At 41.2% G+C, this 66123-nt stretch overlaps 5 protein-coding genes across 5 annotated transcripts; 2 read left to right on the forward strand and 3 right to left on the reverse strand.

The window, feature by feature from the left end:
• Positions 1–5349: 5349 nt before the first annotated feature.
• oat (ornithine aminotransferase) lies at positions 5350–11624 on the reverse strand. The gene is made up of 10 exons (XM_004080442.4): positions 11497–11624; positions 9298–9525; positions 8989–9213; positions 8805–8900; positions 8527–8654; positions 8173–8295; positions 7540–7668; positions 7305–7418; positions 6638–6782; positions 5350–6492 (listed from the first exon to the last, which is right to left on the reverse strand). Exons 2-10 carry the CDS (start codon positions 9509–9511, stop codon positions 6332–6334), a joined length of 1335 nt encoding a protein of 444 aa, XP_004080490.1. The 5' UTR covers positions 9512–9525; positions 11497–11624; the 3' UTR covers positions 5350–6331.
• Positions 11625–11959: 335 nt separating this feature from the next.
• lhpp (phospholysine phosphohistidine inorganic pyrophosphate phosphatase) lies at positions 11960–33540 on the forward strand. The gene is made up of 7 exons (XM_020712173.2): positions 11960–12145; positions 12253–12440; positions 12525–12678; positions 12766–12829; positions 12906–12998; positions 13172–13263; positions 31569–33540. The coding sequence occupies exons 1-7, from the start codon at positions 11994–11996 to the stop codon at positions 31663–31665; spliced, it is 840 nt and encodes a 279-aa protein (XP_020567832.1). The 5' UTR covers positions 11960–11993; the 3' UTR covers positions 31666–33540.
• A 2055-nt stretch (positions 33541–35595) lies between these two features.
• On the reverse strand, positions 35596–48187 carry LOC101164849 (protein FAM53B). The gene is made up of 5 exons (XM_004080443.4): positions 48016–48187; positions 41564–41777; positions 40937–40991; positions 39534–40279; positions 35596–36481 (listed from the first exon to the last, which is right to left on the reverse strand). The coding sequence occupies exons 2-5, from the start codon at positions 41651–41653 to the stop codon at positions 36137–36139; spliced, it is 1236 nt and encodes a 411-aa protein (XP_004080491.1). The 5' UTR covers positions 41654–41777; positions 48016–48187; the 3' UTR covers positions 35596–36136.
• A 2989-nt stretch (positions 48188–51176) lies between these two features.
• hpdl (4-hydroxyphenylpyruvate dioxygenase like) lies at positions 51177–54332 on the reverse strand. The gene is made up of 5 exons (XM_004080444.4): positions 53648–54332; positions 53328–53494; positions 53102–53253; positions 52284–52411; positions 51177–51880 (listed from the first exon to the last, which is right to left on the reverse strand). Exons 1-5 carry the CDS (start codon positions 54301–54303, stop codon positions 51664–51666), a joined length of 1320 nt encoding a protein of 439 aa, XP_004080492.1. The 5' UTR covers positions 54304–54332; the 3' UTR covers positions 51177–51663.
• Positions 54333–55081: 749 nt separating this feature from the next.
• Positions 55082–65808, forward strand: zranb1 (zinc finger RANBP2-type containing 1). The gene is made up of 10 exons (XM_023949370.1): positions 55082–55387; positions 55813–56615; positions 58553–58740; positions 59217–59370; positions 60884–60955; positions 61068–61266; positions 61773–61893; positions 63115–63244; positions 63854–64083; positions 64948–65808. Exons 1-10 carry the CDS (start codon positions 55380–55382, stop codon positions 65158–65160), a joined length of 2118 nt encoding a protein of 705 aa, XP_023805138.1. The 5' UTR covers positions 55082–55379; the 3' UTR covers positions 65161–65808.
• The last annotated feature ends 315 nt before the right edge of the window (positions 65809–66123 follow it).

The raw sequence follows: 66123 nt of genomic DNA on the forward strand, positions 1-66123 counted from the left end.
AATTCACTTCGGCAATAATTCTTTCATTTCCATCCATAAATTCACAGCACTGCATTTTCTCACCTCCTGATTTGATCATCTATCTACAGGCGGCTATTTGATACCGCCCAGCTATATTCTTCTCCCACACCACCCACTAAAGTCTGTTGTAATTTTATCTCTCGTATATGAGATACTGGCTGTCTGTACTCCTAGTTTTTGCTTCAAGCTCCTTTCTCTTCTTAAAATATGTGATTTCCTGTTCAATTTTTCCAACATTTCCCAAAATGCAATGACATCAGCCCTTTCACATTCTTCTCCGTGACACAATACCTCATCATCTCTGTTTTCTTTCAGATGAACAAGCACTGAAGGCTTCTCCAATCACCATTGAGAATACTTCCCAGCACTTTAAATAACTTATTCCAAGATATTTTAACTCAATTTTATCTCCTAAGGCAGATGTGTGTTTGAGTAATCTTGCATACGTTGCCACTGCAAAGAAATATGAATTTTCTTTAGAAACTTGCATTGCTTCTACAACTTTTCTCATGCTCTTGTAGAGGAGTTTTTCTCAGCATTTCCCGTCCTCAATGACATGAGTCCACTGTCTTATATGGTCCACTTTTATTTTATTTGTAGTCTCAGATGCCATAAAACTGTTAATGACAGTGTTGAGTCCAACTCATTTTTTACAACTTTTTTTGTGTGTGTTGCTCAAAATATTGAAAAACTCAAGTCTAAACTTTATTGCACACATTTGTATTTTGATGACATTGCTGCTAAGTATCTTATCAGATTTAGTAAAATTAGTAAAAAAAAAAAAAAAAGAGAAAGTGAGGAGAAAATAGTAAGGACAAAGACGAGATGAAGAACAAGGAAATGACAACAGAAGCTACTCAGTCTAGATCAGGGGTCGGGAACCTTTTTGGCCAAGAGAGCCATAAATGCCACATATTTTGAAATTTAATTTCGAAAGAGCCATACAATAATGTAGTGTCCTTTCCCCACACTGAGGCACGGAGACTTAACCTCTTTTAAAGTTCTTTATTCCGATTACTGCAGACCGCAACAAACGCCCTTCAATTAATTCAGCAACTCCTGAATCTCTCCCGCCGACACGAGAGCGCTTCTCCCAACTTTATATTCCCCTGCTCCCGCTGCAGCCCTCCCATTTCCCTTATTCGGCCCATAGCTGAACCCCATTGGTCCAAACTACCTAACAACAGGCTGAACGACAGAACTGAGGGCCAATCAGATCTCTGCTTGACGCGTTCAATGAACTCCAGAACTTTTAACGCGGCCCAACAGCCATCCAAGTCAGTCCGCGACAATTTGTTTAAAACTAAATATACAAATGAATGTGTGCATTTGATTTAATTTTAACATTTTTAAAGTAAAATAAGTCTGTGGATTCTTTTTAATAACATTGTTATTCTGTTGCTAATAAATGATGAGTATTTCTCGTGGTAGTTTTGCTGATGGTCTAGTCTGGTTGATACGTGGTGAGTTTCTGCTTCGTTCAGGCGTTGAGACTTTAAACGTCATCGTAGGTCTGAATGTTCTGTAGATGTGAGACAGACTGCTCACATGCAGACGGGGAGCCAAACACACACTCACACGCTGCAGTGAGTGATGGGAAGAGGGTTTTACGTTTTTACAATCCCTGCGCGATTCACCTGCTGTCCCCACAACCCCTCACCCCCACCCTCTGCTTTCTCCCTCACACATCCCGTCCCCGCAACTGCGCGCTCTTTCTCAGAGACGGGAGCGCGCAGTTTTAGGCACGTCAATTCACAGGTTTCCAGCTGGTACAAACTCTGTGAAATAATAGATAATAGTAACTGATAGCGCTGGCGCAGATTTCTCTCTCTAAGCACTGCTACTACTGCGCGCCTCTGACATCGCATCGCGCCCGAGAAGGACTGGTCTAATGAAAAAAAAAAACTATAATTAAAGATTTGTCTGCGAGCCACATGTGACCATCAAAAGAGCCATATATGGCTCGCGAGCCATAGGTTCCCGACCCCTGGTCTAGATGATCCTCTCTTGACCTCCTTTGATTTGAGGAATAGTGACGCACGATTGCAGTCCAGTTTTGTCTCGAAGCTTTCAAAAGATCAGCCGGATGGTTGGCAGCCTGCGTAGTGAAGAGATAAGTGGCAAGTGGCTTTGCAGGAGCATCATTAGGTTTGTCTGAGGCAGTCGGAGTCTTACTGAAGCCCTAGATTCTCACAGAAACCCAATGCCTGTCACTCCCCTGCCAAAAGTGGAGCTTATTTGTGGAATAAAGTCTATTCCCACCATGGAGGAGCAGCATTCAAGTCTCAGCAGAGTGTAGGATCAAAGTCTGCCCTTTTCTCAGTGATAACTCGTATTTTTTGTGCCAACCTAAATTCCACTCATATTTCACAAGAAAACTCCAGACCTCCTTCAAATAAAACTACTGTTCCTAGAACTGTACTTACTTTGTCTCAAAATATAATAGCTTAATGAGCTTCTGCTTATTCTTTTTTTCAATAAACCAGATTGAAAATGGCCAGAAATGTTAAAAATAGCATTTTAATTGATTATTTTAAGATCATATTTTTTGACACCCCATGGGAAAACAATAATTTACTGGATTAATGCACTCATACATTTCCACACTGATGTGGGGTTCAATGTTTTGCCCATGGACGCTTTGCCACATAGGCAGTCAAGACAGGAAATGAACCTGCGATCCTCTGATCATAAGTTAACGGCTTGAGGGCTGCAAATAGTAACCCTTGTGCTATCCTAGGCACTTTAACATTGGGAGTTGGGTCATCTAGACCCACTAGACCAGAGGTCTCAAACTCGCGGCCCGCGGGCTATTTGCGGCCCCCAAGATGATATTTTGCGGCCCCCGCCTCAATATGAAAGTTTAATGTTAATGCGGCCCGCCAGTCTTTGTGAATGACACCTTTTCAGTGTTTGCGGAGCTGACAACCAACCAATCACAGTGGGGTAAATGACTCTTGGGGGCGGGACATTTACCGGGCTTGAAAGCAGGAAAACATTTAAGGCAAGAAACCTGACAGCCCCCTCCCCGGACCACATTAAGGAGTTCCTTACTTTCCTTTTTAGAACGTATTTATTCGCTCGTAATTTTCTAAATCCATGCAGCGGTTGCCGGGGGAGGGTTATGGTTAGGCATGCGGCGGCGTTCAACCCCGACCTAACGGGTCTATGATATCCGCTCCCGCAGGAGAGTCGGGTCGCTGCGCAGAAAAATGTCCCACACGTACCTGCGTGACACCTGACGGGGCTCTAAAAATAAACACGTGCGAGAAAACAACACGATTTAGTCTTAGACACACTGAAAATACGTGTGAAGATGCAACGGTAGACGTCTTTGAGATGAACCAGCGCCGCACCTGGATCTTTGGGGAGACCAGGCGCGCGGGGGGGGGGGGGGGGGTCTGCAGTGAGACTGAAGGAGGACAGGAAGTTTGTCCTTGACATTCAATTTAGTTTTAATATGCCTCTCCCCCTTAGTATGATCTGTGTTTATATATTTTTCATAGATTTTTATATATATATATTTTTCCAATATATTAAAATCAATAGGTATTTTGAATGATTTTAATTGATCACTCAACTACAGAAACCGTCAGGACACATTTCCCACAATGCATTGTTTTGTAGTCAATGGCAGCTTGCAGTCAGTACAGTATTAAATTTCCATCTGCATTCACTCAGGTTGGGGCCTTGCTCCGCCCCTTTCTCCTAATATTTTTTTGATGATTGAGAGGTGATGTTGGAGCAAAAGCAAAAACATCCCTCATACACCAGGTGATCTGTGCAGCGTTTCGTCCACCTGGGTGATCTCAAACACGCTTATTGTGCATCTTGGCTGCACATATTTAGTGTCACCAACATGAATTTCCAACTGTTTTTTATGAAAAATATAGGAGTGGCTGACCGGCTGCTCTAACTTGTGACTGGGGTTTAAATGTGCAAAAAGTCATAAGATAGAAAATCCAAAAATGGTTACTGAATTTTGTTTCTCCTTTACGGATTTGTGGTTTAAAGAGTAAACTTAAAAAAAAAAAAGGTTCAACACAGACTCAGATTGGGAGCACATCCTCTCTGACTTCTCCATCTTCAATTTCAGTAAGTTCAGTCCAGATTTACTGACAATCATCTTCATCCACACTGAGGGTCTCAGCTGTTTGGGAGGAAGTGCTGCCAAGTGTCCAGCAGTAAGAAGAAGACAAGAGAAGCCGTGTTCAGAAAATCATTGATAGATTAGAACTGTAGAATTTAAGTCTTCTTTAGTGCTTAATGGTTAGAATTCAACAGTGTTAACTGAACTGTGTTAATAGGGACGCTTAAATCAGAAAACAGCAGATATGGAAGAATAAATAAGCAGAAATGTATTACTGATTTATTTACTTATTGATTTTTACATATTTTATTTGAATGAGAGTTTTACAAGTACATTTTGTGCAGAAAACAGTTAATAATAGAGTATAGTAATAGTATAGTACATGTTACATACAAATTTATTGGCTCTCAGACACTCACAAGTTGCGTGTTTGTGTGTGTTGAAGTTGCGACCCTCCCTCAGCTAGACCCTGCCTTTAGTGGCCCCCAGGTAAATTGAGTTTGAGACCCCTGCACTAGACAGTGCGCTGAACCTTTTTTCTTCAATGATTTATGATCTTCACTAGTGTCCATGGATGACATGAAATCTTTCCACCTTTATCATGGTGGGGAGAACACGTCAATGTAAGGGTGGGGTCATCTAAGATAGCACAAAGGTTTAAAGAATGTTGCCTGAAACTACACAGGACAAAACAGGTACCAAGGTGATCATTCCATTAACAAAGCATGGTGCTGGCAGCCTCATTGTGTGGTGCTCTAGGTGTCAAAGAGACAGGAGGCTAATAGGAGAATCCCTTAATTAAAACTCAACCAATTTTTTTAATTTTAACTCTTTTTATTGCCGTGTGCCAATATGAGTTTAATTTTTTATACACCCTTTAAAATTTTGGTCACAAATTGTTTTAGGACAAGATGAAAAAAAAGCCCACAATTTAAAAATGAGTATCGACATTACTTGTTTTGATTCCTGGCAACTGTATTAAAAAGAAATATTTACACTGAGAAATTATTTGAAAATATTTTTTATAGGTTTACCTGCCAAAAATGTCAATCTTTCACATTGAAGGGCAGCTCCACTGAATTAGTCTCACCACAGGGTACGTCGCCATCTAGTGGCGCTCTTTAGTAACGTACCAAAAAAGTACATTTCCAGAGTGATTACATCTTTTCTGTAATTTTGGATCTATGTTACGATATTGATGGGTTTCAGACCCACATGCACACACAAGGACCCACATCTTTAGTTCCGTTTCCAACCACGTGACTGGAATCATTTATTCGACCATGGATGAGTTACATTTCAGCAAAGCGAGACTAGACTTTTCTGGATGACCTTCATATTTTGTACAAACAGCAAATTCTGAAAACAGTCGTTCACAGCACCATGTGCTCACAAAGCATTCGTCAATCCTTACAGTTTGTCATTTCTATTCAACAAAATAAATAGATATACCAAATTACTCAATTTGCCGCACAAAAATTTGTGTTTTTTAAATCAGCTGAAATTCAGCTATAATTGTCTTTTATCTGTGTAACAACACAACTTCACAAAAAATAAAATTATCTGTGCACACAATAAGTTTAGGTAAGTTAATAAATTAAAGCAACTTGTATTTTAGAGATTACAAAAAATGTGCAATTATGCAACTCTTTTTAAACATTTTACAGGACATAAATATTAAAAGTAATATAAATTTCTATCCTGACTTTTTGGTCTTGTAACAACATCTCTCAAACAACAACTTCGCTGAATGCAGTCAACAAGACGAGCAAGTCTTAACCTAAATATTAGTAGTAAAATCTGTTAATGTCAAATAGGAGGAGAAAGAATCTCTTCTGCAAGTTTCCAATCCTTCACTTTTCTCTCAGGTTCACTTTCAAGTCTTTGCTACAGTAAATTAAACCCCATCTTGAACTAAATGATGCATGCTTGAGCGGTAAACATTTTCTCTCGTTATTAAAATTTAACTTTTTTAAAACAAAGAATTAACGGACATGCCAAAGCAAAAATGTAAATTCCACACTCAAAGAAAATAAAATGATTTTCTTTCCAATAGCAGCCCGTGAAAAGGCCGTTTCTGTACACCAGCTGTCTGTATTTAAGAGTCGGTTTGTCAACAAACTTCCTACTTTTCAGATAAAAACTGAAACTAAATACTCTAATCTAGCTTTAGCTAAAGCAAACGTGGATTGTTTTTACTTTTTGATAACGAATCCTTATTTAAAAGGACATTATGGTTCGCTGAATGATATCGATGCATTCTTGCATCTCGTCTTTATTGATGATGAGAGGAGGGGCCAAGCGGATGATGTCACCGTGGGTGGGCTTGGCCAGTAGTCCGTTATCACGAAGGCGTAAGCAGACTTTCATGGCGTTGTAGTCTGGTAAGGAATTTCATTAAGGGGGAAAAAAAAAACATTTCATTTTTAAATCAACAGACAAGAGTAATCTAAAGTGAAAAATATTTAGCTCTAAAGTTTGCCCTAGAGGTCATCGACAAATGTCGTTTTTTGCAGCTGCTTTTACCTTTGGTCTCTCTGATGACGACAGCGTTGAGGAGGCCTTTCCCCCTGACTGTGGTCACAATGTCTTTGGGCAGTTTGCTCAGCTCTGACCGCAGCACCTCTCCCAACTTCTGAGCATTTTCCGCCAGCTTCTCTTCCTCCATCACCTGCAGAGGAAACCGTGATCCAACAAGAACAAGCTCAAACAGTTTCTATTTTTACTGAACCACATACACACACAAAAAAGAAAAACACAAGAGCCAGCAAGTGCTGAGGAAAATATGGAGAGAAAAATACTTATTTTTGTACATACATTCTTATATTTTATAGGTTCAAACATAAATATGTAAAGAGAAGAAAATATTGGGCAAAATATACTTTTCTTTTGAAAACCCTAGACACTAAGGTGTAAAAAAAATTCCCAAGACTTCAGCAACAAATTGAGAAATGTTTCATTCTTGTCAAACAGTCAACATATTGTAGCTTTAAGATTTTCAGAAGAACTTCATTCTTTTACCTTTTGAGAACAAAAAAACTCAGTTTTTAAAATGATCTGTGCAGAGGAAAGTCAAATAAAGGAAAAGCTTTAACAGCTTTCACTACTATGAATGGAATGCTGGTGGTTTCACAGTAGCAAGAATTTAATGAAATTAACAGAAAAAAAGCTATTGCAGCACTTTAACACCAACCTCCAGTGCTGCAATAGCAACGCGACAGGCTATGGGATTTCCTCCATATGTGGAGCCGTGCTCCCCGGGCTTGATGGTCAGCATCACCTCATCATCACACAGTACAGCAGACACCTAAAAGAGAAATCTGTTTGAATGCCGACACTTCAGCGCACTGTGTAACAATCTGCAGTGAGTAGCCATCTTTTTCCCCAAAACGTGCGAGTCGTGAGTGGGTTAAAGATTAAATGCTTACAGGGTAAACTCCTCCAGAGAGCGCTTTTCCTAGAATGACTATATCTGGACGAACTCCCTCGTGATCCACAGCCAAGCGCCGACCGGTCCGTGCCAGGCCCGTCTGGACCTCATCAGCTATCCACAAAACCTGGAGAGAAGCAGGAATAAAACAGTAGTAACTCAGAGATTTGACTACAAGACTTCTAAGGTCATTTCTAGCAGCTTAAATACACTCAATTGAGCAACAGTTTACATAAAATTTATTGGAAAAAGATCTAATTAAATTTACCAGGGCAACATCAATCATTTATTGACATTTTATTATATTTATCTATGTGAATATTGCAATTACTGGAGTCTTCTAAACCTGTATCAACAAAGAAGTCATTTTCATAAAAAAAAGTAAACATTACATAACAGCTAAAACTTGCACAGGTTGACATATTTGTTGGAACAGGAGTTTCTTACATAAGTCTAAAGGTTTGAATGTTCAGCACCTGTTGACACACCGGCTTTTAGCCATTGAACCTCCTGAAACTGCTGCTTTGACAGCCTTCAATTCACAGGAGTGGCTGTAAAATGATCAGATGAGGAACGCCTAAAAAAAAAAATGTACACAAATAAACTTCTATTTCTATTTCTGAGAACTTACGTTGTATTTTGTGCACAGTTCTCTGACTTTAGTCAGGTAGCCGGGGTCAGGAACCACCACACCTGCTTCCCCCTGGATGGGCTCCACCATAAAGGCTGCAACATTTTTGTCTTGAAGAGCTTTCTGAAAACAACAAATGTGGCATTTTACTTGCCATCAATTCAGAAAACAGACTAAATGATGCAATAATCCAGTTAAACTAAACACATTTTAGGCTTACAGGGTCCATAATGTCTGCAATATTTACCAGACCTGTTAATGTTCCTCTAAAATGCAAGGGATAAAACATTAACCCTTAGGAAACGAGTTACTTCACGCAGGTTGTCTTTTAATGTTTTGTACATAAAAGTGTACCTCCAAAGCAGGAATGTCGTTGTATGGAACAAGTTCAAAGCCGGGCATAAAGGGACCAAAACCCTCATAACTGCTGGGGTCAGTGGAGCTGGAGATGGCAGCCATGGTGCGGCCCCAGAAGTTTCCCTCTTCACAAAGGAAAAAAAAAAAAAAACGTTTACAAAAAAATGACCAAGTAGCAGCGTCCTTATCCACTTTACATGATACAATTTGCAACATCAGTTTTTGTTCATTCAGCAATTGCTAGAAGACCTTGTGTAGACTGAATGGTCACTTACTTGCAAAGATGATTTTGGCCTTATTTCTAGGAACTCCCTTCACACTGTAAGCCCATTTTCGTGCAATCTTGCAAGCAGTTTCTCCCCCTTCCACCCCTGAGTTTGAAATCAAAAGCAAAAAACACTCAAAAAAGGTTATAAATGTACCCAACTAGTAACAGCAATGGTATAATCATTTCCTTGCCTGTATTCATGGGTAAGACTTTGTCGTAGCCAAACATGCTGGTGATGAACTCAGCGTAGGCCCCCAGCACGTCGTTGTAGAACGCTCTGGAAGTCAGGGTGAGTCTGGACGCCTGTTCAGTGAGCGCAGCAATGATCTTTGGGTGGCAGTGCCCCTGGTTTACGGCACTGTAGGCACTGAGGAAATCGTAATAGCGGTTCCCCGTCACATCCCAAACGTAGAGGCCTGAAAAATTAAAACTTTAAAGCAAAGTTTGACAATATTGATCAAACATTTCTACATTAACCTGATTGGAAAGCAAGAACTCACCCTTTCCCCTTTCGAGGGCAACGGGCAGAGGACTGTAGTTATGTGCTCCATACTTCTCCTCCCGTGCATATATGTCCTCCGAGGTCACTGGACGCTCGGCCTTCCGCGCGGAGGTCGCCGTGGAAGCCGGGCGCGTTCCAGAGTGGATGCTGCGGCGGAGAAGAGGGGCGGCGCGGCCCAAAGTGCGGCTGACTTGAACCATCAATCCCTTCATGTTGCTCGTTTTGTCTGCGTGGATCAGCACAGAAAAATGAGATTTTCTCTGGAGTTTGACTAAACCAGGGGTCTGTAACGCCAGGTTCCAGAGCCACATGTAGTATTTTTCTCTCTGCATCGTGGCTGTCTGGCTGAAGAAAAATACAATAATAGTATTTTTTTAAGTAAGTACTACATTAGCTTTTATTTAATTAAGATTAGTTACATTTATAGCTAATAAAATTAATAGCTTATAGCTAATATAAAGGTTTTTACATCACTGCTGACATAAAGAGGTCTTGTTCGCATCATACTTCCTCCACAGTGCAGAGATTTTTAATAATAGGTAAAACTTCTGTAAAATTTCTGATCTTTTCTGATTGTTTAGTTTATTTCATGGCTTTAAAACACATTATCTTAAGCTGCCCAACAATTGTTAGTAACTTTCCAGCTAAAGTTGCTAAAATATATACATTTGTACTTTCTTTATATACTTTTTCTACTAGATCATAAACTAATGAATTTGCATTTATTTTCAGATTAACAGCAGTAATAAGTAGGAAAAAAGATGATGGCTCAACAAAATGGTATAAAAAGAGAAAATGTCTTGCATTGTTAAAAACATCTCGTATAATTACATTAGATGCATCTGGAAAATCCTGTTTAGCATCAGCACAGGGCGTCTTTTATTTTGAAAGAAAGTCTTACTAGCTTCTGTCAAAAGTTCAAAACAATTTCACATTTTGAGAAACTGATAGTTTATATTTATATTTCTGTTTTTATTTGTGCCAAAAAAATAAATATAATTCCCATTTATTACTATTTAAAAACAAGAACACAGCTAATTTTCCTAAAAAAAAAAAAAGGTAAAATAAGGCTTTTAAAAGGTTTTGATCAGTAAAAAATAAGCCCAGGTGGCACTTTTACTGTGAAAGGTTGTAGATCCCTGGACTAAACTGTCACCATCCTCAACCTTTCTAAACTACAACTAAATAGCTCCAACTTTAATTTTGGTTTTATTTGTTTTTTCTTTTCTTTTTTTACATTTCTTGATCCAGTGCATTCACATTCTCCACAGAGGACACAGCTCTTTTACATTCAACACAATAGAGGAGCACACATGTTAACAAAAGCTAATCCCACCACCCTGACAACTCAGCGATGACATTCCAGACTTTTCTATTTGGATGAAGCTCCGACAGCTCCTTTCTTTCCCTCCAACATCATCCTTTACTCCTGCTTTAAGGCCTAAACCGTCATTCAATCCTTTCATCCTTAAATTATAGAGGAGAAAACAGGCTTCTAGAACAACAAGTGGAATTCTACAATTCTACATTTTATTGCAGGGCTCTGCTGTTTACAGCTCTTCTTTTGCTAACTATCAGATCATTAGAAAGAGGTTTATGCGACAACATGCATGTTAATCGATAACCTGTCCTTAGAAAATCATGAGCAAACAGAGGATGGACAGGTGCCAGACTCGTCCCTCGGTCCTAAAAGAATGATTGGTTGTTCGGGAGCTGCCCTAGTACAGCACACCCACCAAGACGATAAGACGGACGGAGAGCTAAATACAGAGGCTATATCTCCGCTTCCACTCCTTTAAAATACCGAAAGGATGATTTTCTTTTTTTCTTCTATTTCCCCCCCCCACGACCTGCGGTTATGCAACACTGTTCCCAGTACTGACAGCTCTGTCTCAGTCGACAGTTACGTGGAATACTAAACCATTATAGCAGGAAAATAGGATAAAAACACCTTTAAACAAAAATAAAAACCATTCGGAAAAAAACTGCAGGCTGCTCAAGTCAAGAGGAAGAGCATCGTTTCTGGTTTAACCGGAAAGCTAATAAGCTAGCTCAAAATATTTATATAAGTCAATTCTTTGGTTTACTCGTGAAATTGAGATAAACATTTAACGAAAACACCATATGAAACATGTACAAAATAAAAAACTATCTAAAGGCAAATGGTTGATTTAATTTCCATTCGGATGATACTTACCAGTCTTTTTGTCACGTGTATAGTCGCGGATTACATGGAACTGTCTGTGGCTCCGAATTTAGAAGCTCCCCAGCTGTACACGTCACAGGACCTCAGGACACGCCCTCAAAGAGGAACAAGTAAAAGACGTGTAGTATTTGTTTAATGTTTTATTTTACGAACGAACACGTTGATTTTGGTGTATTTTGTAGTATATTTCTGGCCCTGGGAGGTAACAAAAAACTTGTGTGCGTTTTAAGCGCTTGTTAACAAAGACAAATTATCATCAATCATCTCATCTAATTTAACGTTTAGATGTTTGTCGAAATTTTCTAACACTCTACAATTAAGAGATTAATTTTTTTAGTTCTTCAGCTTAACGTTGCCTCCAATTTTCTTTTCATTTCTGTTGTAGGTATGTTTTATTTCTGACGGTATTTTGAGCACCTGCATGTGCGCTTCCGACACTTTCCATTTTTTTCCGACAGTCTGTGAACTCCTGTGACCTCGGTTTACGCATGCGCATTGCGTTTTCCAATATGGCTGACGCAAGCTGGCCCGAGTGTGCAAAGTGTTTGAAAGGTGTCATTTTGGACCTGTGTGGAGTGTTGTATGACAGCGGTGAGGGGGATGGAGTTGCCATTCCTGGCTCTGCTGCTGCTGTGAAAAAGTGAGTGAGTCGTGGAGACATTTGAAATGTCATGTGTTACTTTTATTAAATTGAAGTGAAAGCACTGTGCGTTATGCTGACGCTGTGTCCCTGCTAATATTTATCAGGCTTAAAGAATCTGACCTGCAGTTGCGTTTTTGTACCAATGAGACACAAGCAACAAGAGAGAAGTTTGTTGCTAAACTTCAGAGACTGGGTTTCGACATATCGGTGTCTGAGGTCTTTCCTCCTGCTCCTGCAGCCATAGCAGTCCTCAAAGAACGGGGTTTACGACCCCACCTGCTGGTACATGACGGTACTGCAGCTATCCCATTTAAAATCTCATCATTTGGGAATTCAGTGACACATTGACAGTGCCTGATGTGTTTCTTTTCCACAGGACTCCTCAATGAGTTTGTTGGAGTTGACCAGACAAACCCCAACTGTGTGATCATCGGAGATGCAGCTGAAAACTTTTCCTACAAGAACATAAATGAGGCCTTCACAGTCCTTATAGGCTTGGAAAAGCCAGTGCTGTTCTCTCTTGGTCAAGGGTTCGTGAATATTATTCCATAGTCTTGGTTTACCTAGATTACAAAAGGTTTAGTAAATCCAACCAAATGTTTTTTTTCTCTTTATAGGAGGTATTATAAAGAGACAGATGGCTTGAAATTAGATGTTGGTGTTTACATGAAGGCTCTTGAGGTACTGCAGGTTCACTCTTTGTAGAAGAATTGTGCAAACTTAAATACTCATGAACTTTTTTCTTGTTACTTTTCAGTATGCATGTGATTTAAAGGCGGAGGTCATTGGTAAACCATCCCCAACGTTCTTCCAGAGTGTTCTAAATGACATGGGACTTCAACCAAATGAAGTATGTAGTAACGATTAACGGCAATATGCAATATTTTTTGCACAATTCCTGCATATAAGTCAGTAAAAAAGAGTTTTATCATCCCATGTTAAAAATGTTTTTCATTATAATTGATAATTTGCAGAATAAAGTTAGCTTGATGCATATAAACATTTTTTTTTATTGTCAATCAGGTGCTGATGATTGGAGATGATCTTGTAAATGATGTAGGTGGAGCCCAACATTGCGTAATGAAAGGCGTGCAAGTTAGGACGGGAAAATACAGGTCAGTCTTCTAATAAGTTTAAAAGGAAACCTAAAACTTTATTGCATATTGTTGCTTCTCAGTCTACTCTGTCAGAAATCCACCTGTGCTGCAACATAACTTTATTGATTTTTTTTTTTACAAATCAGTAATTTGTAATAAATGTAATGGTATCAAATTGTTTTTTACATTTTGTTAAACATTTTAATGCAATACATTTTAAAAGCCAAATGAAGTCATTTGAGGACAAATACACAATTTGATGTGTAATTTTTTGTTTAACCACAAGAGGGCACACTTACACATCACTTCAAGAATTCGGAAAAGGTCTTGTTGTTTTTTCCCCCAAAAAGCTTCCTGTGAGCCATTCACCACATTTTCAACTCTACCAGATTTATTTAGTAGATAGGGAATCATCCAAAAATAGCTTCATCCTCTCCACTCACTGACACGAGGTTATAGTTGCCAAAGGATTTATGATCTCTGAATATTACTGGTTGCTAGAGTGTAATTGCAAAAACACACGCTGACTTATTTTTAACATTTCGCTTTGAGGAAAACAGCATCTTGACTGGGCTGGAAAGATATGCTGTTTTGAAACTATGATGTGTTTAAAACCATATACTGCCGTCTCTTTAATGTGTATTTCTGCATGGGATTCTGCTTGCTTTCTTTAGCACGATTTAGACTTGTGGAGGGGAAGTCCTAGGCCTTGTCTTGTTTTGCATTTGCCCTGCAGCTTGGGGAAAACCTTATATCAGCAAAAACCAATTTCTTTAGACTATTGTATGTTTTATCAGTCCAATTTGCTTAAGCAATTGCTAAATAGGTTTAAGTTAAGGGGAAAATGTTAACATTTGTGCAAGTAAATTGACCTTTTCGTATCAGTTAATTACAATTCATTTTGTTGATTTGCCTTATATTTTAGAAACTGTTAAAAGTAAAAATATAATTTTTCAGAATTTCTTGATATCGAAGTAGCTGTTGAACACATGATTTCCATTAAAACTCAAGAGAACGGTACTTATTTTACACAAATCTAAAATTTTCTTTGAGAAAAACGTACAATATTAAGTTTTTATTTTTATTTCATTGACTCCAAAATTTCCCCTGTGAGATGGCTCCATTCTGAGGTCTTCCTGATTGTTTGTCTTCATTGTGCCCCACCAGTTAGGCCTACGAAAAACTTCTCTGATTCAGTCCTCAGGCTGTGCTGACCCAGATTGTTTTTCAGTCCCAATCTAATCCAAACTAAAAAGCCAATATTAAATCTAAGCCAATTCGAGCCAGGGAACCATCTGACCGAGCCAACCGTCCTCAATCGGTTCAATCAAATTAAGCCATTTTTTTTTCTTTTTCCAGACACATTGTGTCATGTGACTTCAGCAGTTGCTGAGTAATCTGCTGGAGCATCAGTCTTTTTTAATGCCGTCACATAAAGTACATTCAGACTGTGGGGGTGTGCGTTTTTGCGAAGCGGCTTGACATGCATGTGCTTGTGGAGGTAACCCTCCAGACATGCTGCTTTCAAACCCTCACCTGCACGACGTTCCAGGTTCAAACGTGTGGAGCTCTGAACTTGATGTGTTAGTGAGTGAAAACGCTCTGATTTATCCAGGAAAACAAAAAGTTCCGTTTCTGCAGTCCAACTCCTGTCATCTTGTTATCTATTTTCAAAGCGTTTCCAGTGATATTTTAATTATCAGGATGCCGGTTTAAACCAAAATACAAAAAAAAACCTGTTGTTTTCTATGACATAGTTTATGCACAGTGGCAGTTTATTGAGAAATTCGCCTCTGGGACCATTCAGTGTCTGTGGAGAAACTCCACCTCTTTTTCCCCTCCCCATTGATGGGATATCTCTGTTTACGCGCCGTCCTGCTAGCTTACAGCCCATCACAATCCTAACCGAACACTGCTGGTGTAACAAAATCGTGATCAATATCCAGCTGTACAGATGAGGAAAACGAAGACCTACATGGATCTATTTGTCTCCAAGTGGATGCATCCCAATAAGGGCTGGGTTGATAAAATAGATTAATCGACCTAAATCGATCCAAGCTTAATAAATCAATAATCGATCCATAGAAGTAGAGATCGATCTTTTATGCCTTTCCTTTTCTGGTGACCAAACGCATAACAGCAGTGAGGCGAAAGTCCATTTGCTTGATGCTAACGTAGAATGGAATTTCCCATCGGACGGCTAATGCTAAGACTGGTCGACCTAAACATACATTGCTGACTACTTGTAAATAAACAGCTTTATATACTTACAGGCATGAATTGTCCAAACTGTTTTAAGGAAACATGGTTTTTTAAGTAACCATTTGTGGTCTAAAGCACCGTTTTTTGCTCAAATCTTCTGGAATAAAGTGTTGTGCTACAGCGCGAGCTCCACCTAGTGGCCAAACTGAAACACCATCCAGGAGAGGCAGAACAGAATGATCTGCACATTTTTGTTGGAGCTTGTCCTGTTGGTGAAATCCTGCAACACTGTTCAGTGTTTTCAATCTCATTGGTTTATTATTTCACTAACACATTTTACAGCATATGAACTGTTTCAGGTTAATATGAATAGCTAAAAACATATATAGATTATTATTGTATTTTTATACAAATGTCTAAATGTGTAAACCATGTTAATTCAAAATCTAATAGAATTGAAAAATTTTTTTTATCTTACTCATCCAGACGCTGGTCAATCAAATTAAATCAATACCCAGCCCTAATCAGAATGGAGCGGAACAGGGAGCTTGTGCCCCGCCCACCATATTGTCTGTGTCACAAATAGGCTCTTTTTAAACGTCTGCTCCTGATTCACAACAATTTTAATAAAGAAATACTCAGAAATGTGCTTTTAAACGTGTTTGTCTTAATTTACGTGAGAAAAATGCCTCAAGACAGTCATGTTCGAAACAACACAACACAACTTTCATCAGCGCTGGTCTTGAAGGTGCTGAAGCTGAAATGAGAAACGGCGGAGAAAGAATTCATTCATGGTTGTTTTTTTTGTTATGAGTTCATTGCAGCCTGACCTCTTTTGCGTTGCTAATTCACCCTCTTTGTGTGGGAGTCACAACAGAAGACTGTTGTTGGCAAACTGGAACAGAAAAAAACCGTGTCAATAGAGTGGGTTTGTGTCCTGAAGCAGCTCATAAAGTTTAAGATCTCTCATGAGATGCAGACACAGCAGTGTGCTGGAGACCAGACAGTGTGTTGGGAATCTGGTCTCAGTGGGACGGGGGTCAAGGCGGGGGGGACATTAGATTTCAAACTGTTTAGCCGTACAGGTCCAGGGAACCCCGGACCCGCTCTGCGCTGCTGTAAACCTTCAGTCAAATCTGCAAAAACACAGCTGTTTCCAAGTCAACCAGATGCTGTGCAGACCTGAAGTTCCCATCAGGCCACAGGGGAAAAAGACGCCTTTAAATACGGCAGACCTCACGACCAGACAGGAAAGGGGAAGGATACAAATCAAATCCTCTCTGCTTTTAGTAAAACGCTTTTCACTTGACAAGCTGCTGAGCAGTAAATGGCAGAAAAGCTGAGCTGAGATCTTTGGTTTTGTCTTGATCTTCCCGTGTTCTGTTAGGTCTGTGGTAGCAGGGATTTGTACAAAAAGACAAAAGAAAATTCCTCCTCCCTTAAATGCATCATAAAACTCTGAAAGAGGTGCATGAAGATGACTTAAAGACAGAGAAGAAGACATTCACACTTCAGGAAGTAATCTGCACTTACACCTGGCTCTTTGATGACTCTGCAAGAGTTAAACTAGCTGTTCAAAACATGTTCCACTTAAAATAAACTCATTAGTCATAGAAGCTCCTCCCCTTTTAATGGAAACGACCAAACTGGCGTTTTATGTGCAAAATGTGGTCACATGTAGCTCATTTTGCAGAGCATTATTCAAATCACCAGTTGCTGCTTCTGTTTTGTTTCACTTCTTTGATTTTTGATTTTTCTGTTCATTAGTGTCCCTTTTTTTTTGGTAACTTCTCTAATTAGATCCTGACCTCATTTCCTTTTTCGTATTTAAAGTCTCAGAGCTTTAAAAGCAAACATATATATATATATATATATATATATATATATATATATATATATATATATATATATGCAGTTGAAAGAAACTGTTGGTTTGAATAGTTGCTTATGTGTTATGAATTCTAAATAAAATAACAATTTTTCAAGGAAAAAAACTTTACTTTTTTTGCAAACTTGTAACAAGCCTGCCTGCAAAAGTGAGGACTTGTGTAGTTTGTTTTTTTTATAAAGCTCTTGTCATCTGTTCCTTAACAAATCTAAATTTCTAGCTTCCAGCTGGGAAAAGAATTTAAAGAATGCTAGTAAGAAGTAAGGATGCTAATGGGGATTAAAAAAACAAAATACCACAAGGATCTTGAAGTTTATTATCATCTCATAAATTCTCCCTAGCAAAGAAAATGTTGTTTTTTCTGTGTGTTTTATCAGCTTTGAGGGAACGAGGATTGAATTTTCAGAGATGAAGCAACAAAAATTACGGTCCTGGATAAAAGCTGCAGTGATTTTTACCTTTAGTCTTGATGAGACAGCTTCAAACTTGTGAAGTAAAAGCAGATAAATGCATAACTTGGGTTATTAGACAGATAAAAAGTAACATATCGCAAAATCAACAGTAGCAAGCTCAAAAATGTCAAATCTTAAAATCGTACGTCTGTCCTGATGTCATTGATCGTCTTGGATTTGCTTTATCGCTCATAAAATGCTTAATGGTTTTTACTTCAGCAATAACTGAGCCTCAGAGTTGAAGTTCTCCACCCTGCTGGTAAAACTTTGGCCAGAGTTTGACCCTCCCACAGCACGCAGGGTTTTTGTGGGACGTCCTTGTTCTAGTTTGAACAGAAACCTCCTGCTAATTGTAACCACAGGTGCTCCATTTTTTTCTGATCTCTTATCTTTATTGAACTCCAACTGCACTTAAAGTTTGGTAAAAGACACCTCACATTTCCCTCCGTTATGCAATCATTTGTTTTATTGTTGTAAACGTGGACATTTTGAGCTCCTCTCCTCTTGCAGAAAGCGTTATGCCACCTCGTTTTATCGCTCTGTATTGCTGAAAGGCTTCGCCTCCATTGCTGTTTGAATCTGCCAGGGAGCTCTGAAAACACTTTCACAGTCACAGTGTAAACCTCTGCCTGTGGCCAAAGCTGCACTGCTAACGGGAATATCGGGAAACAAGCAGGCCGAGCATGATGAAGGCTCTCTGTGGAGAACTGGTCCACGATGGAACGAGATGAAACGAGCTCCACAGGCCGAGTCAGGGGTCATGTGATCATTGGACGGATTAGTTTCCTGCATTAATTCTACAGTGCCATAACTTATGCTCATAGCCCATATATTTTACTCTAAGAGGAGCTAGAACTAAACTTTTATTTATACATATATATAGTCATTAAATGTTGCTGCTCCTCAGTTAACAAACCAAATAAGAAATAAATGTATTTATTTTATTTTTAGGAGCTTATCTGTTGCCTATGGCTCTTTGCACATTGTACTGTGGATTGACCTGCCCCAACAGATCAGAGCTGCACAAAATATCCATCATTTTAAATCCCAGCTCAGAACTCCTGTCTCTTCACTGACTTAAGCTTAAGTTCTATGGTCTAATACACCAAAACTGCATTTAATTACATATGTTTAGGCTAAATAAGGTATGCCCAGAGTCTATTTAAGGGATTAAGCATTTAGTTTAGCTACTTTTCATTTTTTTCTAGACATATTTCATAAATAAAAGTACTCGAATCATTATCATCAAAACAAACATCAATAATACATAAAAACAATGATCTGCTATCCATTCATGCTAAGTAAATGCCTGCATAAGTTAGCGTGCACATGTTGGACTTTTCCCTAAAAAAGTATTTGTTTGCTTGCAAGGAAACGGAACAAACCCGCCGATGAGGCAGATAAGTCTGTGTAATATGCAATAAACTAACAATGCACTACCTTTTTTCCATTGCACTAATGCTGTAAGGTGTGAAGAGGTTAACGAGCCTTATCAGTTGAGCTGTTATACCAATGCAAAAACACACAAATGCACTTGGGAAATGAATGGCATCTGTTAGAACGTGTACTTCCTTCCATGGTGGGGGGTCACTATGCAAATATTCACTGTAACTGTTGACTCTATAATCAAAGCCAGAGGCAGCAAGACGGAGAAGGATGTGCAACCAGAGAGCAGAGGATGTGGCTCCATGCCATTCAGTTCAGTTGTTATAGTTGTCAGTTGTTTTAAGGTAAAGTTAAACTTGTTGAAAAGATGCTTTAGAATAGATGTTCAGCACACAACAAAGACAAACATTTTTCTCCCACTGATGTCCAAATAATCCAAAAGTAAGAAGAATCTGCTCAACAGTAGCAAGAAAAGTTGTTCCTTACCTACAAAGAAATGACCATAGCAGAGACACAACAGCCGATGGAGACAGGATATTTATTATTTTAAAGCAGACACCTATGATGACAATGTTTCTTCTAAAGCAGGGGTCTGGAACCTGAGGATCAAAAGGATAAAAAAAAAGAAAAATGCTAACAATTTGAAATATCAAGTCAGTCACATTAAGCACATATTCTAAATGATGATGCCCAACACTTGTTCAGAGGAAAAGTGCTTAAAGTATAGATGGAAAAAATGTATTCTACCAAATATTTTCACATTTAGTTTGATAGTAAAAGAAGTAAAAAGTATACAGGTGCACCATAGTCAATGGTAGTAAACATTGGGTAATCCTTTATGGTGCCGGTATTAATGTTTGTCAATATATAATTAAGCTTTACTTAACTATTAAATAAAGCTTTAACAGCCACTTTTATGCATTGCTTTACACGACTAATTGTATTAGTTTGCGCGTTAGTTAGCAGTGACTAATCTTTAATATTTAATCGTACATAATGCATTATAAAGCATTAATAAACGTTTCCCTATGCGATTGCTCAGCATTATGTTTGCATCAACAGTGTGTTAGCTAAAATACATGTTAGACTTGGTTTTTCTGCATTTTTTATTCAAGTTAATCTGCTGCAGCAGAAGGATTTCCTATTTGACACAGCGTGTACCGGTACTTTCTTTTGAAAGAAACTTATGTGCTGCTGTCAAAAGTAGAAAGAAAAAAAAGTTGAAGATGTTTATTTCTAGAAAAGTACAAGACTTTTTAAACTTAACTATTGTAAATATTTACGAGCTAAATTTGACTTAGGATAGCCACAAAAACAAATCATGTTTTTCTAATAGATTAAGTAGGACTTTGTGGCTCTCGCTGGGTTTTGGTCAGTAAGAAACGGGCTCTTTTAGTGTTGAAGGTTCGAGATCCCTGTCCCAAAGCAACAATTTGGGATTCATTGACTTGAGGTGTGTGCAGAAAGGAGATTTGTTTTTCCATCTGCTGGAATCCAATCTCCCCTGCAGTGAATAGATCAGACATTAGACAGAACCCAAGACGGCGTGATTACGGATGGCCTTTGTTCTTGGCAGACCTGTGACACTGAACCTGGACGGGGTGGCTGTGTCTTCTGCGTGGCACCGCGGTTTGCTGCTTCATCTCTCTCGCATGTTAAGATTTGCCCCTGGGGCGCGGACTGTATTTCAGCGTCTCTTATCTTTTAGCGCTGTGGGTGTCCTCTGGTGTCACCAGCTAAGACAGAGGTTGGAAGTGGAAGTCTATTAGTAAGGGCGTATTTTTTTTTTTTGTTTTTTTTTTTTTTTTTTTTGCAGTTCAGTGTTAACCTACTACCGTCCTTGAAAGTTACAATTCTAACATTTCTCACCGCCAGATGCCATTTGCACCTCGTTTGCACGTCACGGTCATGGTTTTGCTTTGTCAGCGTCAGTGTAGTTCTCACCTTTTACCACATTGGAGTCTCAAACGAACTTAAAGTGCAAGAGTGCAAGCCTGTTCCTCTGTGAAGCAAATCAGCACCATCCCACACCCTGTCCTAACCAGTGTTACCACATTAGTTTTTGTCTGTGGGAAGGAAATGAAGTTATCTCAGAGTTCTCGTCTCAGCAGAGGCTGTGAATCTGTCAAAACCTGTCATCTCAAACCTTCCCTTTTTGTTGCTGTTGTGGTTTTTGCCTGGACACTGTAAGATCTACCAAAGCTCCCGTTGTGTGTTTAGAGGCCATTTTGGTTTGTGCCAAACAACAGTTCAGTGCTTTTTGTTGACTCAAAGCCAAAGATGTAACATGACAGCATATGTGATCGTCTTCAGAAAATCTATTGGAGCCAACAGAATGCCTGCAGATCTCTGCATCTTTTTTGTCTGCCAGCAGTTTGGTCTTGGCAGGTTATTTGCAAGGTAAATAGGAAAATAGGTGTTGCATGAAGGTTTTTTTCCTCTGCTGGATTTCTCTCTAGTGTCTTTTGTCGAATAGATGTTACACAAACACTTGTGTTTGTCATTTGAACGTCTCTCCTGGTTGTAAGTTCCAGCCTTCCGCTTTTGTTTTTTTGCACTTGTTCATGTCAGCATTGAGTTCCCTACATTGCCTCAGGCTGACACGAGTCAAAATAATTGCACAAGGAGGGTCATTGAGGTGCATTAGAACCTTTAAATAACGCCTGCTTCCTAAATTATTTTCACCAGAAACACAATGGCCTGGAAGGAGGGATTTGTGCACATGTGGGTTGTGCTTTGTTCAGCAACCTTGTATTACTTATTTTCATCTGCTTCCTACCATGTAACGCCTTTAAAAAAAATCCACAAACAATCTCGAAAGATTGAAGAAGGAATCAATTACTTGAATCTCACCAATATTTTTCTTATTTTTTTAGCATTAGGTCTGATTAAAATGTACAAATTTGAGTCGATTTCTATTCATTGTTAGTCTTGTTAGTTGGTTTATCTTTGTTTAATTGCTATAAACGTTTTGAGTTTGTTGGTTTTTCAATGTGGTATTTTTGGGTGGAGCTTAACATCTGCGTTGTTCGGCTTGATAGGCCTGGGGCTGTACGTGTTGGTGTGGTGGAACACCTCTGAATCCAATCCCAGTAGGATCTTTTTCTTTTTTTTTGTAATTCCCTCAAACTTGGGTTGTTGTTTTTTTAAGTTATACTTCGGCTTCCTCTCACTGTTTAGTTCCCAGTGGTCTTTGAAGTGCGATTCTGCAGTTTTTAACCAAAATCGATAACTCTGTTGTTTTGTAGGAGTGTCAGTTGCCGGAGAGCAACTCCGCCTCCTTTCCCCATCCCGTTGCTATGAGCTCCCCTGCTTGGTTATGGTCCCCCACAACCCCAACCTAACATTACCAGTGCAGCTAAAATGCCGAGCAAAATTGGAGCTATCCAGCCATACAGTTTACAGCCAGATTCCAGCTCAGACGGGGAAAACAAAGACGTACATGGATCTATTTGTCTGCAGGTGGATGCATCCGAATGGAGCAGAGCAGGGAGCTTGATGCCCATCCTACAATTTTCAAACTTTTCAAGAGTTGGGGTCCACACTTCCATCTTTGAGTAATGATTCCCGATTAAGGGCGTATCTTTGGCTGCATGTATGGGTGCCCATGTCTGGCCTTCCATCTGTCATCCCCCTGGGGTGACAGTTCATTAGAAGCCAGTATTAATCATAAACCTGAGCTTTTTTTTTAACATTTGAAGACTAGAATCCCACAGCACCACAAATGAGTGAGCTGGGCCTCTACGGCTACTTTTCTACATACAATGAAGATGAAGAAATGAAAGAAGGAAGCGTGGTAGAGAAGTAAAGTGAACCTCCAAAAACAGCAGGCGGGACTACAGTGCTGTTCTTTACATGCACAATTGTTAACAGTTTCAAACTGATCAGCTGGGAGAACCTTTGGTTTTGCGTCCGCAGAGTCATTTGTGTGCATGGTTGCACAACCCCCAACCTATGTGATGATTCAGCCGTAAGTCGTCACAAGACTCACACCGGTTGAAATGCTCAGATGCACACAGGCCGTGTCTTAATAATACCATGCTGAGCTGTTCGGATGTGGTTAGATGGGGGTCACATGAAGGTCCTCGTTTTGTGAGGAACTGGGTTAAAAAAAAAACGCAGATGAAGTGCAACTCTTTGAAAAGGTCTTTTTATAAGTGTAGCTATGTGGGTAAAATCTCTGAGCATGAAAGTAGGCCATACAGTGGTGGACAAAATTGTTGGTACCCCTCAGTTAAAGAAAGAAAGTCCACAATGCTCACTGAAATGACTTGAAACGTTCAAAAGTAACAATAAATTAAAATTTATAAAAAATTAAATAATCAAAATCAGCCAATACCTTTGAGTTTTTCATTACTTGAATTATTTTAAAAAACAAACTAATGAAATAGGGCTGGACAAAAATGATGGTACTTCCTGACTGAGAACTTCTTGCCCAGGGGGTCATGATGAACTCAGGTATGTCCTTTCATTGACATCACAGCTGTTTTCAAACCCATAATCAGTCAGTCTGCCTATTTAAAGGGAGACAAATAGTCACTTTGCTGTTTGGTGAAAAGGTGTGAACCACACTGAACATGGACAACAGAGAACGAAGGAGAGAATTCTCGTAGGACATTAGAAACAACATTATAGACAAACATCGTAAAGGTAAAGGCTATAAAACCATCTCTAAGCAGCTTGGAGTTCCTGTGACAACAGTGGCACATATTATTCAGAAGTTTAAGACCCACAGGACAGCAGCCAACCTCCCTGGATGTGCTCGGAAGAGGAAAATTGATGACAAACTAAGGAGACGGATCGTTGGAACTGTATCCAAAGAGCCCAGAACAACCTCCAAAGACATTAAAGGTGAACTCCTAGATCAAGCCAGAGTGGATTTTATGGGAGAAAACCAAGGAGGACACCACTGTTGAAAGGTGTGTGAAAAGGTCCTTTGGACAGATGAGACTAAACTGGAGCTTTTTGGTAAGGCACATCAGCTCTACGTTTGTAGACTCAAAAATGAAGCATACAACCAAAAGAACACTGTGAAACATGGAAGAGGCTCAGTTCTGTTTTGGGGCTGCTTTGCTGCATCTGGCACAGGGTGTCTTGAAGTTGTACAAGGTCAAATGAAATCTCAAGATTATCAAGGCATTCTGGATAGAAATGTGCTGCCTAGTGTCAGAAAGCCTGGTCTCAGTCGCAGGTCATGGGTCTTCCAACAGGACAACGATCCAAAACACACAACCAAAAACCCCCAAGAATGGCTTAGAGAAAAGCGTTGGACTATTCTGGCGTGGCCTTCTATGAGCCCAGATCTGAATCCCATTGAACATCTGTGGAAGGAGCTGAAACATGCCATTTGGAGAAGACACCCATCAAACCGGAGACAACTGGAGCGGTTTGCTCATGAGGAGTGGGCCAAAATACCTGTGGACAGGTGCAGAAGGCTCATTGACAAATACAGAAACTGTTTCATTGCAGTGATTGCCTCAAAAGGTTGTGCAACAAAATATAAAGTTATGGGTACCATCATTTTTGTCCAGAACTATTTCATTAGTTGTTTGTTTTTTAATTCTGTTAATCAACAACTCTAAAGTAATGGCTGATTTTGATTAGTTGATTTTCAATCAATTTTAATTTATAGTTACTTTTGAACGTTTCAAGTCATTTCAGTGAGCATTGTGGACTTTCTTTCTTAAACTGAGGGGTACCAACAATTTTGTCCACCACTGTATTTATGTGTTTTTCTTCTCTTGGAGAGTAGATATTAGGATAAACAGAAACTTTTCAGTGGGTGGGTATGACACCTTTCTCAGTTTTTTTTAATTTGATTTATTTATTGAACAAATACACATAACTTGCTAACAAAGGAGGTTTTCTTTATAAGCAAGATGAATCTAGAAGAATCCAGGGGCTCTTCACAATCCAACTAGGGAATCCCCTTTGGGTCCAGCTCCTCCGAAAACGAACGGTTAATCTGGGTGAAATCCGCACCGCAGCTGTTTGCTGATTATGAGTCAACATGACACAGCCTTTTGCACGGCAGTGTGACAGTAGACGCAGATAGTGAAAGGCTCCGAGTTAGTATCAGTGTTATGAGTGTTGCCATAACACTCACGAAACATGGTGTTTTCCCATTATTCAGTTGAGCCGTCTCTCATACAAAACTGCTGCTGCCTAATCTTAGAGGTCTTATTCAATTTTTAGCACAAACAAATATCAAAATATAGAAAGTAAAACCGATTAGATGAGATTATGTGTTTATTCTTCTGGATTTTCTTTGTAATTTTAAATCGTAGAGCCCCAAAAGTCACACCAAGGCCAATTAAACTCACATTCTGTGTCAGGATGAATGAAAACACAAACAGCTTGGGATTTATGGGAGAAAGTTTTGTCTCCTGTGTCACAAAGGCAATAGATATCATCAAGTCATGTTCCCCACCAGGTCTGCTTTATTACAAGATGAAGTCTGGCATTTAAAAGAAGGGATGGAGTGACTGGGTTCTCTTCAGTGAATCGTGACTTTCATAAATGGGATTCTTGTGTGGCCAGATGGCATCTGGCTTTTAAAAACACTCATGGCGGTTCAGCTTTTGCCGATGTGAAACGGGGGAAAGGAGGCTCATCAGCTCAAGCTTTCATGTTTGCTGACTTTACTCAGTGTGAGCCTCAACCTTGGAATTCCTGCTCCTCTATACAAGTGATCAAACACTCTCGCTTTGACCTAAGAACCTGTAAATCAGGGCTAAATCAGCAGCTTTCTTAACAATTTTATTCAAAGTGGAGGAATTTCTAAAGCTACTAACTCACTGGGGCATGTGTGATGCGTTTAAGAACCCATGTTCAGCAGGTTCTTGAACGCGTCACATACTAAGCATATGGTGTTCAAACAGGTCTGTCGCTACTCCTTACTAGCGCATGTACTCAGTTGAACGAGTCTTGGTGTAAAATGTCAAGGCGGCACAAATCCCGTGAATCTTGTTTCAGACTTTTTCTTTCACTGCTCTATTCAAATTTATGAAAGGCTTGGTTTCGTAAAATACTGGCCGGACAAAAACCGCAGTTATTAATTTCTCCTCTATGATCAATTTTCAAACGGTTGATACATCCGCGTACTGAAAAAGACACTCCCCATACGTCACTAGAAAAGCTGTGTCCCTGATTGGCCAGAGTTTAATGCGTGTCAGCTGCAGCGAGTCTTGTATGAAGAGCCTTCAAACGGACTTATAACTTGTGTAGCGACGCGTGAACATGAGAGTTTTAATTGTGGAAGCCTGAAATGCGCATACATGTGCATTTACACAGACTTTTTTTTAATTCTCCTGGTGGTTATATGACGGTGCAGTGTGAAGGTGTGTGCGTGGGTGAATGGCACTGTGACTGTAAAGTGCTTTGGGGAGAAAAGCGCTATCTGAAGTATTTGCCATTTTACCCTAGACTTCAAAACACGTTTTTCTATTGATCCACCAAACAAGTCTACCTACGATTTTAACCTTTAACGAAGGTGTGAAAGCCTGGGCTTCGTCTTACTTTTACACTCACTTCTTAGAAGTGCTTGAGTTTAAAAAAAATCACACATGGAATCTGAGGTGGCCTCATAATCTTAGCACCTCGTAAAAACAGAGCCGTCCAACATGTTAAACATTACTGAAGAAGATCTTTAAAATACTAAACACAGAAATGATCATAGTAAACTTAACCACATAATAATAAAATATACTATTACCAGGGATTTGGATTCGTCCAAAACCTTTCACTTTCTTTTCCAGCTCACAAAAGTCACCTAGAATACCGTTTATGATTGTAAACAAAAATAGACAAATGCAGCCTTGAACTGTCCACACATTTAGAGTTGCATTACAGCAAACTCATTAACTACAAGAGTAGTATTTGGACCAAAGGAAAGATAAGGTAAGTACACAGCTTGCTAACTGTAGTGAACCTGAACTGTTGGTTTGGGTCAGTGCAACAACACAGCTAGCTGCATATGGTTTCTGAATCAGCAAGCAGTTGGCTTTTTGTGGGAAGGGAGCAGCAATCTGTCGCCAATTAGATGGGCCTAAAACTGGCCTTTAAAGTTCAATTCAAGCCCTTGGTTTTTCTTTAATGTGTGGGTGTGTGTGTGTGGGGGGGGGGATTAGCTCCCTTTGAACAGAAGAACTTACTCAAGTTTGATCAATCTTGAGCAGGATGTTTCCACCACTCCAAGTCATGCACTGTTGACTCGATTTCTAACCATCATCTCTGCCCTCATGTATGCTTTTTCTGCTCCGTTTGCACTGTGTCAACCAAAAGCTTCAACCAGAAAAAAAAAAATTATAAAATGAAACAGTAAAAATATGTGACACTTCCCCCTACACATACGTGTCTTTCTTCACGCTGTTTCATCTTAAGCCTCCTTTCATGCTTTGGTTGGGCTACTTTGACAGTATTTATACATAAAAAAGATCAAGTTGTTTAAATGTCATTGTTAAATGGCTCGATTTCCTTTTAGTTTTGAGTCAAAGCTCATCAGTATGTCTCTGCAGCACAGCTGACTTTCACACACGTGTGCTCGTTTTATGAGTCACCCCTATCCAGTTTCTTTTCATGGAGACAGTCTGCTCACAAAACAGTGTCTCCATGTTTTATAGAGGCAAGTGGAGGGTTGTATATCTATCCATATGACACTCTAAGCTAGTATATTCTTATATTACCTGAATGGTATTTATTTGATACCCACTTTGTGTGAAACTTGCACAGCTCTTTTACTATCCGCTGTGTCTTCGCTGCAGTGAGATTTAGGAGACTTGTTGTAAAGCAACATGAAGCAGTCGTTTGAATTATTGTTGGCACAAATATTTGGGGATTTTGTAGAAGAGTGTCTGTGGGAATCAAAAGGTAATATAAAGCAATTTGTAACTTTTAAAGTTATTTAAAAAAATGTTCTGTACAAAAGTAAAGAGGGGAATTGTCCTTTTCTTTAAAGAAAAAAAAGGTTGCAAAAGTACAACTTTATACAAATCCAAGTTAATATTTAATGCATCAAAAATTGCTTTATGCAGGAAAAAAAACTTTTTCTTGGAACAAAACTATATTCTAGATGGGACTTGCTGATCAGATTGAGAGGGTTTTCAAAATAAAATGCTTCAATCAATTTGGATGCCAGGTAAACGGCAAACCTTTGACTTTTACATTCAAGCTTGTTTAAAAATGAAAGTAATTGGTCACATGAATGTGTCCCCACCTTAAAAAAAAAAGTGCTGTCCATGCTGGGGGAAGATCAGGGAGAAATTGCAGGAAATCTTTGCATATCTAAATAGAAGCGAAATGTAAAGTCCAAAAGTTCCTTTGTGGAGCTGGTGGGGTTTGTCCTCCTCAATACTCAGTCAAAACATAAAAAGCTTTGATGGGAAATACCCAATAACACCTCATTTTTTTGTTTCACATCAGAGCTGAAAAAATCTTTCCACTTGCAGCCATGTTTTTTAATTACCTGCCTAGATACTAATCACCAATCAGCATGATCACAGATGAGTCATTCATCCATTCCCCATTCCTCTGGCAATACTGAGTTAAAACAGGGAACTTCAGCTTGAAGAGGCCAAGAGGATTAGAAATCCACACACCTACCTCAACTCAAACCCTGTGATCATTAACCAACTTTCTAGTGAAGCATTTTCCTCTTTCAGTGCAGCAGCAGCTGTGTGGAACAGAATTCTTGGCTGCTGCCCACCTCTTGCCTCATGGTTGACCTCATCCCCATATGAAGGCTGCGCGGTGTCAATCAGATTCCAGGGCCGAACATATCTCTTCACGTGTATTGATATTGCATTGACCCGAAGGACACACAGCAAGCTCCAGATTACTTTACCAGTAACACTAGATGCATTGTGCTGAATTTTGCATGGTCACATTGACCTGGTTACTGCTCCATTATTTATGGCGGTGGTAGGAAAGGAGCAAAATGGATACATCACACACAGAAGCATACATGCAGGCGTATCTGAAGGCAAAAGGGGTGTTGAGCGTCAGGTAAGAGAGACTGTGTTGGCTCCTCTGCTGGAAACACAAAAGCCATGTGGCCAAGTTACTTGTGTGTTCATGCCTCTTGACGAACGTGTGTGAACGCAATCCGTCCTCGGGCATAGAAGAGAACAGGAGACACAACACACCAACCTTTAGCGGTCCAGCTCACATAACCCAAGTGCTGGCAGCTGACAGACATGCGTAAACACATGGCACCGCTTCCCTGCAGTCAACGTGGCTTCAGCATTCAACCCCCGCAAGGCCTCTTCTTGTCTTTCGCTACACTTGGGCGGCTCACAAATATTTGCCATGGTCCTATGAAGCCTCTCAGAAGGCAGGATTAATGGCAGTGTGCGCCGCATACCCAAGGCAAGACAAAGACTCCCATCTGGAGCTCTGTCCTGTGACTGGGGAACAGAGGAAGCACACAGAGTCTGGTCAAGGCGATCCGGGGTGGGGTGTCTATAAGCTCCACTTCAAAAATGAGCAGGACTCCTGGGGACTCCTATGGTTGAATGAAGGGGGGTGTGTTGATGTCTTTTGATTTGATAGAGAGGGAAATGGCCCTGTAAGTCTGCTTGGGCTCAACGCCACTAGAAACGGATTACACTTCCCCCGAGCAGCTGATTCAACAGCTATATCTGCATCTATCTATGGGCTGGTAGCAGAAGACAAAGGCAGCAGTCAGTGAGGAGATAGCCCGTGTTAGTCCATGCCTTGTGTAGCCCTCCATCAATTTGTTTCTGTCTGCCTGGCTTTCTCAAAGTATGAACTCAAACAACTTAATGACAAAAGCGTAGAAAGGATGGCGCCAAAAGCAGAGAACAAGAAAGTCATAGAAGGCATCTGATGGCTGAGGATGTAGAATGTAATTAAAAGATTTGAGGTCATAGGTTCAATCTTGGGCTGCTTGTAATATAAACAAATGAGCTCAAGAGTCTAGAAACGAAAGCTTTATAGACGAGCCATCATGTCTTTGAGCTGGTTTACGATATTTGGTTAGACCAAAGGTGCAACATTCTCTACGATATCTGGTGTACAGACTATTTACTGTTTTCTGCTTCTGTCTGCGAGTCATAACTCCACAACACCAATCTATCACTGTAAAAATAATAAATGAAGTGTTGATTGTATCTGTGCAACAGGTGTTTTTAGTAATGTGGTGTTTCATGCAGATTTGCTCTGAAATTGAGTGCAAAGACGAACAGAAACGCGAGCAGTTATTTCTAAATTAAATTCTTCTAAGCAAAACTCAGATGTGAAGATGGAGCCTCAGGCTAATGTGTTTCAGGTCTTTCCATAACAAAAATGGAACAATTCCTCAATTGTAATTCCTCCACCCGTTCCAACCTGTTGGCATATGCCTCTACCTCTTTTCCACACACACAGAAAAGTCCTCCACCTTCTTGACCTCTGCTTCCTGTAACTCCACCGTTCCACTGGAGTTCCTCTAATTTACACACAGACACTCTGTCTGTCTGCAGCTGTCCTTCATTCCTTTCCTTTTCACAACAAACCTCCACCTCTCTAGATGTTCCTCCACCTGCTCTTACTATAGATCACAATGTCATCTGCAAACATCATGGTCCACGGAGATTCCTGTCTAATCTTATCTGTCAGTCTGTTTATCACCACAGCAAACCAAATTAGAATATTGCTGATTCTTGGTGCAGTCCCACCTCCACCAATAACACCTACAAAACATCTCACCAATATCTTCCAGCTTGTCCTGACCAGCTCCAACATACTACAACCGACCTCCTCATACAAACCACTGCTCCTTTCTTTCTTCTCTATCATAGACTTCCTCTAAATCTACAAACCTCTTCTGTTCGTCTCCAGAAGCATCCTAAAAGCGAACTTTGCATTCTCCTTGAGATAAAATCCTACTGTTGCTTACGAATTATCCTAGCTTTTGAACCCAAATGTCTTGATAGGAAGTAAAAGATCTAACACTGAGATGTTTAAACATTTTGAACTAAATGTTCTAAAGTAAATGCATTCAAAATCCTTTGATGACAACTGTCTAGCTGGCATAGTAATGAAAATCTACACACAGAAGTGCTTTTAACTCACCATATCTTTATCATGCTTTTATTAACCAAATTTATTGCAAAGAAGTTACTAAAAGAATATGTTAGCAGTGTACGTTATGTTTTGGAGTTCTGTTTGAATCAAGTTGGCTTGAGTTGTAATGAATTGGCAATAGATGCAGTTCTATTTTTAGAACACGCAAGCACGCGTCTTGCGTGCATTTACATTTACATGTGTGTTCCAGAGGGTGGTTTTATATCTGTAGTTTTTCTCAACAATTCCTTATTTTACTCTGCTTTATTCATCCTGTGTCATATATTTAGTTTTAAGGTTGCCTCTTTACAGTTTTGGTTCTTGTCCTGCAGGCCCAGTGATGAGAAACACCCAACAGTAAAAGCCGACGGTACTGTGGACAACCTGGCCCAGGCTGTGGACATAATTCTGAGTCAGAGAAGACGTTAAATCCAAGGCAACTGACGATGAGGACTCTCCGGTCACTCCTGTAGCTCGTATAAGTGTTGTTTCAGATGGGAAGTGGGCTCCGTGTTTGGGTAATTTCACACAAAACTGTCCAAACAGTGCGAGAATTGAACAGTACTTTCCATATACAGTGGATCCTGTATATAAACTATTACAACTCACTGCTGTGTCAAACGCAGCCATCTGCTGCTCCACATATACCGCCTCACTAACTCGACTAAAATTTGATTCGGGTCTGCAAGAGATAGCTGTGAATGCTTTACAGTTGCACTGCGCGTTTGTCAGTGCGTGACTCACATAGATAAGATACCTCAAGCTGACACACATGTGCCGACAACCAGCTGCTGATTGACAGTTATATGAGGAAAGTACTGACGCTCAGAAAACCTGCTAACCACCGTACGTGAGGGCGGCTTGAAGTCGCCGTGCATGGGCGCAGCTGTGTAAGTTTAGTTAATAAATGTAAGAATAATATTAGGCTCTAAAATAAAGTTATTTTACTAATGTGTGTGTGTGTGCGTTATCCTCCTGGATTTGTCTGGGGGAAATTTGGCCTTGAAAGTGACACATCTCTGGAAATGGGAAGTGGGCTGGTCTGATGGGGATGATAAATGCAGAACACAGGCAAGGTGATAAATAACGTGGATGTGTCCAGCTCTGGAAAAAAAAAGGGTAGAGGGGAAGGCTCTCCTGCTGTTTTACTCAACTGTAAGCCTCTTCTGCCATGTCATAGTTGCATTGTCGATGTCCGCTCATCAGCTTCAGTCTGTGCCCAAAGTTTGGGATAAAAGGATGGAGGAAAATTGGTTTCTGCGCTTTGCGGTGCCAGCTGGATGTGCGCGGCCTTCTGGAAGTGGGGCGGAAAGCAACGCATTCTCAAGCGCTGCCTCCGAGGTTTTTCTGCAGCCAATACATTCAACAAGAATAAAAGCCCACTGCCAAGTAAATCATTGAGGTCTTTCTGATTCATTTCACCCTTTACTCAAACACAAGCTTAAATGTTATAAGGCAATTAGAGGCAATGAAATGTTACAGAGAATTACAAAAGTATGTCTTGAGTCGGTCATGCTGCTCTTTTTTTAGAAATAAATATTAATGTTTACTGCAAAGTGCTAGCAGCTGCTACTTCGTTTTCCAACACAATGTTTGACTGTGTTTTTTGCGTGCCTTTTGGCTCCATATCCAGCCATTAAACTCGCATTTGACTGCTCTCGGATGAATTTGCTTGGCTTTAACCGGCCTCTTTGCAGCGTCTGTGCACCGCGTTTAGCACCTCTGCTTGGCAGGTTCGTCTGCCGGTATCGAACGGAAAGCAGAAACGCTAACCCACACCTCTATGGCCTGCCCGAAGGTCATCAACCTGATTCACACAAGTTACAAATTGGTAGCGACGCTGCCTGCTGTGATGGGTAAACAGTAAAGAGGTTCCTCCCGTTGTGCCGGACATGAACTGTTCCTTTATCGGGATGATTTCCTCTCAGATGAAAGACATCTGAGAGGACATCTGATGTTTGTTTGTTTTTTGTTTTTTTTTCTCTGAAGACTTGTCTGGACATGTAATATCTCACAGGACTTATTGACAGACTGTCAGATCGCTGAGAGATTGAAGTTATTACACATTTGTGTATCAGTTTGTGACCTTTGTGCTTCTCTTGCATCTGAGTTGTGCTTTATGGCTTTGTTTGTTTTTGGAAAAGCGTTATATAGAAACTCAGGCTTAGGTACAAATTTTGCATGAGCAAAAAAAAAGTGGACAGTAAGGTCATGAAGAGATTTTTAAGTGGATTTGCTGTACTAGGACTAGGAAGAGAACATGGTTCTGTGATTGAAAGATATTCATTAAAGATCTTTGAGGCATTTTTGAGTTTTATTTCTAATGGTTATCAAAAATTCCATCTCTGAAGGTGTGTTTTTCAGAAACGAAGACTGACAAAATGAGCGTTTGCCTTTATCCACATTTGTGTGTCATCTGTTTGGATTGGGCTCCATTCTTCCACACACCGCTGCTCTTGAAACACCTGCATTCACCCGCCTTAACAACTGCCAGCTGTGCGCTACCTTGAACTTTCATCTCCGCTCAGTTGCTTCTTCCTGTTTGACAGGAAACGGTGGGTCAGCTGACCAGTTGACGTTCCTCACCTGCAACACCTAAATACACAGTTAGCTGTGGAAACATGCGCCTCCTTTGGACCCAAAATCCTAGTTTTCCACTTTTCCCTTTTCACTTTGCGGGCTCTGCACGCCATCAGAGAACTCTGGGTTCAAACACACAGCCGTCTGTGCGTGGATGGAGTGGCCACTGTCGTCACAGGATTCTCCAGGGACACGATCTCTTCTCAGCTGCCCACTCCTTTAAAGTTTGGCCCTCCACACACAAAGCCTTTTCCAGGAATGCCATACTCCAGCATGTGCGTATGTGTAACCCAGTTGAAAGGATGATTGTATGTCCTGGAGTCCAACTCAATGTCTTCATCTCTGAGGAAAGATTCTGCTCTTCAGATTTCCTTTAACCAATCCTATTTTTGGGTGCGTTTGACTTGACGTCTGACATCCAGTGCAATAGGATTTGGCACTGCAGCAGCAAAGTTATGTCAGTGCCAGTGGGGGTTGTGAGCCATTGTGGGCCAGAATTATTGGCGTGACGCACCCCTCCTGTTTGTACGCGCCATCTCCGAAACACAGCCTCCTTTCACTCGTGTCACTCCACCGATTCAAGGCCGTGGCATGGGAGGGGGGCTTCAGCGTGTCGGTCCGCTGCGCAGCACGTTCAACATGCACCCACTTCCTTCACGGGCCTCTGCAGACGCAGAGGTTGCAGCCGGCGAGGAGGCATGCATGCACAGCAGAGAGCGGGACCTGTGCGGGCCTTTAGATGTGACAACAGGAGCACGCGCTCCAGAGGCTCGGCATAACTCTTCAAATGACTCAGCTGGCATTTTAACGAAGCGCTGAAAGAAGCGTGGTTAAGACTGAAAGTGCAGAGAGGGTGCAGTCACAGGAGAACAGACAAAACTCATGAGGCTTTGTGTGTGTGTGTGTGTGTGTGCGCACCACAGCCAGGGAGGGGAAGCAAGCAGAGCAGCAACAGCCCTGACACATGGCCCACATTCACAGCCGCCTCCCACGTCACCGTGCTCCACAGAGTAAAGGCGCCTTTTGTTTCCCAAAGCGGGGTAGGAGGGAGGTCTCCTGGGTGAACTGTCGCTTGGCTTCACCTCTCCACCGGCCATCATAAAAAAAATAAAAAATTAAGAACGAGAAGGGGGACCGGACGTCCCAAGCCTGCTTGCTGTTCCTCCCTCTACTCCCTTCAGCACACAAACACAGGCCAATCAGCAGAAGCGATAGTCCTGCTGTGATCGGGTTTTGCTACAACGTATCTGGGTCAGTTTGCATTGTTGGAACAATACCTTGCCGTTTCTGCAGGTTTGTGGATTTTAGACCAGCAGAAGACAATGTTCTTTCATTAGCAACAGCTAAATGGATTCAAAGTTGTTTTGACAATTTCCACCTAAAAATCTTTCAATAAAACAAGTAATGGACATTTAAAATGGACAATTGAATTAGTATGTTATGAATATTCTATTAACTTAAGAGAAATTTGAAACCAGGATGCTGCTTCTAAAAAGGTTTTCCGCTTTCCTTTTGGCTTGGTAAACATTTTTTCCCCTAAACGTTTCTTTTTTTCCCTGTCTGGCTACCTTCTACAGTCCAAAAACATGCTTTAAAGGTTAATTGTCATCTCTAGATTCCCCCAAGGTGTGTGTGTACCCCACCTTTGCCCAACAGGAGTTGGATAGGCTCCAGCAACCCTGTGACCCCAAAAGGGATTTCGCAGGTTCTGAAGATGGATAGACTATCCTATCCCAAAAATGCACAAACCATGACACTCTGAATAGAATTTACAAGTGACACATTTGAAACTGTGTTTATTTGTATAGAAATTATACTTTTGCATAACTTTGTATTGACAAATCGTAGAAAGAACACGAACGCTATTAGGATCTCAATGTCAAGACATGTCAGGGTTGAGCTCGTCGTTCCAGAGTTGTGTGTTCAAGTCAGGATGGGGGGGGGGGATAGCACCCATCTCTTTGTAAGCTTGTGGTTTTATGCAGAAATGAAAGAAGAAAAAACTTATTTTAGTGCAGAAAATTGATAGAAGCTGGCTGTGAATTCTCTCCAAAAGAAAGCACTGTTAGACAAAAGGAGGTTAAACTCTGAACTCTGGGGTCCCAAAAACTGATTTTTTTTTTTCCATGTTCCTTGTTTGTTTTTTCATATGAGCTCCTCAAGACATTGGTTCTTATCCTAAGACACAAGAACGATCAAGTCCTCAAAGATATCGCACGAAGCTCCTAATCCGAGTTAGCATTAGCTTTCCACTTGTTTTGTCCTTAAGACTATGAGTTCTGTTCATCGTACCACCCTGGGATGAACATTTTTAATCAGCTCAGTTTCTTTCTATTTGCTCTATGTCGAGCTCGCCTCCAAGCTGGTACACGTCCCTCTTCATGCTACATAGCCCCACCCACAAAGGCTCCGTGTCCTTCCCGTTGGAGGTTTCTGGCGTCCCGTCGTCGCAGTTCCAGTCCACTTCCTCTGTGATGGGATCTGACGACTTGTTCCCGTTGAAGTCGCCCTCTTGGGGCTGGAAATCCTTTAAGTTGTGCTCGTGTGCAGGCGAGTCGACGGCATCACGCTGTTGGACGCTCCTGGGAGGGGGCGTGGCCTCCGACTCGCAGGTCTCCTCGCCTGTGATTCCAGGGCAGCTGAGGCTGTGGAAGCTGTGAAGTTTCTGTAGAGAAACAGAACATTGGTTTTGAGAGATCCAAACTTCAGCTGCTTCAGGAAGAAAAGAAATTCCTTTTTTATTTTTCTTACTGTGTCTCCATGAGGTCACAGCATCTATGATTTTTAACAGAATTAGTCATTTTATGAATCTGCATCGGAATAATCATGAAAGATCCTGGGAGACAGTCAGAAGGTTATTCAAGTCATTTGGTAAAACTTGATCCTAAAAAATAAAAGCATCTCCAACCAAGGCAAAAGGTGTTTCTTTTCCAAAAAAGGAGTTTAATACATATATTTATGAGAATATACACGCTGACAAAATGTTAGTGTTTAACTTTTGAATTTTAGAATTCCTGGATTTCAAACAGAAAAGAGGAATGGAGCTGTGACATTGAGCAGAAACCCAGTCCAAAACAAAAGGCTTCCAGACCCCCAGAAGGTGCACATCACTCATGCTGGTCTCTTGACTCTGCTGGCCTTTCGTTGGCCCTGCACAATACATGCTTACAAACATCTGGGAAGCCCAGAAACTTCTCTAGGAAAATTGACATGTGCCAACGCCGCTGCAGGCGAGCCCCGCGACAGCTGTGCGAGCTGGAATGAGGAGCTTTTACGACCGAGGCTTATCCAATCTGTACAGCTAATGTGAAGAAGGCAGGACAGCTGCCCCATGCCTCACCGCCACGGTGGGCCGCAGGGACAAAAGAGAATGGGGGCCTCTGTGAGACGCTGTGTCATTTGTGGGTTTATGTAACACCAAACAGGCATGGGACTGTTCAAAAGGCCGCTCACGGCCAACTATAAGAAATGGTAACAAAGACTATCCATAGACAAGAGAGGAATCCACATTTATTACAGACTTCTAGCTTGATCAGTTTGTGATCGTTCACTTTTGAGAAAAATATAAATGCAGAAATGATGCAACCAGGAGAGAAAAGTGGTAGAGGAGAGCATCAATGAGGCCAAATCTTAACAGTTTTGTATGAAACATGTCCAAACCTGTTTTCCCACACAGGAAACGACATTGCATGTTCCTCGTTCTTAAGCTCGATTGCAGCACTTTTAAAGACACATGACGGATGCTAAAGGCACATAAAAAACAATCAGCTTTAAGCTCTCAAGGATTTTCTTTGTTCCTACCTTCTTAGGGTTTTATTCTAAACATGACTAATCATTTTTAGGAGATTTTCTTACAAGTCTATCAGGCATTAAAAGGCTGTTTCTAAGCATGAGAAAATAGAAAACTCCTGTTTGTTTTTGTACGTTTTTTCTCTGCAAGATTTCCTGGTGAGCAACAATTTGGAGGTTTGCTCAGACAAAATTTATCAAAAGGAAAAAAAGAAAATAGAAGACCCAGAAGCCAAACGGGGTCAGATCTGAACCAATCATGGTAAACGGGGAAGCTCAGCTGTTTTTCTTGGCCCACATTTTCAACACCAGTCATGCGTCCCGTTGCTGCGACAGACCACTCCACTTTCAGACATTTGGAGATGCAATGAGCTGCTACATCGATGTCAAGGAAGCAGCAACCTCCAAGGCAGATTTTCAACATAAAACGCACTGTAAGACATTTTAAAAACAACCAGGATCATGATACGTGACTGAGAAGAATGACTCGGCGCCGTGACCTTGGCTCTCCATCCGTATAATCTAATCAATAGCTCATACTGCTATGTTAGGGCCGGCAATCTCTTAGCTGATTCTACAGTAATCAATACCGCCCCTTCTTTGCAACAATCCATAACCTGACGTGCACACACCTCCGCTGACATGCTGGTGTTCTCATGTAGCATGGTGGGCATTTTAGAGAGGCTCAGGAGTAGAATTTGAAGACCCACTCCGATCACCTTTTGATCTATTGTAAAAGCGTTTCCAGTGGTCTTATTAGGATTATGCAGTTTTTTACCAAAAACTTCAAAAAAGCAGAGTAGTTTTCTACAGAACAACCCCAGCCCCTTTTCCCGTCACCCATAGCTAAGAGTTCCATTTACTCGCTTTCTCGCTAGCCATCTTGTGGCCCACTCACTGGATCATCTACGCACCAAAATAAGCTCTTTTACCAAACCGTTTTTTTGCGCCTACATACAATTTTAAGCTCAGTTTTCTTTATAGGTGTCCTCCATCTGGAGAAAAATGCCACAAGAACACATTAAAAACATGGTTTTCATCAGAGTGGATCCTTAAGTTTTGAAATAGCTCAACTAAAGGAAAGTGCTTCCAAAATGACCTGAAAGAATGTTCCTTTCACGCGTCTGCCAGCACCGACAGTTTCCTCACAGACGTGCAACAATGCTCAAACAGCAGGAAAGAGCCGCCGCTAACAATCGGAGCGCCTCGACACGGCTCTGTGAAAATATTGTGGGTTTTGCCTCGCCGGAGGTCATCTTCGCCGCTCTGAGCGCTCCGCTTTAAGTCTGTGCTTGTTGTGTCACTGTTGTTAAGACACTGCTGAGCTCTTTCAAGAGGGGGGGGGGGGGGTGTTTATAATCGCCGACAGTCAAAGCTAACGGAGCGAGTCGGAAGACAAATCAGCTGAGTGCGGTCCAACTTCACAGGCGATCCACCCCTCAAGCAAACAACTAACACCAGCCATCAGGTAGCACCTTTAATAAGCATCTGCAAGTGAACACACATACTGGGGGGAGACCTTGAGCTGGGCCTGCACGAATGAATGATTGCTGTTTATGAGCGACGCCTGCAGAAACACTCAGAGGTGTGCTGAGGGAGAATGGACACAATGGCCTGACCTTCACTGCAAGGGTTTGTTTATCCAACATGAAAGGCACAAATTGCCCCAACAACAGAATGTAACAAGCAAATGTTACAGCCACTGATGGAGCTAGCAGCGCCTCGGGCTGTAAAGGTCGTTTGAGGAGGACAAAGGGTGTCTGCTTTGAGTTCAGCAGGTTGGAAAATACCAAATGTGCTCTTTAACAAATGACTGCTGAATTCTCACGGACAAAACATCCTTCTGACGGTTTGAATGTTTTTTTTTGTTTGCTTGTTGTGTTTTTCAATGGAACCCGATTTGTCAAACGACACGTTCAAACACCAACCTGGGTCATCTTTGCCAGATCCAGTGAAGGCCTCTGTTTGTGCGTGTCATCTGGTCTTCTGCGCTTTACGCCAATCTTCTTTTCATTGAGCTCGCACGGCTGAGAGCGACTCCGGGCCAGACCGCCCTGCCCGCTCCGGCGCTCCAGCTCGGGAGTGGAGTCTGGAGAACTCGAAGGTGAAGGTCCATGCGGCTCGGGGAAGCATATCTGTTCATTAGAGAGGGAGAGGGGCTGCGCTGGAGGGTCAGACGCCAGTGGCATGGAGGACGAGTGGGTCAGGCTGGTGAAGGCGTAGGGTAAGCGCTGGGTGAAAGAGGGCGGCTCCACGGCGTTGGAGCGGGCGGGCAGGCTGAAGCTGAAGCTCCGCTGCATGGCCGGAAAGCCCAGCTGCAGGTTTCCGCCGCTGCTGCGTTGGACGCTGCCGCCGCTGTGGCACCTCCTCTTCTCCACCGTTGTCCACACCCGAGAGCCCTGTGGGCGCCAGGTGGAGCGGCACCCCCCCAGCTCGTCGGAGCAAGACAAGGAGCGGCACTGTTTCTTGCTCGGGGGCGCGGTGGAGTGCGAAGACGACTCGGTCAGACTCAGGTCCTGCAGCAGACTAGTTAGTGTGCTAGAAGCAGAGCCGACATCCCAGTCCCACTGGGCGGAGCCTGAGTGCACCTCTGGCAGGACGTCCCACAGGCTTTCCAGGCTGGTCCCAACCGGCCTCTGCCGTATGGAGCAGCTGTCGTGCCATCGGCTCGTCTCTGCCAAAGACAATTATGATCTTTGTTTGTTTTTTTAAGAAAGTTGTTAATCCTTAAACAGGTTTAAGTCAAGTTTCCTAAGGACCTACTCCAATAAAAGTTGTGTTTCTGTCATTTTTAAACATATTGTAGCATTTTTCTCAAGATGGACATAAGGAAAATTACGCTCAAAATTGCATTTTGTGGAGAGGCAAGGTTGCTCTGCACCAACAGCCCCGCCCACAACTCTGATGGGAATTTCTAATGAACTACTGACGCTCTGCAGAAAATAGAAAATGACAAGAAGACTTTAAAAATGGATAAAAAGATGATCAAAAGGGGTCTTTAAAAGTACACTGATTATTTGAAGAATAAACGTAACAAATGGTCTATGATTCAAGGTCAACGTCGTTGACACCTTACAACTTTGTTTGATTGGCACTTTGCCACAGAAATTCCTCGGTTTACGTTAACCAAGCTAAAACCGGCCAGTCAACTCTGAGTCAGTTCCTGAACAACGACCTCACTCCTGCTATGCAGAAGTGTCCTTCTTTTGGAGATGGAAATCACCAAAACGGCATTCATTGGTTCAACAAAGCCCTGAAATCAAGCTACTGTAAATGGATCATAGCTGTGGAGACCCGGTGAAGATTTAACAAAAGATGAGAAAATGCTTACCCATGAGTCCACAGGAGAAAAGTGCAGCGCCCTGGCTCATGGTCTGTGCCTGGAACTGGAGGAATACAGCAGATTCTGAGTCAATCCACCCAAAAGTCAGATAATCATAACAAATGACAGGATGGGGCAATAAAAAGTAATAAATCATCTAGTTTGAACATCAGCTTGAAAGTAGGTCTTTGTAAATGTTATCAATAGAGTTTGGTCATAAAGGCTCCTCAGACCTTTAGTGAGAGGCCTGCAGAAGTGGTGGGGAATTTTTCTGAAGGTTTCTAGGACATGGAGGAGATTTTTCTTATTTAGTGTGATGCAGGATTGAAGCCGGCAGTGAACTCGGTTGGCAGTTATTATGATGCAATTATGAGTAACCTGATTATCCTCCATTCAGAGTCATAAACGTCGGCATTGTTCCACAGACGTCACATCCTGCGAGTCAGTCATGAAGCGCTCACAGTTTCTGCTGGGGGTTCGATTTCACCCTTGAGAATGTTGGAAAAGCGGGAGGATGTGGACCGACCAACTGCCTCGCGTTTCACGCCGCCACATCTCCACACACAAGCATGTGAAGCCTGTGGGAGACGACACATTACCCGCCCCAAACTGCTTACAGAAGTAAAAAGTACTTACCGGACCCAAGTTTGCTCGTGAGGCTATTACATCGTCGGCGCCCTTCTTTTCCAGTGTTTTCTTCAAAATAATCACCATGGCAACACACATCCTCCTTCCAAGTTGCTCCAACTGGGACAATCTACATTACAGGCCATCTTGATTAGGCTTCGGATAATCGTAAGAGCGCTACCTTCGAGTCCGGCTGGAATGTGCTTTGCTCCTCGTCCAGATCCTGAGTGGATAATAAAGATGAGCACAGGGGTTAGAATTCAGTACATTTCTGGCATTCTCACAACCATATAAGCAGACGAGAGAGCCCAGTGGATCCGGGTGGGGCTCTGAAATAAATCCACTATAATGCAAAGCTCCCAAACTCTTCAGAAAGTTTCAAGCGTCTTACATGGGCCTTTAAATGCTGAGGAAAAATTTCAAAAAGTACATACTGCAGTGTGAAAGCAGTGAAAACGGGATGTAATCTTTACCTAAATTATCAAATATTTTTTCCGCAGCTTCTTCAATTCTGGGGCAAATTGGCTTTTCCCTTAAACTGCAGCTAAATCAAAGCAAATCAAGTAAAACAAATTGAATTAGACATTTTTCTGTCGTATTATATGTCTGATCGAGAAAAAGATGAAGCCGTTTCATGGGTACATTCAAGTTATGTTGACAGCAATCTATGTTTTAAAGATAAAGCTGCTTCATTTTCGCAAAGAGGGTTAAAATTGCAAAACATTAAATGGCAAAGCAGACTAAAAAGTAAATAAACTCAGTCCACTTTAAATGTCTGTCATCTATTCGTCTGATAACTGAAACAGTTGTTTCTGAACAATGTTCCAAACATCAAGTGGTATAGCCTCTTTCTACTTTCACTTTGCAACCAAACCCACGACAACAGTCTCATTTTGAAAGTTTCTGTCAGCGAAAATGCATCAAATATTGCACAGATTTTTTAAGAGGACGAGAAAAGGAGGAACTAAAGAAAATCCCAGATGAACCAAACAGAAAGAAGTAAGTTTGGATAAACAAAATCTCTCATATTGCTATGATACGATGATGACTAAGCAAACTGAAACTCAGTAAAGGGCGAGTAGACAAAAGACATGTCTGCTCTTTGCTCAGACTTACTACACAGAACACAGAAAGCTCCGCCTTCTTCTGGAAAAAAGGGAGCTGCTTCAGTGCACACATGTGAATATTTGACACTTAAAAAACCCACGTTTTTGGTGTTTCTAACATGTTCTTGTGGCATTTTTCTGACAATGGAAGAAAAATGAAAAAAAGTAAACTTTAAACTACATTTCTGAGTATTTCTTTATCCAAAGCATCGTGAATCAGGAGCAGAGGACTATGCTGTCGGAAAGAGAGTTTATTTGTGATGTAGAAACTACAGTCGACAGGCCACAAGCTCGCCGCTTCCTTCTGATTCATGAACTTGCAGACAAATAGATCCATGAACGTCTTCATTTTCTTTGTCTGAGCTGGAATCTGGCTGAAAACTGTACGGCTGGACAGCTCCAATGTCGCTCCCCGTTTTTGTTGCACAGCTAATGTTAAGTTGGGGGTGTGTGTGGGGTTGCAAGCTAGCAGGAGAGCATGTAAACAGGAATCACAGCAACAAGAGAGCAATCCCGCCCCCCCTTTCCCCTTCACAACTCTGAGGCAAAATTCTAATAAACGACTGCCGCTCTACAGAAACTATGTCCTGATTGTGGCTAAAAACAGCATATTCATCATTAAAAGACAACTGGAAACGTTTTTAAAATAGATCAAAAGATGATCTTGGGGGGGGGGGGGGACTTTCTCCCCTCTGACACACAAAGAGAAACAGATCTGAAGCTCCTTCAAGTGACTTTCAAACAGAAGAGGTTAGTTATTTGACCCATTCAAGTCAAGTCTCACTCCAACTCCCCACTTCCTGTCACCCATCTGTATCCAGCCGTACAGTTTAGAGCCAGATTCCAGCTTGGACGAGGAAATGGAAGACGTACATGGATCTATTCATCTTAAAGAGGATTTATCAGAGTGGAGCTTGTGGCCCGTATGTACTACTTCACAAATATGATATTTTTAAAGGGCACTTTTTTCATCTGTTCCTGATTCACAACAATTTGAAAAATAAACTCAGAAAAGCTTAGTTTTATTTACCGTATATACGTCCTTCATCAGAAAAATTCCACAATAACATGTTAAAAAGTGGGTCTTTAAACAAAAGGGGAATTTTCTAACATACATTTGGACATATTGCCTGTGCCATAAGTAATGCGACTTCCTCTAGAGGGTGACTAATGGCAGAACTGTCCATTTTGTTTAAGTCTTGATTGTTTGTGGAAAGGAGAGCAAGTTCTCCCAAAAGTGTTCCGCTCCAGAGCACACAGTTGTGTAATGGACTCCTCAGAGGCAGGCTGGGAATAGCTGACCTTGCGGTTATCAAAACAACTCTCTCAACGATTAAAGTAAAACTGCTGATGAGCCCCAGGCATAAATCCATATCATTCTAACCCAGGGGAGGGGGGCTACTACCACTGGATCATTCACACGTGATGCCACATCAGGTAGAGGAAACCAAAGGAGACACAAGATGACTGCATGATGCCTGCAAGGTCAGATGGTGTCTGTTGACATGACACGACAACTGCAGGCGATGGGGGGGGGGGGGGGGGGGGGGGGGGGGGGGGGGGGGGGGCAGAAAACAAGAGTCGCTCTGTGCAGGAGATAAGACACCGTGGGAAACAAAAGAGGCTACTTCTGAGGGGGTGGTTGGTGGAGCGACTGTTCTGTCGTCAGGAGCCGACGCGCTGGATGTGGCGTTTGGATCCGACAGATGATTTCATTTATAAACACTTCACATCGAGAAAACAATATGGACCCAGGGGTTGGTGTTTTGGCAGGGTTTTTTTTTTTCTTCCAGAGACATCAACACCATTTCAGGACGACTTCTGCTTTCATTGTGCCTGATTGAGCTGCAGAAAAGGCCTCCTGCTTAAGGCGCTTGGTTCTTTGAAGAACCAGAGACCGATGTCTGACATTCTTTTGAGAAACTTAAACAGTTTAATTATCTTTTCCCTGTCTTATTTTTTTTAAATCACATAAATCTGCTGAGGGCTTGAAATGGGTGAGGTTGATAACATTATTATAAACATTCCTCAGCTGCATGACAAGCTGAGCACACAGCTATAGTAGTCAAACTTAGACCCACGACCTTGAAGGGCCATTAAAAAGTTTGCAAATGCAGCACAGCTGCAGCTGACGCCGCCGATGACACAGCTATGGTGTTTTTATCTAGAATTTCTGCCACTCCCCTTTGAATGGTAAAACCAGCATCCATTTCATAATGATGCTGCTATTATCTGGAATCAGAAGAGCCTCTACACTTGCACAGTTTGATAGCACTTTATCTCTTAAAGGCCAGAAGACAAACATGACAGCTGAGAAGTCTAAAAGGGAAGAAGGTTTTAGGGCGCTTCCTTCGGCTTCCCATCACACGCTTACAGGCGACTTGTGGCAAACTCTGCAGGGCTGGACGCTCTTCTTGAAAGACAAGAGCGATGCTTTTGGGCGAGAAGATAAGACCCAGGGCTTCCTTTGTGGTTGCCTCACTTCGTGCTGCCAGAAGCATATATTGCACACCAACCCGGATCCACTGGGCTCTCTCGTCTGCACCGTTTTAATGTCATTTTGCTGTTCTGCAAACCCACACAGCAACATGGAATGAGTAACAAGTGTGAAAAAACAAACCACAGAAGGAGAGCCATTACAGCGTTTCTCAGTTTGAGCTGCTTTTCCTCGTATCGCTCAATCAGAAATCCCACCAGTTAGACCACCATTACATAAGGATTTGGCAGCTTTGTGTCTAACTGACAATTACAGCTAATACTAATCCATTTATAGCACTGGTGCCGCTGCTGAAAACCACCATTTGATATGAAGGATTTTCCTTGTATAGACTGGTGGACACACTGACTCCACTCCTTTCCATTTATCTTCTGTTTTCTGTGCAACTAAGACAGAATGCAACACAATCCTGATTTTCAGACATCCATATTTAGGATCACTGACCAAAATGCACTCTGGGAAATCCCGGGATTGTGCTCCTAAGTGCCTGATATGAGTCAATCTAAAGACCCACTCCAATCATCTTTTGAGCTATTGTTAAAGTGTTGCCAGTGGTCTTTTAATTGTGATTATGCCGTTTTTAGCCAGAATCCAAAAACCTGTGTCATTCTTTTAATATCTAATTTCTGCAGAGCGGCAGTAATTCATTAGAAATTCACCTCAGTTGTGACATTGGCATGGAGCAACCCCAGAAATGCCATTTTGAGCTTAATTTTCTTTATACATGTCCATCATCAGAAAAACGCCACAAGAGCATGTTAAAAACACCAACAACCCTTTTTTATTTTGTTTCTTTTTTAATCAGAGTGTGGTTTAAAAGGAAGATAAGAATTTGAAATAACAAAAAAAAAAGTGGTTCTTAGTAGAAAACTTGAATGTTGCAGAAACATTGGTGCCAGGCTGCAAGGGGCTTTGAGGGTCATAAAGCTGGGCAAGCTGATCTAGCTGCCTGCCCTAGATATTTCTGAACTGTTCTAAGCTGGTTTTCTCACTACTTAAGTTCTTCAAAAGGCAGGTGCTACTCGGGATGGCCAAAGCTGAGTAACTGGGAGAAGGAAAAAAAATGCCTAAAACCTATTATGTACTGGTTAGCACACAGCTGTCGGCAAGCTTACAGAAATTAGACTAAGTCAGCCAGGAGGCTCACTCTAGATTTTTTTTAAAGGAGCCACTGAATAGTCAAAAATGAGCATGGCCACGAGGCTTCAATAGTAGTTATCAGGCTCAGTTGAGGGTCTGGGGTACAGCCAAAGTCTCACAGGCATGCAGCTGCCCACTTACCATAAACACAAAGGCTCAGCATGGCAGCCAGGGAGGCCTACATTTTGAAGCATGCCTGCTGTTTAATTATCTCTTCCATAATCACTTGCACTGTAGACGTTTTATGCAAAACAAGGGGGTTTGTCTGGCTTTGTAATGAGGGTTCTGGGGGAACCCGTCCAAATCGGAAAGCAACGCAGTCCGCTAAAAGGCTAACCCGAACAACGTCTTCAGATTACGCAGGATTGAAGTAGGATACTGAGAACATTGCTTTATCACAATCATAATAAAGAAATCATGAAAGGTGGCATAGGAGTCAACTAAAGTACAAGTGTGAACCATCTTCAAGATGGGAAAAAGCTGTCATGACAGCGCACCATCATTTCTGTCACATTTTCTGTGGTCTGGACAGGAAATGGGGACGTAGATTATTTTGCATTTGAGCAAAAAAGGATAAAAGTTTGGTTAGTTGGGTTTTTTACCCCCTAAAGTCCTGTCAAACTTTCCAGGTGGACGCTTCAATGGTGAAAGAAAAGGTCCTACAAATTGAGCGTGCCCAAGTGACCAGCCTCTTAAAAAAAAAACCAAAAAACAAAACTTATTTTGAAATCCTCCATTAAAGGGAAATGAGTTTGGCTAGAAAACTGGTGCTCCAAAAAAAAAATCCCCACAAAGTAAACAATTTTTAACTTCACACAGGGATATATGGGCTCCAAAATAAAAATGTATACATACATTTAAATAGTCAACGAGGAAAAAAATCTAATTATTCCTCTTTGGAATTGTAAAAAGCCACCTGTGTAACTTTAGCTGCTCAAAAAAATAATAGAAATAAAACCCAGATAGGATTTCAGGTTTAACAGGTTTCTGTTTTGATCATCCCAATGCACAACTCCGCTTCTAAATGTGTAAAAGCGAGCGTCAGCCAGCAGTTATTATATACCTGAAGGGAAGGCTGGTTAAATCAGGAACTGCACAGCAGTTTACACATCACAATATAATGGGATTAGAACATACATTTGCCACCAGACATGTAACTATGCAGGCTTTGCACAAAGGGGGAAACCCAATGAAGATTAAGATCAATGTGTCCTTCAGACAAACCAAAATAAAAGCCTTAAATAAATAAAAAATAATAATCTGATTTAATGATACCTTTTTCATGCCAAACTAAACAAACACCAAACTAACACTCTCGCAGCAAAACTTACCGTGACAAATATTCTCTGAAACTTAAAAAACGTGTTTCATTTACGTCGAGAAACCATGTAATTAGAAATGTTTAAAAAAAATACGTCGAGAGGCATTTGTGTTTCACTCAAGACATAACAAAAGAAACAAAAAAACAGCAAAAAGCTCACATGGAGAGGCTGCTAACTAAGCTAACTCCCTTGACTTTTAGTTCGAGTTGTGTTTTCATCTACTTTGCCTCTTACTGGCATCCCAAAAAAGTCCTCCTCTGTGAATAAAGTTACACTTCACTTAAGCACAACCTGAGCATCAAAACTCCTATTTCTAAAAGTTAGCACAGATGTTGGCGTGTTAGCTAAACATTTGAAACTTGTCATTAGTTCAAATCAAATGTAACTACAACTCACAGGTTTTACAGCAGATTCCCAACATCCAGCGGGCTAACTTCGAAGAACCATGGTGAGTTTTGTTTCTGAAGAAACAACACAGAAGGCGGTTCGTCGAGCGAGGTGTTGACTTCTTCGCCTGCCACAACAAACTACATTATTGCCCCAGTGCACTACTGTCCGACAAGACTGCACGCTAATGAGCCCGTGACAACATACATGAGCCGTACCATGTTTGACACTGGAAAGGGGTGTGTTCTAACTAAATGTGTAAACGTTTTCCCGTGTTTTGATATTAAATTGTGTCGTTGTTCGGCTAAATTATCCCTGCAGTTTAATTTATTTGAGCATTGTATTGGAATAAAGCTAAAATAGGGGGTATTTAATATTGCTATTTAAATTTGACCTTCCCCCGCACTTGGGACTAGTGGTTCAATCTGTCCCGAAGCAATAAAAAGTAATCAGAGTTTTAGAGGCTGCATGAATATTGACTAGGTACTTTCATGATAAACAATCCTGTTACCAAAATAAATAAATAGCATTGTGTAACTGTCAGAGGAACTATGGGATTAAGAGACACAAAGTCACTTCCTTCATGGTTGGAACAGAACGTAGATGCTTCACAAACACGTTGACTCACTTCCCCCTTTACAAAAATAAGACTGATTTATAAGTTATTGTTTTCTGGAAAATTACAAATTGGCATAAACAAAACAAACATAAAGATAAACAGTTTATAGTTTTAATGAGAGGTTCGTATGACTTCCTATCAAAATAAAAGACATCCCATGACACATAAGATCATCTCATTGCAGCAAATAGTAATAGGCAGTGTAATGTCAACAATTTTGTCAACAAGATTTTAAAAACTGTTTATTTTCAACTGTTTGTAGTTCATCTTAGCAAGAAATTCATAAATCTAATAAACTAAGATTAAATCGGAGCTAGTTGAGTGACCCTTACCATATTTTCAAACCACACAGGAGGCACTTCACAATCTTTGAATTTGTTCAAAAATAGAAAATCCACTTTATAATCTTAACTTGGCGCTAAGTATAGATTCTGACTGTGCTTACTGGCTTCAAATTGATTTCCTGTGGTAAACTGAGCTCAAACATCTGTCAAAATTGTTGGAGAACTACGGCTACCGTTGTCAGGAGCCTCACTGACTGATGCGTACAGTCGTACAACTGTTTGTGAACGAGTTGGATAAAGCTTGAGTTAGTTTACTGTTTTTCTTTTTTACTTTATTACTTACTCACTACACATAGTTTTTAAAACAAAAACGTTTTTATTTTTCTACAACCAAAGAGCCACAATAAAGGGGTTAAAGAGCTACATGTGGCTCCAGAACCCCAGGTTGCAGACCCCTAATCTACGGCCTTCATGTAATCTCACATAAAGCCTTTTTAATATACAAACTGAGGTCATCCGTACAAACAATGAGTACTGGCAATATTTTTCTCTTAACTTTATGTATTTTCTAGCGTAACATGTAATGCCATCAATAAAACAACAAACACATTTTGGATTTCTAACATTCATAAATTGCTTTTCAGACTTTCAATGCTGTACAGTTGCCTGAGATAGTTTGAATGGACAGACGGTACCAAGCTGGGCCTCACGGGGGTGGGGAGTGTCTCTTACCCCTGGCAAACACTATTGTTAATCAAACTATAACATCTGTTCTGTGCTTCTAATCTGCCCCATACTGTTAGAACTACCCTCCTCGGTCTTAGGCTGTCTGCCTTTTTGTGCTTAGGGCCACTCGAGGTCTGTCTATATAAATAAGCTTTATGAGTTAAAAACAATTTAATTAAACAAAAGTAATTTTTAGTTTTTTAACAATCGTATAATATATTATTAGATTGACTTTTATTATTCACAGATAACTTGCTTCACGTTCTTTTTTTTTGTTTGTTTTGTTTGTTGTTTTTGAGTAAAGAGGATTTCACAGCTCAACTTTCTGAGTTCATATCTGGAAATGTGTTGTAACAACCACCGCCACAGGGGACAGTGTGCAACAACCATTTCCCCCATAAAAGGTAAAACTATTCTTAGAGGATGCAGTCTACGTGAGGAGAATTAGAGGTCTTAACTAGTGTCAGAGTTTCTTCATGTGGTTGCAGCTTGCATATGGTGGACAGTAAACAGGAGATGTTCCAGAAACCCTCTGCAGAGAGCTGAGGACCATCTGTGGCTCACTGCGGCTGGAGACAGATGGCTGAAAAGACTCCCGTCACCACAGATAGCTTCTACTTTAACAAGCAGTTCATCCCTTTAGTTAGAATCAAAATGTACAACTATATAGGGAGATATATAAAATAATTTAATTTGACTTGGAAAAACTTAAAGTTGTAAAAGTTTTTTGTTTTTTTTACTAATTGAGCATTTAAGATTTTATTTGTGTAATATATGAGTTTCTGTCATTATTCTTGTCCACTACATGTAAAACCTAATGTCTGAACACCTAGTTCTGGCCAAAACGGTGACAGTTGATTAAAGGAAAAACACTGACACCATTTGTCAAAATGCTGAAGTACAGGAGTCAAAAACTCTGCTTGTGGTGAAGTAGCTTTCTTGAGTATTTTGTGGTATTCTGCAGCTCCAGTTGGGGTATAAAAAAGCAGAACACCCATTTAAACTGAATTGCTTCTCGTGTGTCCCATTAATGTTCTCCTACAATGTTTATGGGTGACTTAATTGAACTGCCAGGTCTTAGTGGGTTTAAAAATCCCCCCTGAGACTCAAAAGGCAGAGATGATAAAAAATCCCCAGCATCTGGATGAGAAGCTGTAGCCTGAAGTGGTCTGGTGAAGGCTGTGTGGGTAAGTCATCCAGAAAAGAGGTGGGCTCTGATCTCCAAGTGTCCAAATTTGGAATAATGTGACATAATTAAAATAATCCAAGCAGAAATCCTTTAAAATTGTTAGCCTTTTACTTCACACAAATTTAAAAAGTTAAATGATTCTTATTCAGGACCATGAAATGTTATCAATATTTTGCAGCCATTCAGGAAATGACTAATTTTGTTCAGTCGTGATGAAAAAATGTTGCAGATTCTGGGCTTCTACTTAAAACAAAGTTTTGAAAATACATTTGTTGTTTTTACTCTTTGGCAGGTTATAACATTTTGTTCCTTGCTGATTATACTTTGTTAAAGTGAACACCACAACCAAAAAAACAATTTATTTTTTTTATTTTCCAGGACATAAACTCTAAAATCCATATACATTTATCAGGGCTTTTAGTGCATATACTTTTTGAAATAATTCATTAAACCTTTTACATAAGGTGCCGTGTACTGCGGTATTAAACATCTCCACTTGAAGTATTTTTAATAGTTTTTTTGCCGATGCACACATATGCGGAGTAAAAGAAAACAAGTGTTGGAATATATTTTAGGGACTGTTTCTTTTCTTGTTGTTTTATGTGTTTAAATACAGAAGAATTTTGGTTATTAGCAGCTTTAGGGGCAGTTCTTTTGTTACATTTCAAGGTTTGATTGCAACATTAGTTGTGCAGATAGTTTGAGTGAGGACAAAAACGTTCAAAAAAAAAAACATTCCGTCCAGAAAATCAATGTTTTTGGGCATAAATGGAGAGTTGATGTAATAAATAAAACTCTAGTAAAGAAAAATAAAGAAGAATCCAGTCCACATCCATTTACTAAGCTTCTGATGATCCCACACTTTTTGAATCCCGCCTTTGGTCAATCGTCTCACAAGTTTCTTTGCCTAGCTCATTCTCCATGTATGCCTGGACGGATCGCCACAGCGCCTTGATGTTTCCCTCGCCAAAACCCGTCGCTCCTCTTCGTTCTATCAGCTCCAGGAAGAAGGTGTCTTCTGCAAATATAGGCTTGGTGAACACCTGAAGAAGGTATCTGTGAAAACAAAATACACAAGAGTCCAGATAAATAAGATTCCTACATACTTTCATTATTTCACAGAATTTGTCATAAAACCCAGATAAAGTTTACTATTTACAATTTGAATCTTTAATTTTTTTTTTAATCCTAAAAATGTAGTCCTTTAATTATATTTTTCACAGTGTTTTTTAGATCAAAATATAAAGTTATTTCTTTATCCGTCTCAGAGTTCTTACAGAAAAAATGTTTTATATTTTCAGAGACACTAAGGCTGGTAATAAAATCCACACAGAAGGTTCAAATCTACAATATTGTGTTCTATTGAAGAATTCCCAATATGATACATAAACAATCCTATTTAAAAAAGTAAACAGGAAAGAATACATTTGAGATATTCCAGTTCTAAAGTGTGTTTTACCTTCTGTTTTCCCTGGACGCTTCCTGAGCTGAGGGATCCGTGTGCAGGTCAGTATCCAGGAGAATTCCATGTTGGGCCAAAACCTGAGGGTCGTGTCCCACTTCCTCTATTTCCAGCTGTTTTCCCACCTGCAGGACAGAAGAAATTCCCAGATGTTTTCGAACACAATCCTGAGCAGAACTATTGTAATATAAAGACAGACACTAAACAATTTTTTTTAACCATTTAACAGAATCCGTACATGCTTGGATGTACACAAACAAATAAAGTACAAAGAAAATAATGACTATTACTACTGCTAAAACTAGCTTAAAAAACATGTATTCAATAATGTTTCATTCTGGGTTAGTGTAACTAATTTGAAAACAGAATTATATGAGAAAGCACAGAGGAAGTCTCATCATTATGTGGTAACTATGACACAATAAAAGCCATCTTTTACTGAATTAATTGTACTTAGTTTTGAAAGGTTTTTCTTCTCTTTAGTCACGTCTGTTCATAATTTTGCAAATATTCATGTCTGCCTGTGTTTTTTCAACCAAATAAATACACTTTTTTGTTGTTTTCTACTGAAAGAATTTTATGAAAATGTTGTGATTCTGAAGAATTGACAATTAGTTTTTAACATGGAATAGAATTTTACAGTTTTACCTTCCATAGATTGTAATTGTGTACTAAAATATAACAATTCATAGAAATTGACTATTCTATTGCTCATAAACTTAAATTTTCCTATATTTTGCATGTTAAAAATCCAAATAGATTAAATAAACTTGAATTACTTTATTTTTTTTGGTAACGATCAGTGTAATTCAAACCTCTGTGTAGTATGCAGGAGGAGGGGAGAAAAACTGCACACCAGCAGCAGCCATCAGGTTTGCAGTAGAGACGATGTTGTTGGTGTACAGTGCAATGTGCTGGATCCCAGGTGCTCTATGGTGCTCCAGGAAGGTGTCGACCTGGTTACGACCTGGAAAATGTGAACTCACGTGAAGATGCGAAAGAGATATGAAATGCATGAAGCGATGTGATGAGCTGCTTTACCTTGATGAGGTAGTGACTCTGCAATGACAAACTTGCAGTCAGGCTCTTTTCGGTCGGCAAAGGGAACACTGATGCCAGCTTTACTGCACTTCCAGTACTGCATGGCAGTGAGTCGTAGTCCAACGCCTTTCTGGTTGACTACGAAACCTTCATCCACATCTTCATTCCTACACAAAACAACAAACATAATCATAACAACCATGAAAAGTCTATTGTATCGTGTTTTATCATATCATGCCTTATCTTATATCATGTTTGATCATATATCTTATCCAATGGTATCGTGTCTTAAATTATCTATAAATAAGTTTGCTTCTTACCTATCAATGAAAAACCTCTTAAAGCCAAACATCTTCTCATACCAACTCATGACCTGCTGGGTTGATTTCCTGGGACAGGCATAGGTGATGTGATCAAAATGAGTCACAGAATCAGAATCTTCCGAGCTCCAGTCCTGTTCAGTCACATCAAATCCGGGCAGGAAGGCGCCCCCATATTTTGTCTTATCCACTAATGTATGGCACACGTTTCCCACAACTGATTTAACCACAGAGTAGGTGACTAGCCCGTTCTGGTCCTCAACCGTTGTAGGCGGTACTAGGAAGCTGCAGCCCAGATGGTGGAGATCCCTCGCTGACCTTTCCACATCCTCCACCTCGAAGCACACGTTGCTGACAGAATCCACTGGGTGGAGAGGACAGACATCGTACAGAGCAGCCGTGGTGTTGTATTTCCCAGCATGGACTCGTGGGTCGTCTACACAGGTCCCCGGTAAACCAAGCGGTCCACTACGGTTTGGTTTTTCATTCACAACAAATATCGCCGCTCCGTTTCTGAAAGCCACCTGCCTCGAGCAAGCAGTTAGCCTGGTAGCAAATAAATTAAACTTGTATTTAGAGACAAGGTCATAAGCTATCTTCTGCCCATTAGAAACGTGGAGGGAAACATGGTGTAACCGGCGCAGGGCAACAGCCATGATTTCCCGTGTGACGTATGACAGGAGGCGTGTCCGAAACGATTTTGTAAAATAGAATTGGAGTGACGTAATTGTGAAAAATCAATCCAAAAAACTTTATTAGTCGAACAAAATAATTTACAGTCAATTATGTCGAACGAGATTTTTTAAACTAATTACAAACAAAATATGTTTTTACTAGAAATAAAAATTCAAACGTAGACTTTATTACAAAAAAGAAAAAAACATGAATAAAAATCAAGCTATGTCAAAATTGTTTGTAGAAAAAATTACATCCCGAAATATGACTTTATTTTAATGCTTTTTTCCACAAAATCTGAATTTTTATCGGTATATTAAAAAGAGAGAAAAAGTTAAAACAAAACAAGTATTTTTTGTTGACAATTCATAAAAAATATGAAAAATAAAATTAGTCTCAGAAAAGTCAACCCGACATAAAAAGTGAAATGATATTTTTTTTTAAAAAAAGAGAGAGCGAAATCCAAATTAATCCCATCCCTGCGAATTAGAAATAATAATCACTTCTCGATCAATTTAAAATTTATATTTTACATTTTTTCTACATATTTTTAAAACTATCACTTTAAAATTATATACTGGGGTTTTCCGGGCCCTTTTTCTCTTGTGTATAATGTTTTGTCAAAATTATGCTTAGGTTCTTATCTTATTTTTGCTGATCATAAATGCCCTTGAGTTTTAGATGTCCCAGCAAGTTCGTGAACGCCTCCCAGTGTTTCCCCTTCGTCCAATCGTTTCGAGAGCTCCGCCATATGATTGGTGACGAACGTTTATTTTGGCTCGGCCCCTGACTCGAGCCGTCGCCGCCATTAAACAGGACGGAGACCGTACAAACCATGGAGAGTTGCGGATTTGCACTATGAATAGAGGCGCTCGGAGGCCTTGGCAATGCTCGCTTTGTTCCGTGAGAGATTAATGCGCCCGTGAAGTTAAAGATGTGAGTAAAGGAGGGAATCTACTTTAGACTGGGAAAGGTTTGATTGAGCAGGAGGAGGGACCGGAGAGAAGAAGAAGGGGTTGTTGTGGTTTGCAGCGGCGCTTTAAAGGCGTACGAAGTCATGAATCGGTAAGAAATGTTTCCTCCTCAAATATAATATTAATAAAAACGTCAAATTAGGTCAAATTTGACCAAGAATGTATTATGTTAAGAGTTACATTTTATGCTATCTAATGTTACAAACAGCGGGTTAGCTGGTGGTCACCTAGCAAGGTTAGCTTAAATAATAATAACACCACAACAAATCGTATTTTTTGCTACATAGCTCGCTAATTACATATAAACCTTTATCTAGATATAAGGAAATGTGGACAGACTATAGCTGTTCTGTTACTTTTTTCAAAGTTTTAGAACGTATTCTTCTAGCTAAAATGATATTGAAGTTAAGTTAGCTAATTGAGGGTTAAGGAAAAGTATCAGTTGATCAAAATTATTTAAAATTACTTCGTAGTATTTTATTTTTGGCTCACATGTAACTGGATTCAACCGAACAGATCCAGAATGACGGACCAGAGGGGGAAGTGGGCCTGTGAGTACTGCACCTATGAGAACTGGCCATCTGCCAACAAGTGTACAATGTGTAGTGCACCCCGGATGAGGGGTCCCATCATCACAGAGGAACCCTACAAAACCGGTCCTGATCTGGACCCCAGTCCAGAGTGGGACCCTCCCAGAACTGATCGGGGAAGCAGCCTCCTCATCTGTCCGGACTCCAGTGCAAGGCCGAGAGTTAAACCTTCCAGCATGGCGGAGATTGCTAACAAGTGGTCCTGCCACATGTGCACCTATCTGAACTGGCCTCGGGCCGTCCGTTGCACACAGTGTCTGTGTCAGCGCCCGAGAACCAGCAGCCCCACTGAGTCTCCCCAGACGTCAGGCTGCCGCCCTGGTGTTCACTCTCCAGTGGACACCTGTGAGGAGTATAATGACAGGAACAGACTGAACACTCACCAGCAGCATTGGACATGCACGGTGTGCACTTACCAGAATTGGCCCACCACTACAGCATGTGTGGTGTGTGACTTCCCCAAGCCCAGCAACCAGGAGAGCACAGAGCCAGTGGAGACCGCAGAGCCCTCGCCCCTGATCATTGAGCAGGACGTAGCACGATGGAGGGGAAGCTGCAGTGGAAGTCAACGGAGATCCCCTCCCATGGCCAAAAGAGAAGACTTTCAGAGGATAGAGCTGGCAGCTGGAGCTGTTAGTAAAGAGGAGCAGGAGGTGGATTTCAAGAAGCTCAAGCAGATCAGAAACCGGATGAGGAAAACAGACTGGCTGTTCCTTAGTGCTTGTGCCGGTGAGTTGGTTTTAGATTAATTATTGGACATTATGTCAATTATGTACAAGCAGATAAGTTAAATTATTTTACTAAAGCAATGTTGCTTCTTAGCGACAAAATTGTAGCCCAAAAATGGATCTGATTCAGCACATCCTTTTTGTTGTGTTCCCCTGAGAGCATCTTTGACAAACCGAAAGGTTGCGAGTGCTTTCCAGCCGCTGGGGATGAATGGGCCGTCTGGGCTGCCCAGTGAGAGCGGAGCCTGTGGACCAGAGTCTGCCCTGGCACGAGATCAACACACTCTGTAAACAGAGGTGCTTATGTTCCCGACAGGGGCCTTTAGGCGGGCGGGCAGAAATAGACCTCTCAAAATATGAGAAGCTGTCAACAAAGGAGCATGAAGGCAGCATGTGATCCGCACTGTTGATCACGTGACCTTTGCTTTTGATGAGTTATTTTATATAAAGTTTACACCTTAAAAGTGTTCTCCATGCTTTTTGATTTAGTTCCTCACAGTGTCAGCTGACTGTACAGAGTTTTGCACTTTATGGCCAAGAGGCCAAGCACTTCCTCGCCTCCAAGGACCTGCCTGTTTGCCTCACATTGGTACTGTTGTTGGTCTCTGCGGCTGAGTTCCCTCACATCCTAGCCGTTTGTGTTTTTGGAATTTTGTCCTTTTGTTTCACAGTGATTAGAACAGACAGGTTCTGCTGCTGCTGCTTAAACTGACCCTTTTTTAACGTTTTGTCAGCCACTCGTGACAATGTAACAGCACCTAAAAATATCTGTCAACATCATCCTCAGCACTTTTTTAGGGGCTGTAAAATTTTACATTTTTTTTCCAAAAGGGTTTTTTGGCAAACCTATATAAATATTTAGGGGTTTGTTTGTGTACAAAAAAAATGCTGCATCCCTTTTGAAAATACTTCCCAAAAAGTTTTTTTTTTTTATAAGCACATTTTATGGTACTTTATTTATTTTTCCAGATATGTATTATTTTATATAAAGACAGAGTAGTGTTGATTGTTTTTTTTTCTTAAGCAGAAATCACATTGATGATGATATCAGGAAGTTATAAAGGCCGTTTCTGTTTTTTTAACCTTGATAACAGAGATAAAATATTTTGTGATAGATAGAAGAGCAGTTGAAACCGGGACAATTTTTTATTGCTTTCTTTGTTGTAGGTCATAAGAAATATCTGTTGTTCTACAGTGGTGGGAGTGCTTTTGTGTGGTCTGTTGCATTCCTGACACTCCAGAATATTCCAGCTAAAATCTCTCTGTGGCTCTTTACAGATCTGGGTTTGGAAAATATCCCCCTGCTTGGGTTAAATGAGACTTGGTGTGTCAAATCCAGGTCAAATGAATGTTCTGCATGAGAGAACAACTTCAGAAAAAAATATTCAAAAGCCGCCAGTGTTTATGTTCTTCCTGTTTCATTTTGACCTATTCTGTCTAGTAAAAATGTGGAGACTACCGGGTCCAGAAAGCAGGGAGGTATCCTCTGTTCCTCTATCCTTTGACGCAGTTCAACACCACCCACTGCCCTGTTGGTTCAGCTAAGTTGTAGTCTGACTGTATGATGGCTGTTCTCGCCGTCAAGGTCAGGAGAACTGCTGATGTAAACACTTGGTGATTTGTGCATTCAATTCTTGTCTTCCGCTTTCAAATATCTCTGCGGTTTTGGATGGAAAGTGGTTGTGATCAATCTGCAGCATGTATCGGAACATTTATAGACGTGGTTCTTTCAAGGAGCACGTCCTAACTGGTGCTTTTCAGCAGTTTAAACAGATCAGGGGAACCAGAATAGTAGCATAGACTGACTGACAGCTGAGTCTATGCAGATCCGTTCACATCACTGGCTTCACCTCTGCAGGGAGATGTGGAGGAAGAATAATGTTCCAGAGTGGTGCCGCTGCGAGCTGTAGTTCAACATGCTAAAACGTTTTGCTGCAGGTGTTGTGGAGGGAGACCTGGCCGCAGTGGAGGCCTACAAGTCGTCCGACGGCGACATCGCTCGACAGTTGACCGCTGACGAGGTGCAGCTGCTCAACCGCTCCTCAGCGTTTGACGTCGGCTTCACCCTGGTCCATCTGGCTATCCGCTTCCAGAGGCAGGACATGCTGGCCATACTACTGACAGAGGTAAGCTTAGTAACGTTGCCAAATCTGTTCATAATTAGGTACATTGTTTTTGCATTTTACAGGTTGAATTTTTGGCCTTTTGGGACCAAATGAAGCCATCTCATCATTGCTCTGCTAGTCTGTTCTTCACGACGCCCATGTCTGTTCCCAAAGTGGATGATGTATGGCAGATGCCTGTAACTGCAGCAGAAATGCACTTTGAGGATTAGCTGGAGGATTAGTCTGGCTTCAGTCATTGGTTCCTAATGGACATGATAATGCAGAGCTGATGTGGTTTGGAAGCAGCGCAAGCGATGATTAGGGGAGGCACAGAGGGTGAAGGGAAAGGTGACCTGTTAGCAGCACGTTGCAGCAAATCACAAATCATGATCATGCTTTTCTAGACCTGCTTCAGATGGATTCTGCTGCATTATTTGCAACGACCCGTGCATGAAATTCAGCCAGCAGCTGACCTGCATGATCTGTTGTGCTTGCAGGTGAGCCAACAGGCTGCAAAGTGTATTCCCTCCATGGTGTGTCCCGAGCTGACGGAGCAGATCCGCAGGGAGATCACAGCGTCTCTGCACCAGCGCAAAGGCGACATCGCCTGTTACTTCCTCACTGACTTGGTCACTTTCACTCTGCCTGCAGGTACTCCACCCACGTCACTGCACCACCCACCAAATCTGTGTCTCTATAGCGCCCAGCTGGTGTTCGAAACCTCTGGATGTGAAATAATTTAATATATTTAAACATTGTGAGGAGTTGGTGTCAAGTATTTAGCTGCTGACTGACTTTTATTCTGTCCTGCTCCTACTAAAGTCAATATCATGAAGTACAGAATGAAGGAGAATACCCTCCAGTGTCCCACCATAGCTCCCCGATCCCAGTGAAATATCCCGCCTCATCCATAAGTCCAAACCATCCACATGTCTGCTCGATCCCCTCCCAACATCCCTGGTTAAATCCTGCCTCCCCTCTCTTCTTCCCTTTATTTCTGTTATTATCCACTCCTCGTTGACTTTCAGTATTGTCCCCTCACTTCTGTAGACCGCTGCTGTCAAACCAATCCCAAAAAACCCAGCTCAGACCCCAAGTCCTTTAATAACCTCCCCTTAAGCTCCAAAATACTTGAAAAATAGTCACCTCCCAACTTCATCATCATCTTAATCAAAACGATCTCTTGGAACCCTTTCAATCCGGTTTTCGCCCCCTTCATAGCACTGAAACTGCCCTGGTGTAAATCACGAATGACCTTCTCCTAGCAACAGATTTTGGACTCATCACCATCCTCATCCTACCTGACTTGAGTGCAGCCTTTGACAACATATCTCACTTCGTCTTCCTTCACAGACACTCATCTCTTGGTATCAAGTCCACCCTCCTCTGCTGGTTCCATTCTTCCTTCTCAAGCTGCACTCAGTTTATCCAACTGAAATCCCTAAATCTCAACCCACACTCATTTTCTCTGGTGTACCTCAATGTTCTGTTCTCGGGCTCCTTCTCTTCATTACTTACCTCTGACCCCTTGGCAATATATTCCGTAAATTCAACATTGATTTTCCTTGTTTCGCAGATGACACTCTGCTCTATCTGTTCAGTAAACCCAAATCTTCTTCCACCTTCCTCCCTTTCCTCCTGCCTGTTTGAAATAAAAACCTGGTTCAGCTTAAACTTCCTCAAACTGAACTGCCATAAAACCGAATTTCTCCTTGTAGGTTCACCATGGGGAGCTGTGGCTTCAGGCCCCCCCCCCCCCCCCCCCCCCCCCCCCCCAACCTGTTACATTGACCCCTTTTCAATTTTTAAATCCAAACTCAAAACCTGATTAAATTTGGTTTTCCAAATCACAATTTTTCTTCATCTGTTGTCTGATTTTTATTAAGATGTAAATATATTTATTGTGTTTTACTTTTGGATTATTTAAATGCATTATTATTATTATTATTATTATTATTATTATTTCTTTATTGTTCAATAGCCACAGTAGCCCCACACACACCACAGAGCTGTTTACAGTGTACAGCTATTGACAAAATGTCATGCAGTGAGTGGAGTTGCAAAGCACATCCTCCCGTGTGGGTCATTATGGGGGATGGAGCTTTCAGTTTAGCGTGTTGCTGCTAAATAAAGGGCGTAGCATCATACGGTCACCTGCTTGCAGATATTGAGGACCTGCCACCTGCGGTTCAGGAGAAGCTGTTGGATGAGGTGCTGGATCGAGATGTGCAGAAAGGTTTTTCTCGTCATTTGATCACAAAATCAATTATCCTCATTGAGTTTGAGTCAAACACAAATGGGGGGGTTTTAAGAGACAAATCAAGTGTTTTGTGTATGTGTGTTTTTAGAACTAGAGGAGGAATCTCCTGTCATCAACTGGTCCCTGGAGCTGTGCACGCGCCTGGACAGCCGGCTGTACGCCCTGTGGAACCGCACAGCGGGGGACTGCCTGCTGGACTCGGTTCTGCAGGCCACCTGGGGCATTTACGACAAGGACTCGGTCCTCCGAAAGACCCTCCACGACAGCCTGCACGACTGCTCTCACTGGTAAAACCCAGATTCCAGAGTGGGCTTTAGCTTTTTCTACTCCCACGTCCTGACTGACCCAGATGAAGTGAACTGTGTGACTGATGAAGATGCTTTACTTGGGTCAAAAAACCAACAGTGTCCTGCAGCTGTGTTGCGTAGTTTCTTCCTCAAAAACCTCAAAGCAAGGAAACTGAAACCAGCTGCACTTTATTTTTTAACTTTTAACATAACTTCAGATAATTAGAGAAAAAAAATAATCTTCTTCACATGGGTTGGAATTTGTTTTTCAGTGGGATTGCAGGGCTTTTGATGTGTTTTCAAGAGGCCTGCATACGTAAAGAGAGGCATTTCCTCAGGATACTAGCTGACTTCCTCCACTTGGTCAAATCCAGACTTTGATGACGTGCATTTTAAACTGAGTTTTATAACTTCTGTGGATATTTCTCAGTACAACCTGGTGCAGTGAAAGGAATGAAACTGTCATTGGTTGAGTAAAACAACAACAGGTTTTGTTGTGACCTCAGGTTTTACACTCGCTGGAAGGAGTGGGAGTCCTGGTACTCGCAGAGCTTTGGTTTACATTTTTCCCTTCGAGAGGAGCAGTGGCAGGAGGACTGGGCTTTCATCCTGACGTTGGCCAGCCAGGTGATTCACTCCCATGATGCCTTTAGGTTGATCATTTCCCTGTTTCCTGTTTGTGAGCGTTTTCTTAACCGTGGTATTCCGATAAAAATGCCTAAAGGTATCCCTAATGGCAGCACAGGATTTGTTACATTAAAAAAGTACTATTTAATATTAGCTATAATTATAGATGAAATTACTAAAGAAATTCTGGAAATGATGCAAATAGAGGTAATATTTTAACTTCACTTTGCTGTTTTCTTATTGAATATTAAAATCGTGATCTAAAAGCAGTTGAAGATGAATCAGTACAGCATATTTAAATATAAATTCTACTTTTTATGAATTAAATTAGTCTTGAAATGTTTCAAAAAGTATGTTTTTTTTGATGAGAGCTCAATCATTGGACAGGCCGAGGTGTGTGAGGTGGAGGATGGGGTTACAGAAAGGGCGCAGTCTGTCGGACGGCGCTGGAGGTTGACGGACAGCTGATCCACTTTGCTGGCGCGGCCGCTGACGCAGCGCTTCTGTACACGCGACCTCGGGATTAGACGTGTTTAGCGGATGAGCTGCTCCGCTGGCAGTAAAAAACCGCAGCTCGATTAACCGGAACGCGGGCAGAAAAGATCGGGAAGAATTTTGAAGCTGCACGACATGCAGGACATTTAATGCACAGTTATGTCATCTGCTCTGCTGGTACAAATGCAAGTTGAGAAGAAGCATTCTCGGGGTTGCAGCATGTCTGCCGTGTCAGGCCTCCTCACTATATATAGCTGCAGTGATGTGGGGGAAGTTTACAATAAAACAAAACTCCCCCTATGATGCTAGTGTGCAGCCTTCATTTTTTTTTTGTTTTAACTTATTCTGTCCAACAACTGAGCGATCAGATGAGAGCTTAAAGCCTATTAGGTTGGACAGGTTTTTCTATTACAAAAGAGGTTATGTATTTTCGGGTAACCAGGGTGTACATTTGTATAAACCCTTTTTTGTTTTATTCATATTTTTAATTGTATCCTTCATGTGCCTGATTGACAGACTGCAGTCACCCTGTTGCACAAAGGTCTATGTAAATTATAATCTACCGTGCTGGGATGATCAAATTCAGACACTTTTCTGGAAGATCTGCAGTTTAGCTCCTCCTCCAGTTGATGAGCTACTTTTATTGGAGCTGCTGTAATGATGCATCGCTGCTTTCTCTAAGACTAAATATCCATTTCCATATTTTCTTCTGTTTTATGTCTTCAGCCCGGGGCCAGCTTGGAGCAAACCCATATTTTTGTTCTTGCACATATTCTTCGAAGACCGATCATAGTCTACGGAGTGAAATACTACAAAAGTTTCCGTGGGGAAACGTTGGGATACACTCGCTTTCAAGGTAAGACGCCAGAAATGACAGCGTCATTTTGGAAAGTTTATTAAAAACATTTTTTTTTTTTAAAAAGGTGGGATTTAATATGTTTTCAAACTCTACCACTACGCCTGAACCAACACGCTGGACACGCCCACAGGCAATGACAAAGTGATGATACTGATTATGGGAATAAAGGAGGAGGTCCCCACTGTGAAACACAGCGGAGGTTTGGTCATGGTCTGGGGTTGCTTTGCTACATCTGCCACAGGGTGTCTTAAATCTTTGCAGAGAGATTTAAGATGTATCTATTAAACTATGGAGGCCTTGTGGAGCCAAATGTGCTGCAAACTGCAGGTTATGAGTTTTCTAGCAGGAAAATGGCCCAAAATGCAAAAAAATAACAGCCAAACATTTGTCATTTTCAACTTCTTTTCCGTGGGTTGTGTCTTTATTATCTTGGATGAAAAAGGTTTGCTAAATGTGTAAAGAATTAACAGACAATAGTCTGTCAGCTGAAAAGTGAAATTCAGGTTAAGGAGGTTGCTGCAGTACACAGCTAGAGGGTTTGCTCCATCCCGAGCGGCGCGGGTGGAGCGCGCCTTATCCCGTCTGACCGGCTTTGTGCGCCCTCAGGTGTGTACCTGCCTCTGCTGTGGGAGCAGAGCTTCTGCTGGAAGAGCCCCATCGCTCTGGGCTACACACGGGGACACTTCTCCGCCCTGGTGGCCATGGAGAACGACGGCTACGACAATCGCGGTGCGGGCGCCAACCTCAACACGGACGACGACGTCACCGTCACTTTCCTGCCGCTGGTGGACAGTGAGAGGAAGCTTCTGCACATACACTTCCTGTCCGCACAAGAGGTTCGACACCACCACCACAAAGCGCTAGACTTGACACTACGAATGGCGTCAGTAATGGTAAAATATCAGTAGAGTGAGGAAGACTTCAAATAATCAAGAACAGGAGTTTTAAAAAGTAAAAAGAAGAACAGAAAAGTTGTAGATTTTTTTATTTTTAAAGAGAAGTTGCATCTTATTACAGGATTGAATGTAAGTAGAACTTGATGTTTAGAAGAGTATCTGCAGAAAAGCAGAAACGACACGACTGCTATTGTTTCCTTTGACTGGTGTGAACTGAAAGGATTTCCCTTCAGGCTGCATACATGAAATGACACACCGGCCACTGGACGCACATTCAGAAACACGCTAAACGTGTGGTGTTCACACTGCACAAGCAGGGAGGGGCTGCTTCTTCTTCTACTGTTTAGCGCATGTCTGCCACCTACAGGTGGTGTGGTGCAAATCTCTATTCTGATCTGTGAAGGTGTTCTGTTGCTTTACACTTTTGATCAATTTCCTCTTGAAGTTGCATCACAAAGGTCATCAGATGTTTCCGAGCTGTTATTTTTTTTAGGAATCCCAAATCAAGAAAGAAAGTTACATTTTTAATCAAAAATTGCCTCTTTTTTATTTTTTTTTTAATGTCAGTTTTAGGGCAGTAAAATTCTAGAATTTTTTTCCTTTTACCTTTAGTAATAAAAAGAAGTTTCTGTGCCTGGAAACTGAAAAAATCTTACTCGGTGTGTCACACTACTTTGTTTATGGTATTAAAAAAATTAAGTAAAATCTGCAAAAAATAAAACCGAAAAGTAGAAAAGTTTTGAGAATGTTTTGTATTTGATTTCTGAGTGGCAACGGCTCACGGCCAGTTTCTCTGTGCGACAGATGGGCAACGAGGAGCAGCAGGAGAAGCTGCTGAGGGAGTGGCTGGACTGCTGCGTGACCGAAGGAGGCGTGCTGGTCGCCATGCAGAAGAGCTCCCGGCGCCGCAACCACCCTTTAGTCACCCAGATGGTGGAAAAATGGTTGGACAGATACCGGCAGATCCACCCCTGTGCCTCTCTCTCCGACGGCGAGGATGAAGATGAAGACGAGTGAAGGTGAAGCGGAAACAAACTAGAAAAGGACAAAAAAATAAAACCACAAACTCGTATTTCGCCAACTACTGTCCCCGCCCCCTTCCTTTTTGACTTGTATCAATGCATGTTCTGTGGTAGAAACGGCACCATCAACCTGGCGACTGCCCCATCAAAGCACATATACTCACTTGGTTTGCCTGCTGACCCTCCAACCTGCCCCCATTTATCAAGTAACCCCCCCCCCCCCCCCCCCCCCCCCCCCGAAGAAGTCTGCTAGAACATGTAGGAACAAAGTCCCAAAGCTGCACTACAGAACCCAGTTACAGCGCTGCCTGATGGGAAGTTTCCTGATGTTTGTGTGTTTAGGGTTGAAGGAGAACCTGTTTTCCTGAAGACCCCCCCCCCCCCCCAAGCCCCTCCCCCTTTGATGTATTTATTTATTTCTTTGGATAAGCGGCCCTTCGTTCCGACTTTCTGTTAAATCTGCGTTTTGTTTGATTTACTGTCTGAAGTTTTTTTTGCAAAGATAACTGTATTCTGTGAGGGGGGGGGGGGTAATATAATATTGAGGTTTGATGATATTTTTTGTGACTTGGAGGGGGGGTGAGAGACAACCAAATCCTCTGCCTCTGTCCAGGAGAGCATTAATAAATTGGACTCACTTGCATTTGATGGATTCTTGTCTGTTTTTCTCCTTTGAGGTTCAAAGTACCCAGAATCCACTGCTCACACGTGGATATATCTAGATTTTTCTTTGCGTCAGCTTTACAAACACACGGTTCATGCAGCCAAATCAAGCGAGATGAGGTGAAAGTACTATTGAAATGGCAAAAATATTCCTGACAAACCGGAAAAAATAACTTCTCCTCAATGATCAAATGGTTGGTGCTTCTGTGATTTATACATTACTACCAAATCTGAGTTCCTGATTGGTCAAAGTGTAACTGCTCTAACCCTTGTGCTATCTTAGATGACGCCACCC

The sequence above is a fragment of the Oryzias latipes genome, chromosome 19 (assembly GCF_002234675.1).
Source record: "Oryzias latipes chromosome 19, ASM223467v1".
Lineage (NCBI taxonomy): Eukaryota > Metazoa > Chordata > Actinopteri > Beloniformes > Adrianichthyidae > Oryzias > Oryzias latipes.

Excerpts from the sequence above, each read along its gene's own strand:
- LOC101164849 (XM_004080443.4), bottom strand. The coding sequence starts at position 41,653 with ATGTGTGTTGCCATGGTGATTATTTTGAAGAAAACACTGGAAAAGAAG. Across the intron at positions 40,992-41,563 it reads CACGAGCAAACTTGGGTCCG|TTCCAGGCACAGACCATGAG; the intron begins GTAAGTACTTTT and ends GTATTCCTCCAG. Across the intron at positions 40,280-40,936 it reads TTTCTCCTGTGGACTCATGG|AGACGAGCCGATGGCACGAC; the intron begins GTAAGCATTTTC and ends TGTCTTTGGCAG.
- hpdl (XM_004080444.4), bottom strand. The coding sequence starts at position 54,303 with ATGGCTGTTGCCCTGCGCCGGTTACACCATGTTTCCCTCCACGTTTCT. Across the intron at positions 53,495-53,647 it reads AAGAGGTTTTTCATTGATAG|GAATGAAGATGTGGATGAAG; the intron begins GTAAGAAGCAAA and ends TGTTTTGTGTAG. Across the intron at positions 53,254-53,327 it reads AGAGTCACTACCTCATCAAG|GTCGTAACCAGGTCGACACC; the intron begins GTAAAGCAGCTC and ends CACATTTTCCAG.
- lhpp (XM_020712173.2), top strand. The coding sequence starts at position 11,994 with ATGCGCATTGCGTTTTCCAATATGGCTGACGCAAGCTGGCCCGAGTGT. Across the intron at positions 12,146-12,252 it reads TCTGCTGCTGCTGTGAAAAA|GCTTAAAGAATCTGACCTGC; the intron begins GTGAGTGAGTCG and ends AATATTTATCAG. Across the intron at positions 13,264-31,568 it reads GTTAGGACGGGAAAATACAG|GCCCAGTGATGAGAAACACC; the intron begins GTCAGTCTTCTA and ends CTTGTCCTGCAG.
- zranb1 (XM_023949370.1), top strand. Across the intron at positions 56,616-58,552 it reads GTTCCTTAGTGCTTGTGCCG|GTGTTGTGGAGGGAGACCTG; the intron begins GTGAGTTGGTTT and ends GTTTTGCTGCAG. Across the intron at positions 63,245-63,853 it reads GGGATACACTCGCTTTCAAG|GTGTGTACCTGCCTCTGCTG; the intron begins GTAAGACGCCAG and ends GTGCGCCCTCAG.
- oat (XM_004080442.4), bottom strand. The coding sequence starts at position 9,511 with ATGAAGGGATTGATGGTTCAAGTCAGCCGCACTTTGGGCCGCGCCGCC. Across the intron at positions 9,214-9,297 it reads TGCCCTCGAAAGGGGAAAGG|GCCTCTACGTTTGGGATGTG; the intron begins GTGAGTTCTTGC and ends TTAATTTTTCAG. Across the intron at positions 7,669-8,172 it reads AACTGTGCACAAAATACAAC|GTTTTGTGGATAGCTGATGA; the intron begins GTAAGTTCTCAG and ends GCTTCTCTCCAG.